General features: G+C 45.5%; 1 protein-coding gene and 1 long non-coding RNA gene across 3 annotated transcripts; both read right to left on the bottom strand.

Annotated features, from left to right (window-relative positions):
* Positions 1-24077: 24077 nt before the first annotated feature.
* Positions 24078-30613, bottom strand: LOC125973515 (uncharacterized). Of its 2 annotated transcripts, none has more exons than XR_007483195.2 (3): positions 29211-30613; positions 27694-28801; positions 24078-27635 (listed from the first exon to the last, which is right to left on the bottom strand). It is a non-coding gene; the product is annotated as an uncharacterized lncRNA (long non-coding RNA). The 2 variants fall into 2 exon arrangements; XR_007483196.2 differs by having other exon boundaries at positions 29949-30613.
* Positions 30614-50008: 19395 nt separating this feature from the next.
* Positions 50009-51874, bottom strand: LOC125973496 (janus kinase and microtubule-interacting protein 3-like). The gene is made up of 7 exons (XM_068652251.1): positions 51759-51874; positions 51624-51677; positions 51438-51503; positions 51308-51376; positions 51153-51230; positions 50863-51096; positions 50009-50783 (listed from the first exon to the last, which is right to left on the bottom strand). Exons 2-7 carry the CDS (start codon positions 51654-51656, stop codon positions 50667-50669), a joined length of 597 nt encoding a protein of 198 aa, XP_068508352.1. The 5' UTR covers positions 51657-51677; positions 51759-51874; the 3' UTR covers positions 50009-50666.
* Positions 51875-71801: the final 19927 nt, after the last annotated feature.

The following is a 71801-nucleotide window of genomic DNA, read 5'->3' as shown; positions in this document are numbered from 1 at the left end:
CAGTGGATGAAACAGGATTCGTAGAACTGTTTAAAAAGTACCTTTGGTCATTACAAAACCAAAGCATTATAAATTAAGTAAAACATAGATTAAGAGACACTATCACCATGCTTTGCTTCTTTTTCTACCCTTCATTGCCCCTACCCCCACGCCTTTGTTCACCTCCTTTGTCTTCGTCGCCATCTAGTGGTGATGGCAGCAACCATAACAAACCATAAAAAATAAAGTAAAAATAATATATCGGCAAAAACATGCCTATCATGCATTGCCTCTTTTAACCTGAGAACCCTAAAACTGTATGAATTTGTATTTATTGAAAACGTCCAACATTACCACTGAATAATATATTTTTTTTCTGAACAAGTTTTGAAAATGACAAATATATCAAATAACTATAACATAAATAGTTCACCGCCACACGGCCCCAAGCACCGGCATCGACTTCCAGGCATGTTCAGTGAGGACCTCTCCTGGTCCGCAAACACCTCGTCATTGGAAAAGAAAGCTCAGCGCCGCCTGCCGCTGATCATCGACGGTGCTGTGGTGGAGAGGGTGAGCTGCACCAAGTTCCTGGGGGTGCACATCAGTGAGGACCTCTCCTGGTCCGCAAACACCTCGTCACTGGAAAAGAAAGCTCAGCGCCGCCTGTACTTGCTCAGGCGTGCATGTGCTCCTCAGGCAGTCGTGTCTACATTCTACCGTGGCACCATTGAGAGCGTCCTCACCAGTTGCATCGCTATCTGGGGTGGTAACTGCACTGAACAGAACTTGAAGGCCCTGCAGCGCATAGTGAATACGGCTGGTAAGATTATTGGTGCTTCGCTCCCCTCCCTGAAGGACATTTACACCTCCCATCTCACCCGCAAGGCAACCTCGATTGCGAGAGATGTGAGTCACCCGGCTCACTCTTTGTTTGACGTTCTGCCTGCGCTCCCGCACCACCAGACTCGCCAACAGCTTCTTACTCCAGGCTGTTAGGGCCCTGAACTCGCTACCCCCTTCTGCGTAGCGTGCGGCACTGTTGCGCTATTTTCTGGAATGTCTGCTGTACGCGCACTTGCTCCTTTTTTTTTTTTTTTTGCTCCTCTTTTTTATTTATTTATTTGTTGTTATTTATTCATTATTTATTCAGCACGCTTTTGTTATACTTGTTCACTTGTTTGTCTGTTGTGGGCCATGTCTTGTCACCGTGGGATAGGGGGGAACGAAATTTCGGTTTCTTTGTGTGTCTTTGGCATGTGGAGAAATTGACAATAAAGCTGACTTTGACTTTGACTTTGATATGAAACTGGTGGGGTTTGGTACCGCCAACAAGGTTAAGAACCACTGCTCGAGATACTTCCTAAAGCTTCCAATGAGAGTGTGGATTCTGGTTGAAGGTATATTGGACCATTCTTCTTGACAAATCTGTAACTCCCATGAACTTCATTTCACTTTTCAATTATCTTTGTCTCTGTCCGCTATATGATATGTTTAACTGATATTGCTGATCTGAACAGCCAATGATTTATAAAGGAAAATCTTGAAATTTATTTTACATATGAATGAAACTTTTGCATATGACCTGTCAAACGCACCTCTTGCATTAAGGTGCCCCCGGCTTCCCGGTAACGGGTTTGTTTTAGCCGGGTTCGGAGATTCGTCCGTAATCTAACCACCCGAGTTAAATTAACTCTGTTAGGGTTTTCCAGGTTATCTTTATCGTAGGATTATGTTGGAATGTAAACTATAATGATTAAATCAATCTTGTCTTGCCCTCACAATGCAGAGTAAGATGAAGTGGTTGCTTCCTCTGCTTGATTGACCAGCTGCAGGGGAAGCAATCAAAGTTGTTCTGTTTCCCACAACAGTGTAAAACACCCCCTGCTCTGATCTTATCAGAGGCCGGGGGTACACCAAACCTGTCCACTCTCACCCCCACTCTGTTCCTCCTAATAAATATGCCCTTGCAGGAAGGAGACTTTTAGATTTCATTCCTGTAGCGAGTGATCTCTCCACCTGCAGGTGTCTAAAAGAACTTGCTTGTCTCCCGTGTGGTTCTTGCAAAATAAGTTGGAGTGAGCAAATCTCTAACGTTTTGGTGCCGAAACCCGGGATCCCTCATACCCATCATCTGGCTGAGGGAGGACGACGCGCTGTACACCGTCGACGGGCCAGCGTCCATTAGCCGAACCTGGTAAAGAAAGACCTGGGAAGGAAATTCTTCGCTGGGCCAGCATCTTAGGTCTGCCTTCGTCTGACAGAGGTGGATTGACGGGACCCGGCAGTGCAACGAACCAGGGGACAAGTAAGTTAAAGGCCTGAAGTTGTGTGATTGTGTTGTTGTGAAACGCGTATAAAAAAAAAAAAAAACACAGGTGCACGTGAGATTCGGCTTTGGTTTGTCCGAGCTATGAGATACGGCTTTGGTTTGTCCGAGCTATGAGATACGGCTTTGGTTTGTCCGAGCTATAAGATTCGGCTTTGGTTTGTCCGAGCTATGAGATTCGGCTTTGGTTTGTCCGAGCTATGAGATTCGGCTTTGGTTTGTCCGAGCTATGAGATACGGCTTTGGTTTGTCCGAGCCATGAGAAAAATACAAAGCGCTGGAGTTTGTGTAATTGAGAGTGTGGCTGGTAGGATAAATTGACTAAATAGCAGTTCTAGCATTGATCCACGGCAATAATACAGGCTAGTAATTTGTTGAAAGGTCAATTTAAACCTGCATTGAGGATCCTCAAAGAAATAAATAAGTAATAATAGTAATAATAATAATAATAATATTTTTTGAGACAAAGAGATTGTAAAACCTAAAAGTACTAGAATTAAGATGGGAAATAAAAACGGTAAATCTCTACCTCTTGACGGAGATGAGAAGTACATGGCGAGTAGATTTCTTAATTGTATGCAATATATGCCGAAGTGGAAGAAAAAGTATGGAGTAGAAAGGAAGTTGGGAAATCAAGTGGTAAAGAAATGCAACTTGCTTCTAGAAGATAAATAAATAAAATAAGAATGTGCTGTCCTCGTGTGCATGGGAGGGACCAGCTCATGATCGACCACAGGAAATGGCCAGCCTGTGACGAATCATTGGTGCTGGGAACTACCTTTTGCGTGCGAGAGCTCTGCATGTGTGTGTGTATATGTTAAAATGATGAACATTGGCTAAAGTTTTAGTATAAAAAAAAATTTGCTAGACTGTGGTCTATCCAATTTGCACCGCAGAACAGAAATTATTTTGAAAGATAAAAATGAGAGGAAAAAGAGAGAAATCTGTTTGCAAGCAGAAACTAATCCACACTAGTGCATGTTAAGTGTCGAGCCCACATGAGAAATTCGAAGAAAATAAAAATGACAGAACATGCTTTCAGGAATTGGAAGAAGCTAAATTGTGAATTTAAGATTTTGCAATGCTACATTTAATAGGAATAATTGATTGGTTGTGTTATAAGATTATACAAAATTCTAAATGCAAGCTAAATCTGAGAGATTGAGTTCTTCAAATTTAAAAACAAAGAAAAAATTCAGATTAATTTGCCAATTGTTTGTTTTAGTTATTTTTTTTTGAATTGGTGGATTGTTCTACCAGGAAACCTGAGTTGAAAATGATATATGAATGTTGTGTGGTGAGCTTGGATGAATTGGGACCAATGTGATAGAAAGACTCCTTTTTGGAGACTGTGTGTGAGATGCAAATGAACATTGATGAATGATAGACTGAATGAAAAGAAATTACAGGTTGAATGGTTGAAGTCGTTGGCGACTACTATGGAAAATTAGTAGAGCGACTTTGATGAAAGAGTGATTTTGAGCAGGTTGAATGTTAGAAAGAAACACGTAGCTTTTGGATTGATAATTAACTACAGAAAAAAAAACTGGAGAACCAGTAACACATGTAGAAGATGTGTGAACTGGGAAATTGAGAAGCGTTTTGGACAGAAAGTCAAATTAAATGATGATGGAATCGTATGTAGTAAAGAACGCATTCTCCCAAAAAGATTGTCAAGGTGTGAGGTATGGGCGTTGCCAAGCCTCAAAAGGAGGGAGTGAGTAGGACAGATAGTGGAAGATAGTAATAATACAACACTTTATGACAATGAATTTTCGAATACATTTGGTGTTATACTGTGGTAATTTTTTTTATTCTGGTGTAGATAGGTTAGCAACACGAGAGATTTAGAGGTTCAAAAGAAAGACAGTCAAAAGAAAACATTTTTGATTTGGACAATTGCAGGCTAACAGGAACATACGAACGATAAGAACTACGAGAGTTGCAAACAACAGATGAAGAGCAGTCCTTGGCAGATTATATGATCAGGACGCTCAAACTGTGTCAAAGACAAATTTACTGCCGCCTGATCTTTCCTCCTCACAGGTCGACAACCCCATCAATCCAGGAGACTGGGTCTACATCAAGGTCATCAAAAGAAAGAACTGGGCCAGCCCGCGGTGGGAGGGACCGTTCCAAGTTTTGCTTGCTACTCCCACGGCGGTAAAAATTTCTCAACGGCCCAGCTGGATTCACCACAGCCACTGCAAGTTGCAGAGAGTGCTGGACCCCTAATTCGGAGTGGTGGGGAAGGCTGACTACAAAGGGGCCCCATCGTTTAGGGTGAGGCGTCTCAATGTTGGTGAAGAATTCATCGATCCCCACTCCGCTAGGCGAGGGGATGTCCCGGTGTCTCTGCCATCCTAGTAGCAACGGGGCTCCATATGCCAGATGGATCCTCTGCTGCGTTGTGGTTGGAGCGTGCTATGGTCTATTGACTCATCTGAACAGACCAAATGACAATGTTGCCCGTGGTAAACGATGGTCACATGATGAGAACTTTGAAGACTGGTCATGGGACCCCAGAAACCCATACGAAACCAACACTTGGTACCGGTATGTCAGGTTCACTGTGAGAGCTCACACACGGGAGGCGTGCTATGTGTGTTCGAAACTCCCCCCTTCCTCCACGCAAGTTCGCTTGGAGGCCAGAGCAATGAATGTCACTGAAGCAAAATGTATGGCATCCATGGGAGGAGTTGGATATCAGCACCGTGCCGTCACAGTCAAAGATGCCGACCCTTACCGCCCTGGACTTGCTGACGGTGCCTGTGATCAGCTGTTCTGGACAAATCTCAATGTGACTGTTAAAGGACGGACAATACCACAAGTGGCCTACACAGAGAGACCAGCTGGAGTGAATTACACATGTTACATCCAAGGTAACAAGACCCACGTCTGCATTAACGACGACTGCCCTCCAGGAGGAAACTGGATGGGAGCTTTGGACATCACCGATGAGTGTCAAGATAAGAGAGCCATTTCAGGTGGTGAGGGCTCTCCAACCAACATGGCTACACCATCGAACGGAACATACTTCATACAGAATGGCTGGTGGCTTTGTGGTCACAAGGTTTATCCGATGCTGCCCGCCAACTGGACAGGAGTGTGTGCACCAGTGTGGGTGACAGACCACACCTACAGGATACGACATCATCTGCTGACAGGAGCACACAACTCATCTGGACGTCGACGCAGAGCAGTTGCAATCTTTGACCCTCATGACCCTGTCTGGGGTGCGAACGTTCCAGAGGACCATAAAGTGTGGTCTGCCAGAGACAAAGTTGTCCTTGCGCTCTTCCCTCAGATTGGGGTTGGGAAACTATCGCTCTTCATCGAGACACTGAACTATCGTTTTCAATCCTTTGTGAATCTCTCGCTGCAAGTCAACGATGGACAAAATAGAGAGATTCAGGCTATTAGACTGAAGGTCTTGCAAAACAGGATGGTTCTGGACTTGTTGACGGCAGCACAAGGTGGTGTGTGCCACATCATTGGGACTTCCTGTTGCACATACATACCAGGAGAAAATGACACCCACATAAACGACGCCATGAATTCGCTGAAGAACTTACAGCAGGCCATGTCTAAAGACAAGGTCCCACATCAGTTTGATTTCTTTTCATGGCTATTCTCTGGCAACTGGTGGCAACTGCTGTTGAAATTGCTGTCTTCTGTGCTTGTTGTGCTGGTGGTGTTGTGCTCGTTTACGACCTGCGTTATCCCATGTTTGAAGTCTGCTGTGTCGAAGTTTGTGTCCTCTACTGTAGCCCAAGTTCATATACAACTTCTTAGAGATGACGGATGTGATGACGATAATGACACGTGGATTGCGTAGATGCTGCTCTGTTGGGCATGTTTTACAGAAACTTGATGATTTAACCATCGAAAATGCTTCGCAAGTGATGGATACAACGATGTACTGTTTCTGTGTTTTTATTTTTATTTTTTTATTGATAGCATTCTGGTCGCCTGTGGCACAGGGGCCGTGTAAGAATTTTCCTGCTAATAACATCTGGCCAGCAGGTTTTTCGCTTACACAATAAGTTTGATCTGGGGTATTGAGGTAATGCCTCATCTTCACTGGAAAGTGTTGCTATCATTGTTTGTTGTTTTTATTTTTACTATTCTTCTTTCTTCATTATACATATATATATATGTTTTTTCTTACTTGTCTTTGTTGTTTGGGGTGACATAATCATATGATAAAACAGGAGGGAGATGTTAGGGTTTTCCAGGTTATCTTTATCGTAGGATTATGTTGGAATGTAAACTATAATGATTAAATCAATCTTGTCTTGCCCTCACAATGCAGAGTAAGATGAAGTGGTTGCTTCCTCTGCTTGATTGACCAGCTGCAGGGGAAGCAATCAAAGTTGTTCTGTTTCCCACAACAGTGTAAAACACCCCCTGCTCTGATCTTATCAGAGGCCGGGGGTACACCAAACCTGTCCACTCTCACCCCCACTCTGTTCCTCCTAATAAATATGCCCTTGCAGGAAGGAGACTTTTAGATTTCATTCCTGTAGCGAGTGATCTCTCCACCTGCAGGTGTCTAAAAGAACTTGCTTGTCTCCCGTGTGGTTCTTGCAAAATAAGTTGGAGTGAGCAAATCTCTAACAAACTCCACCGGAATCAATCTAATTTCTGTACGACGCCAATCCCTCTCAAGTCACCCGAAGCTCGAGCCGAGTAACTCAATTCGAGGCAAGACTTCGAAGTGACCGTATCGTATTGATGGCTCCCCGCTAGTGTTTGAAGTTCTTATTTTGTTACGGATATTTTTTAGATGTCTTTGTTAAGACCTCAGGGATTTGTTTGTATAGCGCACCCAAGCACTAGTTTTGCCGAAGTAAATGTTGATATGGGTCCGTACCACTTGGTCGCTCATGCAGCGAACCGACCAACTTTTTCATTCGAAAGAGAATCGAATTAATAAAAGTGTGACAATAATAGCATTTAAGAAGAAAATTAATGCACTTTATATCATTAATTCTAACTTCCTATACGTAGATCTAGCACTTAACCGTCGGAGTTCTTCACCCCACTTGATTGCTTTAAAAAAAAATAGCGACTTTCTTAAACCGAATAAAAATGTCGTGCTCTATTTAGATTTACCCAATAATTAATTTGGAAGGCAAGTCTATTTTCTGATCGTGTCCCATTTAACTTTTGACGCGGCCCGACAAATTTAGGAACTGGGCCGCGCCCGACGGACAGTTAAAATACTTTTATCCTCCACCAACTCCAATGATTTATTTTAACCGTCGTCGTTATGTTATTTAAAAAAAAAATGAATTTTCAACCGAATTTACTTTTAACGAAATCCACTCTTCCGTTAAATATTTACGAAAGTTATTTAATCCTCTAACTTGCTCGGAGTTACTTTTTACGCGGCCCGTCAAAAAAGGGGAAGCGGGCCTGAGCCTTTCAAATAGTTAAATAACTTTCCGTTCTACACAAAACCAATAATCTGATTTAAACATCCATCCATCCATCCATTTTCTGAACCGCTTAGTCCCCACGGGGGTCGCGGGCGTGCTGGAGCCTATCCCAGCCGTCATCGGGCAGTAGGCGGGGGACACCCTGAACTGGTTGCCAGCCAATCGCAGGGCACACAGAGACAGACAACCAATCGCACTCACACTCACACCTAGGGACAATTTGGAGTCTTCAATCGGCCTACCAAGCATGTTTTTGGAATGTGGGAGGAAACTGGAGTGCCCGGAGAAAACCCACGCGGGCCCGGGGAGAACATGCAAACTCCACACAGGGAGGGCCGGAGGTGGAATCGAACCCGCACCCTCCTAACTGTGAGGCGGACGTGCTACCCAGTGCGCCACCGAGCCGCCCCTGATTTAAACACTTCCTTTAATTTATTCAGACGAAACAACTTTCGAACGGATCGAAATTCACTCGTGGCTCAGATAACTACGGAAGTTATTTAAGTCTCTAACTTGTTCGGAGTTCCTTTTTACGCGGCCCGTCTAAAAGGGGAAGCGGGCCTGAGCCTTCGGTTGCATATTCAGTACAAATCCGCGCACAACGAAGTAAGTAATATACAAAACACATTTATTGTAGAAACATGGAATAGAATTACAAATCTCAATTACTCCAGAAACTGAACAATTTCACTCACTGTATCAGTGAACGTGTTAATAAAATCATTCAATCCCAGAACAATTCGATTGCAAAACACAGTTCATAAAAAAGGGAAGAGGTAAATACCAGCTGCGTGCTATTTTTGGTGGAAGCAAAGTCGAGTGATCAGTTCGATCTTGCTTCTAAAATCCAAATTAGAGAAACAGGCTGGCCACGAGGAAGCCGGCGGCCCGATGACTATTCCCCCCTCTCGCTAAAATACATAAAAACGGTCATCTTCACCTATTTCTCCTATAAAGTTGTCCAGTCCAATTTTTGGGAGTAAATCCAAGTTAATTTCAGTCCAGCGATCCTGCGTCTCACACAAAGATCTTTGGGACTTTTGGAAAAAAAATCTTGAAACTCCTCCGGGCCTCTTCACGTATGAGCGCTCTTTTGGGGGGAAAAAGCCCTGAAGCTGCTCCTGCAGGACCTTTTATAGACCTCTCCGTCCCCCCCCTCCCCTTTCTTTTCTCCTGTACTTTCCCTATAGGGTAAGACTGCCCAGTTTTCCCACGCCTATAGAAGGGACTGGCCAGCTTTCTCACGCCTATAGAGGGAACTGGGCAGTTTTCCCGCGCCCATAGAGGGAACTGGCCAGTTTCCCCACGCTTGGTTATCTGTGGCCTTCAGCAGCTGTTTCCGCCCTGACCACGCAGTACTTTCCACCAAATGCACAGCTAGTGGTAAAACCTTTCACTTCCCCTTTTCTTCTCTTTCTGTTACATGAAAATAACTTTTTAAAGTTACGCTTCAATTAACTCTGAAATAAAAATCCAAACCCTTGACCTACTTTTCTAAACAATTTATGTCACGCCACTATTCTCATAGTGGCGGGTCTCTTGATCGAATTGACAAATAATATTGCTTAAAGCGGTTACAGAATACATTTTTAGCCAAGCAAAGAAATCAAAAATAAAAATCACATTTGTGCTTCTCCAAACAATTTATGTCACGCCACTATTCTCATAGTGACGGGTCTCTTGATCGAATTGACAAATAATATTGCTTTAAGCGGTTACAGAATACTTTTTTAGCCAAGCAAAGAAATCAAATATAAAAATCACATTTGTGCTTCCATGCGTGACTCACACTCTGACACCGTGCTACTCTTTTATTTCTATTTTACCATGTTTAGCTTATTGGCTCCTCTTTTGGTCTCACGTTTTGGTCTGGCGCCATCTTTTGGACAAATTTGGAATTTCAGCTCTGCCAATTTATTCCTGTGAACAATCCATATTCTACCATTTGCACCATCTCTACTCCCATGTTACATGACAGACCGTATGTGACCAAAGGTTTGAGGTCCAACCGAGACTTGAGCTGGGATCACTGGTTTCAGAGTCCAGAGTGTTCAAAGCAGGCTCAATTAACACAATTAGGACAAATTTATTAAAATCAATTCGGACTCACTTACCTTAGATACCTACCTTAGATACCTACCTTGGATACTTACCTCAAATTGGTACCACGCCTCTGGTCCCCGGACCACGCCCACCTAAAAAATTAGAAAAGACAAAAATCAAAAAAATATATACGTAAAAACTTACCTGAATAATCCACATACCTGTAGTAAGAAAAATGAGAAACAAAAAATAAAAAACAAAAATAAAAAACAAAACAAAAAACAAAACAATAAAATATTCAAAATCATAATTCACAATATCAAATCGTAATTGGAACACATTCATTGAGGCTAAAACCAATTTTATTTCCAAAAAAGAAAAAGTCAGAAACAAAAACTAAAATTTGAAATTAGAAACTCTAACCAAACAGAGACTATAAAAGGACGCGCAGCGCAAAAGACACTCAGTGCGTGGAGAGAGAACAAAGAGAAAACAACTCAGCAGCAATTACAAACAGTAGATTTCAGCATCAATTTTATTTTTTGTTTGTTTGTGTGCCAAACCTGAGGAAGGCCCTAGCGGCCGAAACGTTGTCAAGGCACACATACATTATATATTGGCCAAACAAAATCTAACAAAAGAAATTTTATTAAAAACTACTTCATTAAAAACAACCATATTAAAAACAATTTTGTTTGATAAAAACAAGTGTATTACATATATAACAAAGGCGAATTCCAGCCATGTAGCAAGGTTGGACCACGGTCCACTATGGCCGACGCCGCCGCTTTGCTCGTCAGAACCCTGGGCTGGACGCTGGGAGGTGTGCCGGACGGATGGACCGTGCTTTTGCCCCTGCTTCCAACAGGAAGGGGGGCTCCTACTGCAATCAGAACCCTGGGCTGGACGCTGGGAGGTGTGCCGGACGGATGGACCGTGCTTTTGCCCCTGCTTCCAACAGGAAGGGGGGCTCCTACTGCAATCCTGACCCTACCCCCAACCCTAAACCTAACCCTAACCCCAACCCCAACCCTAACCCCAACCCTTACCCCAATCCCAGTCCCTTTTTACGTCCCACCAGGAACAGAACTTCCAACAAGTAGGACAATTAACATAATTAGGACAAATTGGTTTTACTTTATTCAGACCCACTTACATCTAATACCTACCTGGATACTTACCTCCAATTGGAACCACGCGTCTGGTCCCCGGACCACGCCCACCTGAAAAAAGCAGAAAAAAATTGACAAAACGGAATAAAACAAAAATATAAACAAAAGTCACCAAATGTTCTCAATAATATAATTACAAATTTGCAAAAACCCAATATATAATCCACCTACCTATGTACTACTTACCTGTAGTTTGGACCGCAATCCGAGATCCTAGACCACGTCTACTTGAAAAACAAAATACATCAAAAAACATGAAAAAAAACAATTAAAAAACATTAAAAAACAAAATTAGTATGTTTACATTTCTATAATACCAATTCCAAGTTGACCAAATTATAATTATTTTGTTCAAACCTAATATGAAGGCTAGTTTAATTATGAAAATTAATTGAAAAATGAAAATATAAGCTAAAACACGTTACATTTCTAAAACGAAATTTCGAAAAACAAAAAAGATTTAAAACTTCAACCGAGCTGAGGGTATAAAAGGAATCCGCAAGGCAAAGGGCCTTTAGTGCGAATTTGGACTGCAAGCAAGACACATTGTTGCACCTTACAAAACAAAAATAGTTTTTCATATAATACCTGATGTCAGGTGTGCCAGACCTGATGAAGGCTTTAGATAGCCGAAACGTTGTCAGGGCACACACTGCATATTGGCCAGAATAAATCAAAAAAGAAACTTTATTTAAAAAAAAATAACTTTATTAAATATATGACAAAGGCAAATTCTGGATCCACAGCCATGGATCAGGGTTGGACGACGGTCCCACTATGGCCGACGCCACCGCGTTGCCCGCCGGAACCGTGAGCTGGGGGCTGATTGGAATCCCGGATGGATGGACCGTGCTTTTGCCTTTCCCTCCTCTAGGAGGGGGGGCTCCCACCGTAACCCTAACCCTAACCCTACCCCTAACCCTAACCCTAACCTGACCCCATTTCCCGATAAGACAAAAACGTCAACCTGCAAGTTAAAATTTGAAAATAAACGAGTCAAAATTTGAACGTAAACACAAATTTGAACAATAATTGCAAATAAGCACTATTTGAGACCAAAAGCAGTTAAAAGTAAATACTTACCTCAAATAAAACCACAATACTCACCCAAAACAAAAAAATGTGCATACCTATCAAATTTGAATGTAAACAATTGCAAATAAGCATTATTTGGGACAAAAAAGCAAAAAAAGCAGTTAAAAGTAAATACTTACCTTAATTAAAACCATAATACTTACCCAAAACAAAAATATACTTACCTATTACGGAGATCACAAATCCACGCCCAATCGGTGCCTGCAAGAAAACAAGTTACTATGCTAAAGAAACAAGCGCAAATCGCTGGCTCCGCCCACTTGGAGGAGTGTATATAAGCACCGTTCGGAGCAGGAGCTCTCAGTCTCGATGCGGCCGTGGAGGAGGAAGCAGCTCCCCATGTGATGAAACTAAACTAAATTTAGATGCAATTCCTGTGTGCCAGACCTGAAGAAGGCACAAAAGATGCCGAAACGTTGTCGATGGCCACACAGATGAACAAAATCTAGCGCAAAATGACGCTGGTACAAAACCAATTGGAAACAAATAGTAATTTACCCACGCTCTACCCAGATAGGAGAGCGCATGGATGCCGCACAGAGCAAGATGCTCTCGCTCCACCCAGATAGGGGAGTCGATGAATTAGGTGCGAGGTACGAATATTTAGTTGAACGCAAGCGCAGCTGTCAATCTTACATGCCAAATCGAGACTCACTTATTAATTATATAACAAAGGCGACCGGATAGGTAAAGTGCAATCAAAAACAAACATACAATAAGCACAAACACATGTTCAAGGTCAAAAACGATCTTTATTAAGCCCTAATTAGTCCTGGCGAGCATGGCGGGTGCGGCCGCAACAGGCAGGATGCTCTGGAGCTGGTTGTGGGGTGCGGGCCAGGATGGTAGGACCGTGCCTTTGTTCCTCTCCTTCGGGGGAGGAAGTCTTTACCTAATCCTAACTCGCCTGTGCCACCTCCAGTGCGCCCCCCCACGTTTCCGGTTTCCATCGAGCTCCTGTTACGTCTGTGTGCTGTCCCCTAAACTGGTCCTATCCCAGCCCTAATCCTAACCTATCCCCCATCCTAACCTAACCCCTAACCCTAACCCTAACCCTAACCCTAACCTGACCCCATTTCCCGATAAGACAAAAACGTCAACCTGCAAGTTAAAATTTGAAAATAAACAAGTCAAAATTTGAACGTAAACACAAATTTGAACAATAATTGCAAATAAGCACTATTTGAGACCAAAAGGCAGTTAAAAGTAAATACTTACTTCAAATAAAATCACAATACTCACCCAAAACAAAAAAATGTGCATACCTATCAAATTTGAATGTAAACAATTGCAAATAAGCATTATTTGGGACAAAAAAAAGCAAAACAAGCAGTTAAAAGTAAATACTTACCCAAAACAAAAATATACTTACCTAATCCGGAGATCACAAATCCACGCCCAATCGGTGCCTGCAAGAAAACAAGTTACTATGCTAAAGAAACAAGCGCAAATCGCTGGCTCCGCCCACTTGGAGGAGTGTATATAAGCACCGTTCGGAGCAGGAGCTCTCAGTCTCGATGCGGCCGTGGAGGAGGAAGCAGCTCCCCATGTGATGAAACTAAACTAAATTTAGATGCAATTCCTGTGTGCCAGACCTGAAGAAGGCACAAAAGATGCCGAAACGTTGTCGATGGCCACACAGATGAACAAAATTTAGCGCAAAATGACGCCGGTACAAAACCAATTGGAAACAAATAGTAATTTACCCACGCTCTACCCAGATAGGAGAGCGCATGGATGCCGCACAGAGCAAGATGCTCTCACTCCACCCAGATAGGGGAGTCGATGAATTAGGTGCGAGGTACGAATATTTAGTTGAACGCAAGCGCAGCTGTCAATCTTACATGCCAAATCGAGACTCACTTGTTAATTATATAACAAAGGCGACCGGATAGGTAAAGTGCAATCAAAAACAAGCATACAATAAGCACAAACACGTGTTCAAGGTCAAAAACGATCTTTATTAAGCCCTAAATAGTCCTGGCCAGCATGGCGGGTGCGGCCGCAACGGGCAGGATTCTCTGGAGCTGGTTGTGGGGTGCGGGCCAGGATGGTAGGACCGTGCCTTTGTTCCTCTCCTTCGGGGGAGGAACTCTTTACCTAATACTCACTTATTAATTATATAACAAAGGCGACCGGATAGGTAAAGTGCAATCAAAAACAAGCATACAATAAGCACAAACACGTGTTCAAGGTCAAAAACGATCTTTATTAAGCCCTAATTAGTCCTGACCAGCATGGCGGGTGCGGCCGCAACGGGCAGGATGCTCTGGAGCTGGTTGTGGGGTGCGGGCCAGGATGGTAGGACCGTGCCTTTGTTCCTCTCCTTCGGGGGAGGAACTCTTTACCTAACCCTAACCCCTAACCCTAACCCTAACCCCTAACCCTAAACCCTAACCCTAACCCAAACCCAAACCCTAACCCTAACCGTTGTCCTCTTCTGCTAGGGAGGGACATCAGTTCCCCGTCCCTGGTAGGGGTTGGACTTCACAATCCAATCCTAACCCTAACCCTAACCGTTGTCCTCTTCTGCTAGGGAGGGACATCAGTTCCCCGTCCCTGGTAGGGGTTGGACTTCACAATCCAATCCTAACCCTAGCCCTAACCCCTAACCCTAACCCCTAACCCTAACCCCTAAACCCTAACCCTAACCCGGCTCCCGCGGCACCTCCGCCTCCGCGGACGGTGGGGGGTGGGCCTGCCTACACAGTTAAGAAGTTGCTGGACGTGCGCCGGAAGGGCCGAGGCTGGCAATTCCTGGTGGACTGGGAGGGTTACGGGCCAGAGGAGCGGCAATGGGTGCCGCGTAGCTATATCCTGGATCCCGGGCTATTGGATGACTTTTATGCGGCTCACCCCGATGCTCCGGGTCCGTCTGGGATCCGGCCCTAGGGGGGGGGGTTATGTTATGCTGTCATGTGTCGTCCGGATCACTTCCTGTTTTATTGTGTGATTTTCCTCTCGTTCCAGTCAGTGTGTCCTTCCCCTGTGCGTCCGGTCACGTGAAGCCCTGATTCCAAGTGTGTGCACCTGCGTCAATGACCAACTGTCTTCACCTGTGTTCCCCTCCTGTGTCCATATAACCCGCGTCTTTCCCCGTATCCAGTGCCAGTGCATCTTGCCTTGTCAGAACACTAGCGATCACGAAACCCTCGAGTTCCACGTAGAAGCCTTGTTTGAGCAAACTTGATCACCGATGTTAACTTGGTTACATCGCTACCTTGTTTTTGTATTTCCCTCGGTTCGAGGCGCTTTGATTTCCCCTTTTTCTCCCTCGGTTCGAGGCGCCTTGGTTTTCCTTTTTTTCCCTCCTAGTGAGGTGTTTTTTGTTCGACTGTCAGTGGAGACAATAAAAGCCTTTTTGGACATTGAACTCTCTGCATTCGAGTCCTCTCCCTGCTCTGCGCCTGACATGGTGCCCCCCAAAATAAAAAGATGTCGGCATAACGGGTTTTTTCAACCTTGTATTCAAACACAAACACATTTGGTATATTAACACCATCAACTACAAGCCAACAAACACAAAATTAAAACATCAATGTTAGCATAACGTGTGTCGGCTGGCAATGGCATAGCAGCAATGCTGTCTGTCACTCACTCACTCACTCACTCACTCACTCACTCACTCACTCACTCACTCACTCACTCACTCACTCACTCGTGAAGACCAATCAGCAGCGCCAGCGAGCGTTAGATGGAGGAGGGACTTTACGAGTCAGTGACGTAACTTCCCGTTCACGAACGAGCCGGGGATTGCATTTCCCATTCACCAAAGAACGAATCTGCGAGTGAACGAATCAGTGAGTGATTTGCATTTCCAGTTCATCGCGAGAGCGGATCAGTGAGGGAACGAATCCTGACTTTCCCGTTCGCGAACGGGTCAATGAGTGAACTGCCTTCCTGTGCATCAACGGATCAGTCGGTGAACGTGTAATTAGTAATTAATTAGTCAGTCAAAAATACATGTTTGTTTTGCGTTTCAATTCATCATCATCGGCGGTCACTCGGGACGAGTATGACTGTCTTCTTCTCTGGGTCATCTACTTGTGGGTCCGCAGGTGGGCGTAGAGGCCGATCCGGGATCCACATATTTTTCTGCACTGTGGCCAGGGGAAAGTCGTGGTGGGTTGTGGTCGTGCTGGAGCCTGTTTTTGTCTTTCCTTACGGCGTTGTGGTTTGGTTTCTGCGACACGGCGGAGTTCCTTTTCGTGATGTGCTGCACCTTCTTGCACCGCTGCCCTCCAGCAGTTCCTGTTCAAGGTGATGCGCTCCCAGTCCTGAGATGTTATTTGGAATTTCTTGAGATTGGACTTGAGGTTGTCCTTGAAACGTTTCTTTTGCCCGCCCGGGGCTCGCGGACCTCTCTTCAGCTGGGAGTATAACATTTGTTTGGGGAGGCGGGTGTCAGCCATGCGGATGAGATGTCCTGTCCATCGGAGTTGGTGCTGCATTATTAAGGTGGTGATGCTCGGTATCCTGGCTTCCTCCAGAACGCTGATGTTTGTGTGTCTGTCCTCCCATTTGATCCTGAGTATTTTCCTCAAGGTTCTCTGGTGTTGTTGTTCAAGAGCTCTTAGTAGGTGCCTGCTGTAGGTTGTCCATGATTCTGCCCCATAAAGTAAGGTGGGGAGAACCACAGCTTTGTAAACCAGGAGCTTGGTGTCAACCCGGAGGTCTCTGTCTTTAAAGACTCTTTTCCGGAGTCTGGCATGCGCTCCACTGGCACAGCTCAGGCAATGCTTGACCTCAGAGTCAATGTCCGCTTTGGAGGAGAGAAGGCTGCCGAGGTAGGGGAAGTGGTGAACATATTCAAGTGCAATGTTATCCACATTTGTGATGGGCGGAGTAGATGGCTGGTTGGGTGGGGGTTGATGTAGCACCTAGGTCTTCTTGATGTTCACGGTCAGACCCAGGGCTCTGTATGCCTTAGCAAAGGAGTTCAGGATGCCCTGGAGGTCTTCTGCAGAGTGTGCTGCAATGGCATTATCGTCTGCATACTGGAGCTCCATGACCGTGGTGGTTCTGATCTTGGTTTTGGCTTTGAACCTGTTAGGGTTGAAGAGCCTGCCATCAGTTCTGTACCAAATCGGGATTCCGTGTGGTAGTTCTTCATCGATGAGGTGGAGTATGGCGGCAATGAAGACAGAGAACAGGGTGGGTGCAACGATGCATCCCTGTTTGACCCCTGTCTCTCCAGTGAAAGGCTCAGACAAGGAGCTGTTGTTGAGCACTGTGGCTGCCATTCCGTCATGTAATAATTGCAGTATTCTGACGTATTTATCCGGGCAACCATACCTCAGAAGGATGCTCCATAGGGCCTGGCGATCCACCGTGTCAAAGGCCTTTGTCAGGTCTATGAAAGTCATGAACAAAGGCTGTTTATGGTCACGGCATTTCTCCTGGAGTTGGCGTGCTGTAAAAATCATGTCTGCAGTGCCTCTAGATGGGCGAAAACCGCACTGTGCTTCTGGGAGAACTTCCTCAGACAGTGGCAGTAGGCGATTGGCAAGAGCACGAGCAAGTACTTTGCCAACTGCTGAAAGGAGCGAGATGCCCATATAGTTTCCGCAATCCGCTTTGTCCCCTTTCTTGAAAATGGTCACTATCAGAGCATCCCTGTGCTCCGAGGGGAGTTTCCCAGACCTTCAGAAAGAGGGAATGGAGGTAGAGCTGGAGCTCTGGTCCACCTTCCTTTAGGACCTCAGCTGGGATCCCATCTGGCTCAGAGGCCTTGTTGTTCTTCAGGCTCCTGATGGCATCTTGGACCTCTGCTGAAGTGGGAGGTTCACCCATGTCTTCCCTGATGGGACTCTAAGGGATGTGACTGAGGAAATCTGACTGAGTTGTGCTGTCACGGTTGAGGAGTTCCTGAAAGTGCTCTCTCCACCGGTTGTTTATGGACTCATTGTCCTTCAACAGCTCCTGCCCGTCTTTAGAGCGCAGGGGGTTTTGGCCGCGATGGCTTGGACCGTAGACAGCCTTGGTAGCATTGAAAAAGCCCCTGGTGTCACCAGAGTCTGCCAAACTCTGGATTTCCAGTGCCCTTTCTGTCTACCAGGAGTTTTTAATCTGTCTCACCCGGCTCTGGACGTCAGCCTTGGCTCTGGAGTGAGCCTGTCTCTTTGCTGTGCAGGTGATGTCATTTTGCCAGACACGAAATGTTTCCCTTTTCTTGGAGATGAGCTGTTCTATCTCTGTGTCGTTCTCATCAAACCAGTCCTGATGCTTTCTGGCCTTGTACCCGAGAGTGGCACTGCAGGTGTCGAGGATGGAAGACTTGAGCAGGCTCCAGTGTTCTTCAATGTCCTCAGGGTATTCCTGATTGGGGCTTTCTCCAAGAGAGGCCTGAGACAGCTGCAGGGCGGCAGTTTTATTCAGGGTCTCAAGGTTTAGTGTTTGCCGGCTCAGCTTCTTTTGCAGTCTCCTCTTCCTCTTGAGTCTGATGGACATTGTGGATCGTATCAGGCGGTGATCTGTCCAGCAGGCCTCTGAATCCATCATGGCTTTTGTGATGCTCACGTCGCGCTGATCCCTGGCTCTGACAATGACATCTCTCAATATAATAATCTTGTCCTCCTTGGGGATTTTTGACAATACCTCATCCAGACAGGCATTTTTTTTCCTCATCAGAAACGAGGGTAGGTGCATAAGCACTAAGAACTGTTGCCGTCTGGTTGTTTGCCAGCACCAGACGGAGGGTCATCAAGCGCTCACAGGGAGTTCAGAGAGGTGACTGATCAGTTGGTTCTTGATGGCAAAACCAACCCCATGGATCCTAGGCTCATCTGTGGCCTTTCCTTTCCAGAAGAAAGTGTATCCACCCTTTTCCTCCTTCAGATGACCTTCCTCTGCCCGTTGGGTTTCTGAAAGAGCAGCTATGTCAATCCGGCATCTTCTCAGTTCCCTGGCAATGATGGTGGTTCTCCTCTCCAGCCTATCACTGGTTACACTGTCCATTCGAGTGCTCACATTCCATGCTCCAAAATTCATGTTTGTGTTTTCGACCGCATATTGGTGATCCCTCTGAACGCGGTAATCCAGTCGGGAGGTTTGAGGCAGGCTATGTTTAGGGCACCTTTTCTAGCCCCTTCCCCATCAGGGGTGAGCAGAGTGGATCCTAAAAAGGGCTGCTCAGTCGTGGATGCAGCTACCAAAGAGCTCTTTCTGCCTCGGTCCAAGAGCCCAACAATCATCTAACATCCACCGCCTGATGTGCCAGCTTCGGACTAGGGGCTTCCAGGCTTCACAATCCTGCCCCCGTTGCTACTTACTGGTCGCCACAGGACTTTAATCCGGGATGTAAGGTGGATTCCCTGAAAAAGATGCCTGTGCGTGACTTTGTTTAAAGTGGGGAGACTGACAGACAGTCACCACACTATCCTTGACAGATCGGGGTCAGAATCCAGTGGCAAGGAGACCAAGACGACTGGTGACCCTTTTCTGCTGCAGCCTTCATCCGCCTTCCCAGCCGTTGTGACGCCACCAAGGTGCCAGTTACCGTGTGTGGCTACGAGGAGGCGTGTGCAAGTCTTGGCAATGGAGAGGCTGTGTACCGGCTGAGGAGGCTTATACACTCGGCTCCTCTTGTCACCCCCGGAAACAGAGGGCTAGCCGGTGGCGGTAGCTGAAAGTAGAAAAGTAGCAAGCCGAGGCAGCATGCACAAACTACAGGCACTACTACTCCAATACTACTGCACTGACGCATCACATGCCCTGTGTGTTGATGGAACACACACACAGACACACAGCTTTTGGGTATGACTATTTGCACCTATCGTCTACCGTGTGCATCTGCCGCAATCTAACAAAATGGATGCGCCACACCCATGATGCATGCACTTTGCGTTACGGAGTAAGGACATTTCTGGAAAGAAACACGATGCGTAATTCATTTATTTCAGACGACACATAAACGGATAAAAACAACTTTTAAAGTGTTCTTTTATCAAAATCTTTGATTTCGGTTGGCCCCCCAAAAAAATGCACAGGCGCCATTATGAAATGTGCTTCCAAAATTATTTACCAGATGACATTATAACTGTAAGCACTGATATGTACTGACCAAGTAAAATCAGTAATATTGAATCATTGCCCAGTGTTAATTTGTAGCAGTCATGATATGCTACACACTCACAGAGGGCAACAGTTAGTACATTTTTTTTAAACTTTGGTGTGGATGAACGGGGCCTTTTGCTCCACACCAAACCCGGCTCCAGAATTTTCATCGGGGCGGAAGTGCACACCAGCCCACAGTTGTAGGAAGAGGCCAGGGCCCTGGTCTACCCCAACTCAGTGGTATCATCTCCTCAGGAGGTAGTCACAAAACTACCTGAGATGGGTGTCACTGGATGGCATAGTAACCAATTTAAGTTACCTGCACCCACAAATGCACATGTACACACATGTATTTGTGTACACTTGTGAAGACATGATGCATGTGCAATAATGTACATGCATACGCATGCAAAGCTCCCCCCCCCCCCCCCCACACACACACACACACACAAAATCATTGGCGCTAGTTTGCGCTCCCTTTTATTTCCTCCTTGTGGCCATCGACAACGTTTCGGCATCTTTTGTGCCTTCCTCAGGTCTGGCACACGGGAATTGCAGCTAAATTTAGTTTTGTTGCATGTGGGTTAGGGTTAGGGTTAGGGGGTTAGGGTTTAGGGTTAGGTATTTTGAGTTTATCTCGCTAAACCTTCCCCAAAGGGTCCGCCGACCCTGTCGGTTAGATAGAAGGCAACGAAAGGCACGAGCCTACGCATGTCTCACCAGTAAACCTCGCCGTACCAGGTCACATAAAATCTGGATTGGGTACGAAGGACAGCGAAGTGAGAATGCACCTCTGCCAGAACCTCCCCCGAGTAGCTGAGGCGCTACCCAGGTCTTCGGCCAGCAAGATGGAAAAAATAAGAGAAGAAAAAAAAACAACCTAAAGTCCTACCCTTGGATTACATTATGTCTATTCACTTTGAACCATTGTTTACCTCATGTCTTGTTTTTATATTCAACCAACCGTTTTCCTTAGAAGTTAGGGGTTAGGGTCAGCTAAAAAGTTCCTCCCCCGAAGGAGAGGAGCAAAGGCACGGTCCTTCTATCCTTACCTGCCCCCCATAACCGGCTCCAAAGTATCCTACCCATTGCGGACGCGCCAGCCATGTTGGCCCGGACTACTTAGGGCTTAATAAAGTTATTTTTTTTACCTTGAACTCGTGTTTGTGCTTCTTGTATGTTTGATTTTGACTGTACTTACCCGATCTGGTCACCTGAGGGAAAAAAAACCACTAATTTAAAGTCCTACCCTTGGATTACCTTTGTCTATTCCCTTTTAACTATTTTTGAACTAATATCTCGTTTTTATATTCAACCAACCATTTTCTTTAGAGGTTAAGGTTAGGGATTAGGGTTAGGGGTTAGGTTTAGGGATTAGGGGTTAGGTTTAGGGATTAGGGGTTAGGGATTAGGGGTTAGGTTTAGGGATTAGGGGTTAGGACTAGGTCTATAAGGTTATCTCGCTACACCTTCCCCAAAGGGTCCGCCGACCCAGCCGGCCAGACAGAAGGCAGCGGAGGGCACAGGCCGACGCATGTCCCCCTCAGCAAACCCCGCCGCACCGGAGTCGCACAAACTCCGGAACGAAGGACGGCGAAGCGAGACCGCACCTCAACCAGAAACCCCCCCCCGGAGCAGCCGAGGCGCCCCCCAGGACCCCAGCCAGCAAGACGGAAAAACAGCGAGACGCGAGAGAAGAAAGCCACCCCATCCCTGGACCACATCACGTCTACCACCCTTGCAGCATTCTTGACCCAATATCTTGTTTCTATACTCAACCAACCACTTTCTTCAAAAGGGATCCCATTAAGTCGACATTGTTGTTCTGGGTAATTTGAACGTCATAATTTTGTAGACACCTCATCAGTAGTGGACCTTGGGGTCACAGAGTGTTTCGGCCATTATCACCAGACACCCTCGCCCAAGGGAGGCCCCACCGGGGTCGATCAAGCCCCGGAGTGTGTCTACCTCCTCAATCGAAATCTCAGTATCTGTCTAGTCAACTGTCCAGCTTTAACGCAGACAGCATAAATCAATTGGTCAGTCTTTTAGTCCTTTTGTTGTGCTGATTTGTTCAACCATTAAACCTACGTACAAAACCTTTGTATTCCTTTGTATGGCATGCCACAAGTCTGGTAAAACAAAGTTTAGGGCTAACCTGGTATAGTTTTGCTTCGCATGCTCCCGCATATCCCATCTCAATAAAGTCTAGCATAGCGTAATACAGCATAACCTAGCCTTGACGATTAAAAAAGTTTCACCTGATATTCTCAAAGAATCGGAAGAATCTTCCATATTAACTGGAAACAAGGTCTTCCCCAGTGCCCTTCCCCCGAGTCACCATCCTACCGCCGAGCACCTCCTCCCCAGAGCCTCAGCGAAGCAACTGACGGCTCTCGTCATACAATCACGCACCCACATCTAACTGATAAGCACCAAAAAATATATATATCGGCAAACCCTATCGGTACTGTTTAATTGGTTTAGTCGTGCAACATTTAAATGTAAATTGAATTCATAATTTAAATCCAATCATATATTTAGGAATACATTCATCTACGTAAATTGCGATCCCCCTAAGTCCCGCCCCCTGGAAACACTCGTAAACTCCTGTCAATCACCCTGGCGGCTCTTTTCTCCGTAATCCCCCTATCTTTCAAAACCTCACATCGCCCAAATAAACGATCAATATAAAATAACATTCTCCTAAATCCCCTGGTATTATTAAAGTGTGTACCCCGATCCCCTTCATTCGTAGAATTAATTTATAACATTAATACGATCGTACATTCAAGATTCAAGATTCAAGAGTTTTTTACTCGCCATGTTTGAGCGTGCCAAACAAGGAATTTGACTTCGGTAAATCACAGCCTCTGTTCAACATTTAGGTGACTAACAACAACACTCAGGACATGTGAAGAACGAAAGATATTCTCAAACACCCCCTGATCTTAAACTCCCAAGAGGGCAAGGAAAAACTCAAAACTCCAGCTAGGGGAAATGAGAAACCTTGAGAAGAGACCACAGATGGGAGGGTCCCTCTTCTAGGATGACCAGGCTGCAATGGATGCAGAGAGGACACATAGTACAAACAGTGTAGACAAAAAAGGTGTGGCAAGCGGGATGTTATTGCACAGTAATGACTCTGAGACTCTAAGAGTGGTGTGAGTTCATCAGAGCGACAGCCTGGGGGAAGAAGCTGTCTCTGTGTCTGCTGGTTTTAGTGTACAGAGCTCTATAACGGCGTCCGGAGGGGAGTAGTTCAAACAGGCTGCAACCTGGGTGCGAAGGGTCTGTTGAGATGTTACTTGCAAGTTTCCTGGTCCTGGACAGGTACAAGTCTTGGATAGATGGGAGGTTGATTCCAATTATCTTTTCTGCAGTCCTTATTGTCCGTTGCAGTCTGTGCTTGTCTTGTTTGGAGGCCGATCCAAACCAGACAGTGATGGAGGTGCAGAGGACAGACTGGATGATGGCAGTGTAGAAGGTCTTCAGCAGCTCCCGTGGCAGGTTGAACTTCTTGAGCTGTCTCAGGAAGTACAGCCTCTGCTGGGCCTTCTTCCGGACAGAGTCTATGTGGCCGGTCCATTTCAGGTCCCGAGAGATTGTGGTTCCCAGGAACTTGAAGGTGTCTGATGAGACAATAGTATTACTGCGGATAGTGAGGGGTGAAAGTGGTGAAGGGCCTCGCCTGAAGTCCACTGTCATCTCCACGGTCTTGAGCGGGTTCAAGTCCAGGTGGTTTTGACTGCACCAGTGACCAGCCGCTCCACCTCCTGTCTGTACGCAGTCTCATCACCGTTCTGGATCAGTCCGATGAGAGTGGTGTCGTCTGCATACTTCAGGAGCTTCACGGAAGAGTCACTTGCGGAGAAATCGTTGGTGTAGAAGAGAAGAGCAGTGGGGAGAGGACTGTTGGGTTGACAACATTTATCTGAAATCAATCTCGGAGACGGTAGGTCTTTCTTGGCTTAGCGTTTTCTCCTGCGCAGAAGGGCGCATCCCAGACACAGCAAGTGTGGCTGAGATTCGCGCTCTGCTCTGAGTTTTGCCGAGCTTTTTATTGAGAAAGAAACAATTGGGCAAGTGTACATGATCGGGTAGGTTCACAGGCAGGAAATACATTCCATAGTTATATCTCATTACCACAGAACAAACTCTCATGGACGGAGCAGTATGGACGTCTCATGACTATTAGCTTAACAAAAACGTAGTCTTTAGTGGCCCTGGGAATACATCCCGGTGTCGTACTCATGACTTCAACTTAAATGAGACCTCTGTCTGCTTCAGCCATCCCATGACAATCTCATGATCTGAACATGTCTAGCTAACTATGGGGCTTATTGTATAGCGCGGCTAATGACTCCAGTCATTAGCCGGCCATATGCCCCCAAATCATTTTCACAAGGCTAGATGGTCACATACTGCGGAGAGTCTTGCACACAAAAGTAGATACATAGAATCCAATGATAAAAAGTATATCATTTCCAACATTCCCTCCTGTTTTTAACATTGGAATTCATGGGAAAACAAAACATCAACTAATAACTACATATGTGTATAAATGAGTATATGCTTACACAATATAGTATAGTACCATCAAAAAGCATGAAAGTTTACATTCCAGAGTTTATCAGAACTACAGCCCTTCATCCGGCTTTGGCTATGTTCGTTATAATGGAATGTATTTTGTTCTGGATCGTCAAGAAAAATAGACAGGTAGGCGATTTACGCAAGGCGGTCCCACTCATCTTGTTCACACTGGGCCAACATGATATTCTGGACAGCAGATGCTGATGTCAACCTTTTAGTCATGTGACTAATTAAAATAATGCCGCATGTGGTCGTTTGATAAAGTAATGAAGGACATAATATTGACACAATATCACAGCATACTGCAAAGTTGAAATGCTCTTAGTTTTGCCCCCCTTGCATATGTATGTGTCTGTCGATGAATTGCTCTGGGATCACTGCCCAGGGCCTGCTGTCCATCCAAGATCTTTATGTCCACTTCACCGTCCTCAGAGTCTCTTCCCAGGCCCCGGTCAGCGTTCAGGAGTTCCCTAGTAATCGACATCTCCATAACCAGTCGTCAGCAAACAATTCTTCTCCTTTGTGGTTGTTTGGGGCACGGGGATGATTGGTGGTCGTTGTTCAATAGAACCTCCAAGCGTCCCTGCATCTACTCCTACGATCCAGAGGCCCGCGTGAACCTAAAACAAACAAACAAACAAACAACAACACTCCCCCCAGGAGTTATGAATTATCTTCCTTATTTCTCATCGTGCTGTCAGTCTCGCACGATTTCTCCTGTGACTGCTGCCTGTTGAATTCTGGCACGTCCTGTTAAAGCCTCCAAAACAAGTGAATCCAAAAAAGCATTGAATGTCACAATTAAATTTTATATGTATCTACTTACGCACTCAAACGTAACTCCACCCCCCTTTAACACATTCGCCCAATGTGTCATTAGGCATTTAAAAAGGAACCGGCAAACGTCCTACCACATCATCACGTCTTGCAGCCAGTCCTGTCGAACCTTGCAGTCATCCAGGATCGTCATCCCCAAGTTCCTGAAAATTGACTGTGCACCTCACACTCGGCAATACCAACAACGGACACTTGTGCTCACAAAACTACACAGGCATCGAGTATCTACTAAATGAAAATAGACACACAATGAATCATGGCGCACGGGGATTCCGTCCTGAAAATCATCAATCATCATAAAAATCAAAAGGGTTAGGGTTAACATTTTCACGTGAATTCAACATAAACTTTCCAAGACTGCAATCGACAACCTGCAAAAGTAATACAAGTTATAAAACTGATGGAAATGATATACTTTTTATCATTGGATTCTATGTAACTACTTTTGTGTGCAAGATTCTCCGCAGAATCTGGCCTCGTGAAAATGACTTGGGGGCATATGGCAGTCATTAGCCGCACTATACAATAAGCCCCACAGTTAGCTAGACATGTGTAGATCATGAGATTGTCATGGGACGGCTGAAGCGGACAAAGGTCATGAGTACGGCACAGCAATGTATTCCCAGAGGCACTAAAGACTACATCTTTGTTGAGCTAATGGTCATGAGACGTCCATACTGCCCACTCCATAAAGAGTACTCCCTGTGTTCTGTGGTAATGGGATATAACTGTGGAATGTTGTTCTTTCTGTCTGGAAACCTATTCGACCATGTACACTTGCCCCTTTGTTTCTCTCTCAATAAAAGCACGGCAAATCTCAGAGCAGAGCGCGAATCTCAGCCACACTTGCTGTGTCCGGGATCCGCCCTTCTGCGCAGGAGAAAACGCTAAGCCAAGAAAGACCTACCGTCTCCGAGATTGATTTCTGGTAAATGTTGTCAACCCAACATTTTTGGGGGCTCGTCCGGGATTTCCTGAAAATCTGCTCGCTGATCCGAAGAGTGTTGAAGACGCCGAATCCGTGCACGGCAGAGGTCACAGGACGCCTGAAGGAAAGCCCTGGGGAACAATGTTCATCCACCAGGCCGGCGTCCGGTTCAGCACCTCTCGGCAGCGAGGATTGACGGAAACTTCAAAGGAAATCTCTCGGAGACTCGGTGAGACCTTTTTGTTGGCTGCGTGGTTGGGGTATTTTAGTCCCCAGAAAAAGGGTACCTGGGTAAGGACAGCGGAGTCCTTGTTGTGAATTCCAAGTGATAGGAATTCGGTCTACAGATGGAACTTGTAGACGGAAATACTGTGATGGACCTCATTTGAACCATTTTAAATTGACAGATTACCCTAAACTTAAATTGCAAGTCTTAACTGTTATTTCTCTCAATTATACTGTAATTTCCAGAAACTCCTCCTATTTTCAGGCCACTATCTATCTTTTGTTTTCCTAACTTTGATTTTATGCCATTCTCTCTATTACCTTTCCACCTTTCCTGATTTGAGCCTTCAATTTCTGATCTAGTTTCCAAATTTTGCCTAGTATCATCTCTATTTTGACCTCAGTATTAATGGTGTTATGCTCACTTTACAGATATTACTGAACTGTCCTGAATTTATAATTCACTGCCAGTACATCGAAGGCCATTTCTCAGCTGTTCACTTTTTCCATGTTCCTGTTAGGCTCCACTATTCGAATCTTCGAATTTTCATATAGAGTTTCTTTTAGGTTCCTGTGTGGATCATGTTTCACACAAACAGGACATGCTTAAAAAAACATTTTTTTTTCAAGAATCTAAACCAAAGGTAACTAATAGGTAACTAATAACTCATCTCCCCCCTGTTGTCACATAAGTGACACAACAGGCGTTGCCTTAAAAGTCATTTTGGCAAAACAGTTTTGTTATTGACATCGTCAATAGCACCTTATCCATTATCACACCCTTTGTTGTTTGAACTAATATCATTTTCAATCTTGTCAATCCTTCTTCTACTTTTGGTGTCCACGCGAATGTATCTTTGACTGCTAACGGGTGTCCATGAGCCACTCCTGTTAGTGGCTTAGCAATTTCAGCATAGCATGGAGCCCAAGCTCAGCTGTAATGACAAAAAAAAACATCAGTTGTTCTTCGTGGCACCTCCTGGCTTTCCTGACCTCTCGGTTCAGTGTGTTTCTGGTCTGCTTGAACAGGTCCCGGTCGCCGCTCCTGTAGGCCTCCTCCTTGACTTTGCGCAGCCTCCTAAGGTTCGGTGTAAACCAAGGTTTGTCGTTGTTGTACGTGCAGAAGGTCTTAGTCTGCACACACAGATCCTCACAAAAACTGATGTATGATGTGACAGTGTCAGTGAGTTCATGCAAGTCTGAATTTGCAGCTTCAAAAACACTCCAATCGGTGCAGTCAAAGCAGGCTCGGAGGTCCTGCCTTGACTCCAATGTCCACTTCCTGACAGTCCTCACCACAGGCTTTTAGTTTTTAGTTTCTGTCTGTAGGCAGGGATCAGATGAACTAGACAGTGGTCCGAGAGTCCTAAAGCTGCACAAGCCACAGAGTGGTATGCATCCTTAATTACGGTGTAGCAGTGGTCCAGTGTCTGTGCCCCTCTGGTGGGACACGTTATGTGCTGTCTGTATCTGGGGAGTTTGTGTGCGAGGTTCGCCCTGTTAAGATCACCCAGAACAATGATTAGTGAATTTGGTAGAAGTTTCTCCATGTCTGTCACCTGGTCAGCCAGCATCTGCGTGGCTTCACTCGCACGTGCGTGTGGTGGGATGTAAACAGCCGCCATGACGATCGAGGAGAACTCCCGTGGTGAATAGAACGGCCGGCAGTTTATGAAAAGTGTTTCTAGGAGAGGGCTGCAAAACTCTTTCAACACCATGACATCGGTACACCAACGTTCATTAATGTAGAAACAGAGACCACCTCCCTTTGATTTTCCGGAGAGCTCCGCGCTGCGATCTGCACGCGTTAGCCGAAACCCAGCTAACTCCATGGCGTGGTGGGGGGTTCGTTCGCTAAGCCACGTCTCAACAAAACACAGCGCGGCGGATCTGCTGAAGTCCGTGTTCCTTGAAGTGAGGAGCAGCAGTTCGTCCATCTTGTTCGCCAGGGAGCGGACATTCGCCAGATGAATTGACGGTGGGGCAGAACGGAACCCTCTCTGCCTCAGCTTTACGAGGGCTCCCGCTCGTTTTCCGCGTCGCCGCCGTCGCGCTAGCTTGTATAGCACCGCCGCTCCGGCTAAAATCTCCGACAAACAGTCTGAATCAGAGAGAACAGGAGAGAAAATACCAGAAGAAGACTGACCGATGTTTAACAGTGCTTCTCTAGTAAAAGTGATCCGGGATGGACAGCAGAAGACACAGAAAACACACAAAATAAGACAAAGAAACAGAGAGCGACTCACCGTGGCAGCCATCCGCGGCGCCATCAGTCGTAACCAAATCCCCGTAAGCGTATCGTAGCTAATGTTATGAGCGTTAGCTGTGTTTCCTTTATTGATATCCGGCAATTTAATATTTTCTCTTTTCGTTCTCTTTTACCTTAGCATACTCCCGCACATCCTATACCAATAAATTCCAGCATAGCGTAATACCGCATAACGTAACTTTAGCAATTAAAAAGGGTTCACCTGTTTCTCTCAAAGAATCGGAAGAATCTTCCACCTTACCTGGAAAGAAGGTCTTCCCCAGTGCCACTCTCCTGAGTCACAGCGCCACCGCCGAACGCCACCCCCCCCCACGAGCCTCAGCGAATTAACTGACGGCTCTCGTCATCCCATGACGTTCCCACATCTAACCGATAAGCCCTAAAACATTCGGTAACCCCTATGGTACCGTTTAATCGGGTTAGACGTGAAACATTTAAATGTAAATTGAATTCATCCTCTAAATCAAGACATATATTTAGAAATACATTCATCTACATAAATTGCGATCCCCCTAAGTCCCGCCCCCTGGAAACACTCGTAAACTCCTGTCAATCACTCTGGCGGCTCTTTTTTCCGTAATCCCCCTATCTTACAAAATCTCACATCGCCCAAATAAACGAACAATATGGAATACCATTCTCCTAAATCCCCTGGTATTATTAAAGTGTGTACCCCGATCCCCTTCATTCGTAGAATTAATTCATAACATTAATACGATCGTACATTCGTAACCAAATCCCCGTAAGCGTATCGTAGCTAATGTTATGAGCGTTAGCTGTGTTTCCTTTATTGATATCCGGTCTCATTCATCCGGCAATTTAATATTTTCTCTTTTCGTTGTCTTTTAGCTTAGCATACTCTCACATATCCTATACCAATAAAGGCTAGCATAGCGTAGTACCGTATAACTTAGCTTTAGCGATTAAAAAGGGTTCACCTGTTTTTCTCAAAAAGAATCGGAAGAATCTTCCACATTACCTGGAAAGAAGGGCTTCCCCAGTGCCACTCTCCTGCCTCACAGCGCCACAGCCGAAAGCCAACCCTTCTTTTCTCTTTTCTTTTCTCTCCCACGAGCCTCAGCGAAGCAACTGACGGCTCTCGTCATTCAATCACGTTCCCACATCTAACTGATAAGCACTAAGACATTCTGTAAACCCTATTGGTACCGTTTAATTAGGTTAGTCGTGAAACATTTAAATGTAAATTGAATTCATCATCTAAATCAAATTATATATTTAGAAATACATTCATCTACGTAAATCGCGATCCCCCTAGGTCCCGCCCCCCGGAAATACTCGTAAACTCCTGTCAATTACTCTGCCGGCTCTTTTTTTTTCTGTAATCCCCCTATTTTCCCAAACCCTCCCCTCGTCCAAATAAAAAATTCATATGGAATAAAATTCTCCTCAACCCCCTGGTATTATTAAAGTGTGTTACCCGATTCCATTAATTCGTAGAATTAATTTATAACATTAATACGATCGTATATTTGTAACGAAATCACTATAAGCGTATCGTGGCTAATGTTATGAGCGTTAGCAACGCGGAAGTACTTTTTCATTTCTGAATTTAAAGGGTATCATTAATCCCCTAATATTCGCGTCTAGCCGAGCTCTATTCGTACCACAGCGATTTAGTGTGCCAAGGGCGCCCTCAAGCGTCCCATCACGTACTATGTTTTCCTTTTATGTGTTAGAAGAAAAATCCTTCTTTTTTTTTATATTTTTTCTTTTAGAGTTTGCTTAAAATCAAAAATATAATTCGATTATAGTCCCCCCTTTTTTTTGTTTTGTAATTTAATTCAATTTAAACGTAAATTTTTAGATTTGGTTGGATTAAAATTCATTCTGGAATCTCATTGCATTTAGGATCAACATAAGGTTCAGTTTAGATTAATTTTGTTGAAATTTGGTGTAATTCCTAATTAATTTAGCGTTAATGGTTAGGGTCAGAGGTCAAGGTTAGAATTAGGGTTTGGGTTAGGTTTTGTCAAACGCACCTCTTGCAATCAGGTGCCCCCGGCTTCCCAGTAACGGGTTCGTTTTAGCCGGGTTCGGAGATTCGTCCGTAATCTAACCACCCGAGTTAAATTAACTCCTCCGGAATCAATCTAATTTCTGTACGACGCCAATCCCTCTCAAGTCACCCGAAGCGCGTGCCGAGTAACTCAATTCGAGGCAGGACTTCGAAGTGACCGCATCGTATTGATGGCTCCCCGCTAATGTTTGAAGTTCTTATTCGTTACGGATATTTTTTAGATGTCTTTGTTAAGACCTCAGGGATTCGTTTGTATAGCGCACCCAAGCACTAGTTTTGCCGAAGTAAATGTTCATACGGGTCCGTTCCACTTGGTCGCTCATGCAGCGAGCCGACCAACTTTTTTATTCGAAAGAGAATCGAATTAATAAAAGTGTGACAATAATAGCATTTAAGAAGAAAATTAATGCCCTTTATATTATTAATTCTAACTTCGTATACGTAGATCTAGCACTTGACCGTCGGAGTTCTTCACCCCACTTAATTGCTTCGAAGAGAATAGCGACTTTCTTACCGAATAAAAATGTCGTGCTGTCTTTAGATTTGCCCAATAATTAATTTGGAAGGCAAGTCTATTTTTTGATCGTGTCCTATTTAACTTTTGACGCGGCCCGACAAAAGGGGAACTGGGCCGCGCCCGACGGACAATCGAAATATTTTTATCCTCCACCAACTTCACTGATTTATTTTAATCATCGTCGGTATGTTATTTAAAGGAAGTAAATTCTCAACCGAATTCACTTTCAACGAACTCAACTCTTCCGTTAAATATTTACGAAAGTTATTTAATTCTCTAACTTGCTCAGAGTTACTTTTTACACGGCCCGTCAAAAAAGGGGAACTGAGCCGCGCCCGACGGACAATTGAAATATTTTTATTCTCCTCCAACTCCACTGATTTATTTCAGCCGTCGTCGTTAATTTATTTAGAAGAAGTAAATTTCCAACAATTCACTTCTAACGAAATCCACTCCTCCTTTAAATATTTACGAAAGTTATTTAATTCTCTAACTGGCTCAGAGTTACTTTTTACACGGCCCGTCAAAAAAGGGGAACTGAGCCGCGCCCGACGGACAATTGAAATATTTTTATTCTCCTCCAACTCCACTGATTTATTTCAGCCGTCGTCGTTAATTTATTTAGAAGAAGTAAATTTCCAACAATTCACTTCTAACGAAATCCACTCCTCCTTTAAATATTTACGAAAGTTATTTAATTCTCTAACTGGCTCAGAGTTACTTTTTACACGGCCCGTCAAAAAAGGGGAACTGAGCCGCGCCCGACGGACAATTGAAATATTTTTATTCTCCTCCAACTCCACTGATTTATTTCAGCCGTCGTCGTTAATTTATTTAGAAGAAGTAAATTTCCAACAATTCACTTCTAACGAAATCCACTCCTCCTTTAAATATTTACGAAAGTTATTTAATTCTCTAACTGGCTCAGAGTTACTTTTTACACGGCCCGTCAAAAAAGGGGAACTGAGCCGCGCCCGACGGACAATTGAAATATTTTTATTCTCCTCCAACTCCACTGATTTATTTCAGCCGTCGTCGTTAATTTATTTAGAAGAAGTAAATTTCCAACAATTCACTTCTAACGAAATCCACTCCTCCTTTAAATATTTACGAAAGTTATTTAATTCTCTAACTGGCTCAGAGTTACTTTTTACACGGCCCGTCAAAAAAGGGGAACTGAGCCGCGCCCGACGGACAATTGAAATATTTTTATTCTCCTCCAACTCCACTGATTTATTTCAGCCGTCGTCGTTAATTTATTTAGAAGAAGTAAATTTCCAACAATTCACTTCTAACGAAATCCACTCCTCCTTTAAATATTTACGAAAGTTATTTAATTATCTAACTGGCTCAGAGTTACTTTTTACACGGCCCGTCGAAAAGGGGAAGCGGGCCTGAGCCTTTCAAATAGTCAAACAACTTTTCGTTCTACACAAAATAATAATCCGATCTAAACACTTCCGTTGATTTATTTTATTTAAATCGGCCCCAAACCATCGGTTGCATATTCAGTACAAATCCGCGTACAACGAAGTAAGTAATATACAAAACACATTTATTGAAGAAACATGGAATAGAATTACAAATCTCAATTACCCCAGAAACTGAACAATTTCACTCACTGATACCCGTGTTAATAAAATCATTCAATCCCAGAACAATTCGATTGCAAAACACAGTTCATAAAAAAGGGAAGCGGTGATTACCAGCTGCGTGCTATTTTTGGTGAAAGCAAAGTCGAGTGATCAGTTCGATCTTGCTTCTAAATCCAAATTAAAGAAACAGGCTGGCCACGAGGAATCCGGCGGCCCGATGACTATTCCCCCCTCACGCTAAAATACATAAAAAATATAAATCCCTCTCACCTATTTCTCCTATAAAGTTGTCCAGTCCAATTTTTGGGAGTAAATCCAAGTTAATTTCAGTCCAGCGATCCTGCGTCTCACACAAAGATCTTCGGGACTTTGGAAAAAATCTTGAAACTCCTCCGGGCCTCTTCACGTATAAGCGCTCTTTTGGGGAAAAAAGCCCTGAAGCTACTCCAGCAGGACCTTTTATAGACCTCTCCGTCTCCCCCCCTCCCCTTTCTTTTCTCCTGTACTTTCCCTATAGGGTAAGACTGCCCAGTTCTCTCACGCGTATAGAAGGGACTGTCCAGCATTCCCACGCCTATGGAGGGACTGGCCTTTAGCAGCTGTTTCCGCCCTGACCACGCAGTACTTTCCACCAAATGCACAGCTAGTGGCAAAACCTTTCACTTCCCCTTTTCACCTTTGACCTACTTTCTGTTACATGAATTGATCGAATTGACAAATAATATTGCTTTAAAGCGGTTACAGAGTACATTTTTAGCCAAGCAAAAAAATCAAAAAATTAAAATCACATAATAAACATTTCATTTGTGCTTCTCCAAACAATTTATGTCACGCCACTATTTTCAGTGACGGGTCCCTTGATCGAATTGACAAATAATATTGCTTAAAGCGGTTACAGAGTACATTTTTAGCCAAGCAAAAAAATCAAAAAATAAAAAACACATAATAAACATTTCATTTGTGCTTCTCCAAACAATTTATGTCACGCCACTATTTTCAGTGACGGGTCCCTTGATCGAATTGACAAATAATATTGCTTTAAGCGGTTACAGAGTACATTTTCAGCCAAGCAAAAAAATCAAAAAATAAAAAACACATAATAAAAATTTCATTTGTGCCTCCATGCGTGACTTACACTCTGACACCGTGTTCCTCTTTTCTATTTTAACTGGTCTAGCTTATCCTGGCCTCTCTTTTGGTCTCATGTTTTGGTCTGGCGCCATCTTTTGGACAAATTTGGAAATATCAGCTCTGTCAATTTATCCCTGTGAACAATCCATATTCTACCATTTGGACCATCTCTATCCCCATGTTACATGACAGTTTTCATTCTGAATCTGAACTTATGTAAATTTTATGAATTGATTAAGTGTTAGGATTTAATGTTAGAGTAGAGTCCAAATAAGGATGAAGATTAGAATTTGGTGTCCGAGTTGGGCACTTTATCTATGTTGTCAGGAAAACCAGCCAACCAGAGTTAAACTCTTTGATTAAATGGAAAGTGTCAGGTTTTTCTCCAACCTCCTTTCAGCCGTCTCCCAATCACATAAACATCCCCCACAAGAACTTAAACCAAGGAACAATTATGATATTTTCCCTAATTTCCATATATCGTTTCGGGAGGGCATTCCCTCCAAATTTTCCCCAACCGTGTAAACTCCACCACTAGAACTTCTATTTTAACCCCGATATTCCAGTGTTCTCCGTTTCCGTTGTTGCCAAATTGAGTCCTAGTGGATATTGAGTTTTCAACCTCCTGACCCATCTCATTTCCGCGTTTTCCCTATCCCTTTGTGTCCAGCCCGCACAGCTCTCCAAAATCCGTATTCTCAAGTTACGTAACCCGTGCAGGCGGAAATGGCGTACTACATGCGTGTTACGCTTCTGGTTATGTGTGATGCTGTAGCGGTGCGCATGCAGTCTGCTTCTGACATCATTTCGAGTCCGTCCCACATACATAACTCCACACAATCGACAGCTCATACAGTAGACCGCATTCCGCGTAGACAAGGCCTTACCCGTCTGTGTGAAGAAATGTTCTTTCTTCTGAGAGTCTGTTATCACTCCTATTGATCTCCTGGCTGCACGAGAGGACCCACTTTTCATTTTAGTGCTAACCAACAAATCTTTTAAATTTGGATTCCTTTTGAAGGCTGAAACCACCTTATGTTTCGCCTTCAGGTCAGTCAGCGCCGACGCTTCCAAATTCTGTTTAATTTTTCTGTGAACATTGACTGTGTAAGAGTTGTAAATCGAAATTAGAGGAAGTATCATTTTTTTAACCCGCTGAGTGTCCCCTCTTCTTCCTTTTTTCCATGTTTGTAGCTTAATCGTGCGAAGAAATGACCGAGAATAACCTCGTTGCTGTAATGACCTGAACAAGACTTTGGTCGCTTCTTCCCTATCTTCTGTGCGAGTGCAAATTCTCCCGAATCTCAAGAGTTGTGAATAAACCAAACCCCCAAACGTGTGTCTAGGGTGAAAACTCTTTTTGTGTAGTAGCGCATGAGTATCTGTGGATTTAAAAAATACTCTGACATCAAGTCCCCCTGTTGTATGAAATTCCGGTCCCTTATATGTAGTTGTGTCAAGAAAATTAATTTCCCTCTCGCTAATCTGTGCCGTCAGTTTAATTGAAGGGTGGTGGCCATTTAAGGTTTTAAGAAACACGTCAAATTCTTCCCTAGAATCTCCCCAAATTCCCCAAATATCATCTAAGAACCTCAGGTAAGCTATAGGTTTCTTAGAGCACTGTGTCAAGGCGTTCTCCTCCCATTCAGCCATATAGATATTGGCATAGGCTGGAGAGAAACGTTTCCCCATTGCTGTCCCCTTGACCTGTAAAAAATACCCATTGTCAAATTGAAAATCATTCTTAGTCAGATTGAGTTCCAGCAATGCCAAAATGTGTTCATCCGGGCGGCCCAAAATCGGATTACGTGCCAAAACATTGCGTACCGCCTCTAAACCCCTAGCAGTTTCAATATTAGTATACAAGTTTTCAACATCCATGGAAAACAACCAACAGGTCTGTGGCACGGTCAAGGTCCGTACTTTTGAAACAAAATCATTAGTATCTTTGATGTAACTCGGATGTAGAATTGACAAGGGATTCAAGTAATAATCTACTAGCTCAGCCGAGCCGTAGGATTCGCTACTACAATCTGACTCGATGGAACGTCCTGGCGGCATTTCGTAGGGCCAGGGCCACGATGCCGGGTCTTTATGAATCTTAGGGAGTAGATAAAAGTATCTCGGACGTGACGGGGATGCTCCTGTTAAATACAAGAATTGTTTTTTTAGTAATGTGGTGCTCTTTTCTCATTTGATCTAATATTGTGTGGACTAACTTTTCTGTATCCGGATAAATCGTTTTTTGGATCGAATGGTAATACTCCGTATTGCGAAGTTGTCGATGAGCCTCTCTCACGTAATTTTTTCGGTCCATAATGACCACCGCTGACCCTTTATCTGCTGGCTTAATAATCAATTCCTCTGCCGAACTTAAGTCGTCCAGGGCTCTTCTTTCGCCCTCTGTCAAATTTGGCATCTCTCTTGGGACTTCCACTTGTTTTAGGACTGCTCTGTCTTTGTGTATTAATACTTTTATCTCCCTGGGTACTTCATCATCCTTGGGCTCCCACATTGAAGCCGACTGGAATTTGGGTGGTGCTGCCGTCGTCGAAGTTCCAAAATAAGAGTCTAGTTTTAACCTTCTATGGTACTGTCGCACATGGGCCTTGGTGATCCTTCTCTGATCCTTCATCATGGTTGCGGTGGGGACGAATGTAAGCCCCTTCTCCAGAAGCTCCCTATGATCTTTCGTCAAACTAAAGGAGGTCGACAGGTTGACCACTGGATCAGCCAGGGTTATCTCCTTGAGTTAGGGGAGGCTCCTTGGCATAAAAAAGGTTTTTCACAAGTTATCTATCTATCTCTTCAGCCGTGTCCGTTGTCCAATGGATGTTGTCCGGTCCTGTGGTAAACAGTCTTGATGATAAGCGTTGAATCGAATGACCCGTTTCCTCTATTATTTCATTCAGTTCCCTAAGGTTGGCTTGGATCTCCAAAGGAAGTGATTGGGAATAATTAATTTTAGGAATGAATATTTTAGCATAAGGAAAAGTGGCCTTAGCTGCTCCCAGCAATCTGGCTATCTCCTTGGATATGAATATTGGGATGACCCTACCTCTATTGTTAAGGCCCAAGGATAAAATGACCCCTAGCACGTTGGGAGAGGTTGCAGTTCTGTTTCTGAGTAGGTGAATCCCATGGCGGATTTTAGCTCCCGGGTAACAGTCCACTTGTACTTCGCGGTCTTCGATTTTCTGCAATTTGGCCAAGTTTGAATCACCTACAATCAACCATCTTCTCTGGGGAAACAAAAACCAATTTGCCCTCTTATTCCCTTCATGTTCGTGTGTGGTGTACATCGATTGTGGTTCGGTTTGTGTGTCACGTGACTGGAAGAATATTGTTTCCAGTAATTTCGGTCGTGGTGTCTCTCTTCTCCTAATTGGTGTTTCTGACGAGTTAGGGCCAGGAGGTTCCTGGTATTTCCTCCTTATTCCTTCAATGCGCTTCATTAGAGTCTCTGTCGTCGGTTCTTCGGAAGCTGTCGAGTCTTCCTCTTGAGTCGGTGAAGGTAAGTCTTCCATCTGCTGGTCAAGGTAAGTCGTTTGAGGCGCTCCCCAATCCTCTATGTGTTGGGCATCCCTCTGTTCCCCTGAGTGGTGGGTGAGCTTCTTACTCCTCTTTCTCTTTTTCTTAGTCTCCTTAATCTTCTTAACTTCACCTTGTTGAGTGTCTTTTTTTAGGTTGGGGTTAGGGTCAGGGTCAGGGTTAGGTTTTGAGTACAGAGACCCACTCCAAAAGGAGCGAGGAGGTGCACGGACCTCCCGGTCCCAGGATCCCCTATCCTCCCTGTCCAAAAAATTGGGCGGTTGACGTGGTCCCCTCCGACCACGACTAACCACCGTCCACTCTGTCATTGTTGTTTTTTTTTAACTTATTTAATTTTGAAAATTTAATGTATTTTTAACTTTATTTATTTACCAAAGCATTTAATGTACTAATTTGCCAATGAAATCCAATTCAATCCCTTTATTTATTCACGTATTTATTGAGACCCCCAAATCAATAAAGTCCCCAATAACCCAAACCCAGTGTATTGTGCCAAAAACAACAAAAAAACTTCTTTTTAAATGAACTGAAACAAATACGACGTTTCGACCTTAATCGGTCTTCATCGGGTACTATAAAAAAAAAAAAAATGAAAAAAATGAAGAAAACCCCCAAAAAATATATTAGTGAAAGAGTTGGCTAGTTTTTAAGAGAGCAGAGAGTTGTCGACTGTTCGAGAGACAAAAGCACAATGAACCTGTTTTTTTCTCGCCTCCTTTTATACTCTTTCATTTTTTCTTTTTTCCGGGTCCCTTTTCCTTTTTCCTTTTTTCCTTTTGATTCAGATTTTATTTTGTTGACTTGTATATCACTTTTCGCACCATAAACCACTAAATCCACTGGTCTAATTATTTTCATTCGTTCTGTTGCTTATTTTACATCAAATGTATAATTTGTGTTAATATTGTTTTATTTATTTATCTCTTTCGACTCAATCATCAATTAATATTTAATGTTACCTCTGTGTTTTTAATACTTCTGAAATTTCGTAAATGATTTTAAATTAATTAGTATTTATACATTTTAAATTTTGACGTTCTAAACTTTTATGTATTTTTAAGCTTTCTTAGTGTTTTTGAAAATTTGTAATTGTCATTTTTTTTATTTTTACATGTTATAGCGGCAGAATTATAATTTAGGCGATTGTTGATGTTAGGATTGTGTGATGTGGGTGGGGTTAGGGGTTAGGGTTAGGGGTTAGGTTTAGGGTTAGGGTTAGGATTAGGTTTGGGGTTAGGGTTAGGGTTAGGGTAGGGTTAGGGTTAGGATTAAGTTTGGGGTTAGGTTAGGATTATGGGTAAGGAGTAGCGATTGGGGTTAGGTTAGGATTATGGGTAAGGAGTAGGGATTGGGGTTAGGGATGGGATTGTAGTAAGGATCCAAATCAAGTGGTGTATGGTGAATCTTCAATGCTTAATGTTTAGTCCAATTGGCTCCCTAGTTCCCAATGTAAATATCCAATATCGTTCCCTCCCTTTTCTTTCTATGTCTGTCCAATTAATGTTCCTTTGTAATCCCGCCATTCTCATTGAGGCCATACCATGATCAACAACATGTTTAACTAAGGGTGTGTCCATTTCTTTCTTGTTCTTCACATTATACCGATGCTGATACATGCGTGTGGACAAATTGTTTCGTGATTCGCCAACATATTGGATCCCACATTTGTTACAAAAAATAACATAAACACAATTTCTAGATTTTGGGTTGATTCCCTGGTCAATTCCAAATACTGTTCCCATTTCTATATTTTTAATGAAATTTAGTCTCTTGAATTGAGTGTCCAACAATAAGGGTTTGTCCCACTTCAATGTTGGCAATTTTGCCCGGATCAAAATATCTGCCAGACTCTTGTTCCGCTTGTAGGCAGAAATGACCTTAGTGCCAGAAAATAGCCCCAGAGCACCCTGTCCGTCGTGGCTGCGCCAGCCATGCTGATCAGGCCAAGTTGGGCTTAAGAAACATGTATTTGCTTTGTATTTGTTGTTTGTTTTTGTGTTTGCACTTTGCCTATCCAGTCGCCTTTGTTATATATGTAATAAATGAGTCTCGACTTGGCATGATAGATTGACAGCGGCATTTGCGGTCAAATTAGTCGTACCTCGCACTTAATTCATCGACTCCCCTATCTGGGTGGAGCGAGAGCATCTTGCTCTGTGCGGCATCCATGCGCTCTCCTATCTGGGTAGAGCGTGAGTAAATTATAATTTTGCACCTAATTGTTTTCCTATCGGCGCTAGTTTGCGCTCCCTTTTATTTCCTCCGTGTGGCCATCGACAACGTTTCGGCATCTTTTGTGCCTTCCTCAGGTCTGGCACACGGGAATTGCAGCTAAATTTAGTTTCGTTGCATGTGGAGCTGTTTCCTCCTTCATGGCCGCATCGAGACTGAATTTCCTGCTCCGAGCAGTCCTTATATGTGTTTCATGTCAGCAATTTGCGTTTCGTTCCGGATAATTTTCCATCTACTCATTTTAGCTTATTAACTTGTTGTTTTTGCTCTTTTCTTGCAGGTACCGATTGGGTGTGAATATGTGAACTCGGCATAGTTAAGTATAACTGTGTGTTTTTCTGTTTCAGGTTATCCAGGTAAGTATTGTTTTTTTTGATAGTGTAAATTTTTACTTTCAACCACTTTTTAGTTTATATTCAATTTCGTGTTTGTGTTCAAATTTTTGACTTCTTAATTTCCATTTTTTGACTTGCAGGTTGAAATTTTTTTCATAATGGGAGTCAGGGAGGGATTTGGATTAGGGTTAGGGTTGGGGTTAGGGTTTGGGGTTAGGTTAGGGTTAGGGTAGGATCGGTTTAGGGGACAGCGCACAGACGCAGCAGGAGCTCAATGGAAACTGGAAACGTGGGGGGGCAGTGGAGGTGGCACAGGCGAGTTAGGATTAAGAAGGGAGTTCCTCCCCCGAAGGAGAGGAGCAAAGGCACGGTCCTACCATCCACGCCCACGTCCCACATCCAGCCCCAGAGCAACCTGTCCGTCGTGGCTGCGCCAGCCATGCTGGTCAGGCCATGTTGGGCTTAATAAACATGTATTTGCTTTGTATTTGTTGTTTGTTTTTGTGTTTGCACTTTGCCTATCCGGTCGCCTTTGTTATATATGTAATAAATGAGTCTCGACTTGGCATGATAGATTGACAGCTGCATTTGCGGTCAAATTAGTCGTACCTCGCACTTAATTCATCGACTCCCCTATCTGGGTGGAGCGAGAGCATCTTGCTCTATGCGGCATCCATCCGCTCTCCTATCTGGGTAGAGCGTGGGTAAATTATAATTTTGCGTCTAATTGTTTTCCTATCGGCGCTAGTTTGCGCTCCCTTTTATTTCCTCCGTGTGGCCATCGACAACGTTTCGGCATCTTTTGTGCCTTCCTCAGGTCTGGCACACGGGAATGGAAGCTAAATTTAGTTTTGTTGCATGTGGAGCTGTTTCCTCCTTCATGGCCGCATCGAGACTGAATTTCCTGCTCCGAGCGGTCCTTATATGTGTTTCATGTCAGCAATTTGCGTTTCGTTCCGGATAATTTTCCATCTACTCATTTTAGCTTATTAACTTGTTGTTTTTGCTCTTTTCTTGCAGGTACCGATTGGGTGTGAATATGTGAACTCGGCATAGGTAAGTATAACTGTGTGTTTTTCTGTTTCAGGTTATCCAGGTAAGTATTGTTTTTTTGATAGTGTAAACTTTTACTTTCAACCACTTTTTAGTTTATGTCAGGTGCAGAGCAGGGAGAGGATTCGAATGCAGAGACTTCAATGTCCAAAAAGGCTTTTATTGTCTCCACTGATAGTCGAACAAAAAACGCCTCAATAGGAGGGAAAAAAGGGAAAACTAAGGCGCCTCGAACCGAGGGAGAAAAAGGGGAAATCAAAGCACCTCGAACCGAGGGAAATACAAAAACAAGATAGCGATGTAACCAAGTTAACATCGGGGATCAAAGTCGCTCAAACAAGGCTTGTACGTGGAACTCGAGGGTTTCGTGATCGCTAGTGTTCTTACAAGGCAAGACGCACTGGCACTGGATACTGGGAAAGACGCGGGTTATATGGACACAGGAGGGGAACACAGGTGAAGACAGTTGGTCATTGACGCAGGTGCACACACTTGGAATCAGGGGTTCACGTGACCGGACGCACAGGGGAAGGACACACCGACTGGAACGAGAGGAAAATCACACAATAAAACAGGAAGTGATCCGGACGACACATGACAGCATGACATAACCCCCCCCTCTAGGGCCGGATCCCAGACGGACCCGGAGCATCGGGGTGAGCCGCGTAAAAGTCATCTAGTAGCCCGGGATCCAGGATATAGCTACGCGGCACCCATTGCCGCTCCTCTGGCCCGTAACCCTCCCAGTCCACCAGGAACTGCCAGCCCCGGCCCTTCCGGCGCACGTCCAGCAACTTCTTAACTGTGTAGGTAGGCCCACCCCCCACCGTCCGCGTAGGCGGGGGTGCCGCGGGAGCCGGCACCATCCCACTCTCCCTAACCGGCTTGACCTTCCCGACGTGGAAGGTGGGATGCACCGCAAGGGACCGAGGCAGACGGAGTCGCACAGCCGCTGGACCGACGACCTTGGAGATCGGAAACGGCCCTACAAAACGGGGGGCCAGCTTCCTGGAGCCCACCTGGAGGGGAAGGTCCCGGGCGGACAGCCAGACCCGCTGGCCGGGCCGGTAGACAGGTGCCGGACGACGTCTCCGGTCAGCCATCCTCTTCACCCTGTCGCCCTGGCGGACCAGTATGGCCCTTGCCGCTGCCCAGATGCGCCGACAGCGTCTCACCACGGCGCACGCCGAGGTAACTGACACCTCCGGCTCGCTGTCGGGGAAGAGCAGGGGCTGGTATCCAAAGACGCACATGAAGGGGGACATCCCGGTCGCCGTGATGGGAAGGGAGTTATGGGCGTACTCTACCCAGGTCAAGTTTTGACTCCACGACGAGGGGTTCTGGGTTACCAAACAGCGGAGGCCCATTTCCAGCTGTTGGTTAATGCGTTCTGCTTGGCCGTTCGCTTCCGGGTGGTAGCCCGAAGTGAGGCTCACGGTGGCCCCTATAAGCTTGCAGAAAGCCCTCCAAAAGCGGAACACGAACTGGGGGCCCCTATCTGACACGACGTCCGAGGAAATCCATGAATCCTGCAGACGTGGTCCATGAGAACTACTGCCGTACGTTTGGCCGAAGGTAATTTGGGCAGGGCAATGAAGTGGGCCATCTTGGAGAACCTATCCACGACGGTGAGTATCGTCGTCTTACCGCTAGACACCGGCAGTCCCGTGACAAAATCCACAGAGATGTCGGCCCATGGTCGAGAGGGAATGGAGAGAGGCTGCAGCAACCCCACCCGGAGTGTTCTTACTCCGCGCACAGATGGAACAGGCTGCAACATACTCCCGGACGTCCGCCCCCATGGAGGGCCACCAGAATCTTTGTTGGATGACGTGCAGGGTTCTTCGCACGCCCGGGTGACACGTGAGCCGGGAGGTGTGCGCCCAGTGGATCACTTGGGATCGTAGTTGGGGCGGAACAAACAGTCTATTCTCGGGACTTCCCCTAGGGGGTGGATCATCGTGGTTTGCCCGCTTCACCAAGTCCTCTATGGGCCAGGTTACGGCTCCCACCACGCAGTGAGGGGGGAGAATGGGCTCTGGCTCTGTGGACACCGGGTCTGGGCTGTAGATGCGTGACAGCGCATCAGGTTTGGTGTTCTTGGCCCCCGGTCTGTAAGACAACGTGAAATGGAAACGGTTAAAGAAGAGGGACCAACAAGCCTGGCGGGAGTTCAATCGCTTGGCCTCCTTGATATATTGCAGGTTCTTGTGATCGGTCCAAACCAGAAAGGGGTGTTGGGCTCCCTCCAGCCAGTGTCTCCATTCTTCAAGAGCCTTTTTGAATTTGCTAACAATTCCCGATCTCCGACGTCATAGTTCTGCTCCGCGGGGGTCAGCCGTCGGGACAAAAAGGCGCATGGATGGAGCTTGTTGTCGACCTGGGATCTCTGAGACAGGATGGCGCCGATTCCCTGACTGGAGGCATCAACCTCCACCACGAACTGACGAGATGGGTCGGGCAAGGTAAGGATTGGAGCGGTGGTGAACCGCCTCTTCAGCTCCTGGAAGGCGGCTTCAGCCTCCGCCGTCCAGCGAAACGGAACTGTCGGGGAGGTGAGAGCGTGCAGGGGAGCCTCGGTGGCGCTGAAGCCTCGTATGAATCGTCTATAAAAGTTAGCAAATCCCAGAAATTGCTGCACTCTTTTGCGGCTATCCGGTACCGGCCATTGGGTCACCGCGCTTACTTTGGCTGGGTCCATCTGGACCTTCCCTGGGGCTATGATGAAGCCAAGGAACGATATCGTTTCTGCATGGAACTCGCTCTTTTCGGCCTTTACATAAAGTCGATGGTCCAGGAGCCGTTGCAGGACCGACTTAACATGACTCTCATGGGTCCTCAAATCTGGTGAATAAATTAAGATGTCATCCAAGTAAACGAAAACAAAGTGGTCTAAGAAATCACTCAGAACGTCATTGATCATGGCCTGGAAGACCGCGGGGGCATTGGTGAGGCCGAACGGCATTACCCGGTATTCAAAGTGTCCCCGGGGGGTGTTGAAGCCCGTCTTCCACTCATCACCTTCCCGAATGCGCACGAGGTGATACGCGTTACGCAAATCTAACTTGGTGAATACCCGAGCCTGCTGCAACTGATCAAACACGGCCGACATGAGTGGGAGGGGGTACCGATTCTTTATAGTGATCTGGTTGAGGGGACTGTAATCTATGCAGGGGCGCAGGGTTCCGTCTTTCTTCCCCACAAAGAAAAACCCGGCCCCTGCAGGCGATGATGACGGCATGATCAGACCCGCTTTAAGTGACGCGTCAATATAGTCATTTAAGGCCTTCTTTTCGGGGCCCGAAAGGGAATAAAGTCTCCCCTTGGGGATCGAAGCACCGAGCAATAGGTCTATGGCGCAGTCGTAGGGACGGTGGGGTGGTAAGGAGCTCGCCTTGGCTTTGCTAAATACCTCCGCAAGTTGATGGTAGCATTTGGGTACTTGGTTTAGATCCGGAGCTCTGAACTCTGGTTCAGGAGACGCAAAGTCCGAGGGAGAAGTGCATGGGGACTCGATCGAAGGGTTCGGTTTGACACACGATACTTGGCACTGGGATGCCCACCCCTTTATCTCCCCTGACTCCCAGTTTATTGCAGGGTTGTGGTGTTTTAGCCACGGATAACCGAGGATAAGTTTTTAATCAACGCAATAATTTACAACCGTTGACCAGTCGAAATAATCGTCGAAATTTGGCATCTGTGGCTGGAAGCAGACGCCGAGTTCGACGTTCCTCCCAAACGCCACACTCCCTCGCTTTTCAGGGCTACACAAAAAAACATATTTTTCAAAACAACGAGTTGTAATTACCTTGTACGCTCTAGACGGTCAAGTTGCAAGCTGAAAACAAAAATATTTGTCTTGTTAGTTGTCGTGTTACTAACCGCTGTGTCTTGTTTGCAAGCATTGCCGCTTTCCTACTTCCTGTTGCAAGTCACGCCCACGGATTATAATTTTGCCGTGAGTTCCGCCTATTGACATCATGTCCGCGTCACATGACTGCGACATAATATTATCTAAAACTGTTTGTGCGGTATTGTGTTGTTTTGTGCGGTATTGTGTTATTCTGTGCGGCGTCGTGTTGTTCTGTGCGGCGTCGTGTTGTTCAGTGCGGCGTCATGTTGTTCAGTATGGCATGGTGTAGTTCAGTGCAGCATGGTGTTGTTCAGTGCGGCATGGTGTTGTTCAGTGCGGCATGGTGTTGTTAAGTGCGGCATGGTGTTGTTCAGTGCGGCATGGTGTAGTTCAGTGCGGCATGGTGTTGTTCAGTGCGGCATGGTGCTCTTCAGTGCGGCATGGTGTTGTTCAGTGCGGCATGGTGTTGTTAAGTGCGGCATGGTGTAGTTCAGTGCGGCATGGTGTTGTTCAGTGCGGCATGGTGTTGTTCAGTGCGGCATGGTGTTGTTCAGTGCGGGATGGTGTTGTTCAGTGCGGCATGGTGTTGTTCAGTGCGGCATGGTGTTGTTCAGTGCGGCATGGTGTTGTTTAGTGCGGCATGGTGGTGTTCAGTGCGGCATGGTGTTGTTCAGTGCGGCATGGTGTTGTTCAGTGCGGCATGGTGTTGTTCAGTGCGGCATGGTGTTGTTCAGTGCGGGATGGTGTTGTTCAGTGCGGCATGGTGTTGTTCAGTGCAGGATGGTGTTGTTCAGTGCGGGATAGTGTTGTTCAGTGCAGGATGGTGTTGTTCAGTGCGGCATGGTGTTGTTCGGTGCGGCATGGTGTTGTTCGGTGCGGGATGGTGTTGTTCGGTGCGGGATGGTGTTGTTCGGTGCGGGATGGTGTTCAGTGCGGCATGGTGTTGTTCAGTGCGGCATGGTGTTGTTCAGTGCGGCATGGCGTTGTTCAGTGCGGCATGGTGTTGTTCAGTGCGGCATGGTGTTGTTCAGTGCGGCATGGTGTTGTTCAGTGCGGCATGGTGTTGTTCAGTGCGGCATGGTGTTGTTCAGTGCGGCATGGTGTTGTTCAGTGCGGCATGGTGTTGTTCGGTGCGGCATGGTGTTGTTCGGTGCGGCATGGTGTTGTTCAGTGCGGCATGGTGTTGTTCAGTGCGGTATCGTGTTGTTCAGTGCGGTATCGTGTTGTTCAGTGCGGTATCGTGTTGTTCAGTGCGGTATCGTTGTGTTGTTCGTATTGTGTTGTGTTGTTCGTAATGTGTTGTGTTGTTCGTATTGTGTTGTGTTGTTCGTATTGTGTTGTTGGTATTGTGTTGTGTTGTTCGTATTTTTTTGTGTTGTTCATATTGTGTTGAGTTGTTCATATTGTGTTGAGTCGTTCGTATTGTGTTGTGTTGTTCGTATTGTGTTGCCTCTAACACTTAGCTTCTAACACTTAGCCTCTAGCACCTAGAAGGTAAATAAATAGGAAGGAAGGACTCACCGGTGATGTCGTCGCCCACGTCCAAGCGTTGTACTTTGTATTTTCATCCTTCTGACAGTGGAAAACATATAGCCAACAAACACCGTGGAACCTAAACGAATGAAAGAAAACTATCATTTGGCCACAACCAACATTCACAGATACAACACAATGTGACGTGCGGGGTTGAGGTTAAAGGTTGAGTGAAGGGCCCTCGTTTTAAACTACTTTTTTGAAAAGGAGTGGGAACAAAACGTATTTAATTTATTTATTGGGAAGTAGTAAGACTTATTAAATTTATTTAATCTACTTTTCTTCCCAGGCAAAATTTGACGTGCCGCAATTCCAAATTTCCAAAGTGAATGAAGGAATGAAATCCTTTAAATTATGATTTTGTATAAATACTAGGCATAAACACAAAATCTACGGCACAAAATGGGCAGACTTTACTTGTTTGAAAAGGACTGGTTACAAGACAGACTTTTTTAATTTATTTAATGGGAAGAAGACTTATTTAGTTTAATTGATCTATTTTTGTTCCCTGGCAAAATTCGATTTGCTGCAATTCCAAATTTCCAAAGTGAATGAAGGAACGAAGTCGTTTAAATTATGATTTTGTATAAATACTAGGCATAGACACAAAATCTACGGCACAAAACGGGCAGACTTTACTTGTTTGAAGAGGACTGGTTACAAGACAGACTTTTCTGATTTATTTAATGGGAAGAAGACTTATTTAGTTTATTTAATCTTTTTGTTGCCTGGCAAAATTGGATTTGCTGAAATTGTATTTTGCCAAATCTTGACTTGAGACCTGATAGGAAGTATTAAACGCTCAGTTAAATCGATACAAGTTGGTAATAAGAGCGAGTAATGTTGGTTGAAGCGACGAATGAAGGTTAAAAGCAATTTAAATTATGACTTTGTATAAATACTAGATATTAACAGAACATCTACTGCGCAAAATGGGCAGAGTTTACTTGTTTGAGAAGGAGTGGCTTATTTAAGACTAAGATTTATTTAATCTGTTTGTTCCCTGGCAAAATTGGATGTGATGCAATTCCAAATTTCACCACATGATGGTGCCAAATTTTGACTTCATAGGACATATTCAACACTTAGTTCAAGGTAATCAGATTTGTTTATAATTCTAATGGCCTTTTCAAAACTATTCTGGATTACTACTTTGGATCTATTCTACATTACTTGTACATTACTCTGTAACAGATTAGGCAGTATAATCACATATGTTAACTTGAGAGTGCCCACACTCAATCTACTTATCGTGATGTGTTAAATCAATTACTGTTAGACATTATTTGTCTGATAATCTACCAAATCTTTGAATTGAAGAATTTGTGATTTAATTAATAGCTTGTTGTTATGTTCAGGGTAATCAGACTTGTATATAATTCTAATGGCCTTCTTTTGAAAACTATTCTGAATTACAACTTTGGATCTTATATTACTTTGCAACAATATACTCGGTGACAGATTAGGCAGTATAATCACATATGTTAACTTCAGTGCCCACACTGTATTTATTTATGGTTATTTGTTAAATCAAGTACTGTTAGACATGAAATAGGAAGTGTTTAACATAAATGTTATGGCTACTCACCATTGTAGCTCGCTCCTGGTCAATGATACGAGCCTCTTCTTGCAGTGGAAAACTTGCAGCCAACAAACACCGTGGAACTTAAAGGAATGAAATTAAACATTAACATTTCGCCTGGACCAATATTCACACGTACAACGCAACGCGGCTACACTTCTGCTAGCGCCTCAGCTACACGTTGCTATTACAAACGTAAATCTCTTTAAACACAATGAGTGTTACTTACCGTGTGCGCTGTAGACGGTCCAGTTGCAAGCAGAAAATAAAGATATTTCTGTTGATATTCGTCGTTGCTCAGTGGCTCACGGCCATCGCGCCAACAGATTTGAATTTTGGTGGAAGTTCAGCCAATTACGTCATATCCGCGGCACATGACTGCGACGTAATACCCGCTTATCTGAAACGGCAGTTAAAAGTAGAGTTACATCAAGTTTTCTTTTTTAATCAACGCAATCATTTACAACCGTTGACCAGAAAGAATCGTCGAAATTCGACGTTCCCCCCAAACGCCACACTCACTCGCTTTTCAGGGCAACAAAAGTACTTCTTTTTAAAAACGATTAGTTGTACTTACCGTGTACGCTCTGGACGGTCCAGTTGCAAGCAGAAAATAAAAATATTTCTCTTGTTAGTCGTATGTTACCATCCGCTGTGTCTTTGTCAACATCGCCATTTTCCTACTTCCTGTTGCGAGCCACGCCCACGGATTTAAATTTTGGCGGAAGTTCCGCCCATTGGCGTAGTTTTCGCGTATAGCAAATCCGATTGGTTGGGAAGGGGGCGCGGTTATGCAGCCGAGGGGTCCTGTGATCGGTGGGATGTAAAGTAGGCGTCGACGTCACGTCCGCGTCACGTGACCACGACGTGGCAGACGTCATATAGCAACCGCTGTTTTGTTTAGTAGACTTACAGTTGTTATGCATTGACATAATGGCGCACACTCCAAATAGATTTAAATAAATTAAATAATTCTTCTGCCCACTCCCTTTTAAACAAGTTAACTCTCCCCGCGGATTTGAATTCCGGCGGAAGTTCTGCCCATCACGTGACGTCTGTCACGTGACCACACGCGGCAGATGTCATATAGCAACCGCTGTTTTGTTTAGTAGATTTACAGTTGTTATGCGTTGACATAATGGCGCACTGGTTAGCATGTCCACCTCTTAAGCATGATGTTGCGGGTTCGACGCCTGATCAATGTTAGCATGGAGTGAGCTGAAGTGCATGGCGCTGAAGATTTGAATCTTTGAAATGCGCTGAGGTCTGACGTATCAGGCAGAATGGTTTGCCATCACGTTCAACAAAAAATAGAAACTTTCCCACTCTGATAAAAACGTCCTGTGTTCATCTACATATTTTCGTTTTGCTGTGCATCTTTTCCCTGCCATTTCGAGAGCCCAATTGACACTAATAGTTTACTGGAATGTGTTTGCCCATCCTACTTTGTGGAATTTCACCACATGCGCTTTTGACGAAAATACTAAATTGAACTCAAGTGAAGCCAACACGCACAACCCCCCTCCCCCCACACACACACACACCTACACACACACACACAAATGTTGATATGAACATAAAAGAGCCGCATGCGGTTCGGGAGTTGCGGCTTGGCCAAACCTGTACTATACAACTTTATTTGTGTAAAATTTTCACAACAGCTGTCACACAAACAAAGCGGGAAAAACCGAAGACGTGCGTGTTCCGCCCACGCTGGATTTATTTGCACCTTTGAAAAGACACCGTATTGCCGCAGATGTGGCAAAGAGTACTTTTGGGCATCTGAGACGGAAGGATGTCCAAAGCATCACGTCACCTGCTCTGGTAGGAATGGTGGTGGGACGTTGAGGTCAACCGCTTTGGGGTTGGCTGAATCTTTGGTCGCAGGATGCCACACACTTGAAGACAGAAGCAGAAAAGCAGAGCTAAATGCAAAATGTACTCACCGGTGACTCCAATTTTTTCCCCCCCTGAAGAAATGGATGGACGGGTGGCCCCGGCTGGCCGGTGGGACTCTTGTTATTCTGACCCTTTTTAGTGCGCGTTTGGGGCAACAACCGTTTTTTGTGGCGCTCTCTTCTGGTTCAAGAGTGCCCTGCATGTGAATTTGCCTTTCCTGCCTTCTGATTGGATGAGCGCCGGTGTGACGCGGTGCCTCTGTCACCGTGGCGGGGGGTATACGTCGGCATCGGAGCGTCTGCCAACGTCTGAGACCGGCTGGCAGTGTATCGGAGGTGTCGAGTGCGGTGCCGCTGGAGCTCACTCACCAGCTGGTGTTAGGGCCACAGAATGAAGGCCAAGGAGAAGACTAGAAAGAGAAACAGAAACTTCTCCTCCAATTGTTTGATTTGTCTCTTCTGAGCTTCGATGAATTCTTTCAGCTCTTTGTTCCTCTAGGACGGACAAATGGAAAGTAGCCTTCAAAAGCCAGTAAGCGTGCAAGTAAGTGCCGGGCTGGCTTTGGGCCCTTACCTGTTGCGCGCTGTGCAGCAGATCCATTCTCTCTTGGAGGATGCAAGCGTCGCGCTCCCTCAACTCCCACATCAGGGCTCGCTTCCATTGGTCCACGGCGCTCCTAAGCTCTTGTCTCTGATCCGCCGTCAGCACGTCATACACGCCAGCGTGGCTGGCTTTTTCGCCGTCCGTGGCGGGGCAGTCCCGCTGCGGTAGCGCCTCGTACAACATGGCCTCCAGCTCCATGATCCTCTGGGCCGCAATCCTCGTCCATCAGTGGTCCGGCGGGAGATTTGAGGGCGGCTTACCTTATGAGCCTGGTCCATGGAACGCTTCCTGAAGTCCAACTCTTCATCCAGGTAGCCCTTCTGGTTGCAGAACATATCCTAGCACAGCTCAAGGTCAGAATTGTTGGGGCACATTGCCCCGAGTTCCCCTTGGCTGATGTCGCGTGTCTGTCTACCTTCTCACTTTCAATGTCCAACATCTTCTGTTGAAGTGCTGACTTGGTCACTTTGATGTATTCTAACCACTGAGGAAAGGCTGCTGTCACATAAGCAGAATGCGAGAGCGTGCGTGGACGTGCGCGTTACCTTCTCGGCTAGGGTGGGAAGGGTCCTGGCGTGAATCACGACCACCTGCTCCTCGTTGGTGAGATTCTGCAAGAGCCCAAAGGCACAGCGTCAACAAGGTTCTTTCAGCGCAAAGCCTTCCAAAAGTCACATTTGAGCCGCCGAGTCTCGTGGAGTGCGAACATAAGGAGTTCGACATACACTTACGGCGTTATCGCCCAGGATGTCCAGCTTCTTCATCAGATCACTGATGACGATGTCCTGGGGAAAGGCGCAAGGAGCAATGTAAGGTGTTCTGGGACCTCAGGTTAAGGTTAGGGTTGCGAGGGACGCCTTACGTACGCTCACGCCGTCGGCCTCGCAGTAGATCTGCAAAGGGCTGAGGCCGTCTGGGAAACGGACTTGCAGAAACTTCAAGACGGGGGAGCGCCACTCCCTCTCCTGAAAGGCAGAGGCATGCATCCATCCGTCCGTCCGTCCGTCCGTCCGTCCGTCCGTCCGTCCGTCACATCTCTGGCCTCAACACGCTTGTGCGAGTCTTCCCACCTCCAGCTCCAGGATGCGGAACTCAAGCAGTTCGTTTTGGTCTCGGATATCCTGGATGTGCTCTTTCAGACGCGCTTCTTCCGCCTCCATCCGCCTGACCTGAAAAGACAGTCAGACCTCATCTGCGGGGCTTCCGGACGGGTGTGACGCCAAGCGACTCCGCCCAGCGCCTTTCTTTCCGTCACCTTTTCGGCCAACTGCTGATTGCTCTGACGCAGCAGCTGCTTCTCCTCCACCCACTTGACATTCTAGAAGAGACAAACGCGTGGACAGCTTTGAAATGTTGTGTCATTTTCATCCACAAATTCTTTGGTTGACTGGAAAATGACATTTGCTTTTCTCCGCATTTTCCCAGCCACGTTCAGGGGGGGGGGGGGGGGGGTTGGTCCAGTAATGCCAGACGAATGAGTGACTGAAGAATGTAGCTATTTTGTCTGAGAAAAAGGTGTGCTCATTGATAAGCTTACCTGTCCTTGTTGCTTCAGCGCTGACTCCAGATCTGCTACTCTGCTTTGATAGTGACCCATTTCTACTGTCATGTAACATGGGGGGAAGAGATGGTGCAAATGGTAAAATATGGATTATTCACAGGAATAAATTGGCAGAGCTGAAATTCCAAATTTGTCCAAAAGATGGCGCCAGACCAAAACATGAGACCAAAAAAGGGGCCAAAATAAGCTAAGCAAGTTAAAATAGAAATAAAACAGGAACACGGTGTCGGATTGTGAGTCACGCATGGACGCACAAATGTGATTTTTACTTTTTGATTTCTTTGCTTGGCTAAAAATGTATTCTGTAACAGCTTAAAGCAATATTGTTAGTCAATTCGATCAAGGGACCCGTCACTATGAGAATAGTGTCGTGACATAAATTGTTTGGAGAAGCACAAATGTGATTTTTACTTCTTGATTTCTTTGCTTGGCTAAAAATTGATTCCCTCTTTCATGAACTGTGTTTTGCAATCGAATTGTTCTGGGATTGAATGATTTTATTAACACGGGTATCAGTGGGTGAAATTGTTCGGTTTCTGGAGTGATTAAGATTTGTAATTCTATTTCATGTTTCTTCAATAAATGTGTTGTGTATATTCATCTACTTTGTTGTGCGCTGATTTGTACTGAATGTACAATCGATGGTTCGGGGTTGATTTGACAATTTGATTAATGTGCGGGGGGTTATTATGGTATAACATAGGACCGTAATAAATAAAAGTAACATCAGACAATTTTAGAGAATTGAATAACTTTCGTAGTTATTTGAGACACGAGTGAATTTCAATCCGTTTGAAAGTTTGCTTCGTCTGAATAAATTAACGGAAGTGTTTGAATCGGATTATCGGTTTGGTGTAGAACTGAAAGTAATTTAATTATTTGAAGGGCGCAGGCCCGTTTCCCCTTTTGACGGGCCGCGTAAAAAGTAACTCCGAACATGTTAGAGAATTAAATAACTTTCGTAGATATTTAAGGGAAGAGTGAATTTCGTCAAAAGTGAATTCGTTTGAAAATTTACTTCCTCTAAATAAAATAACGACGATGGTTAAAATAGATCATTTGAGTTGGTGAAGGATAAAAGTATTTCGATTGTCCGTCGGGCGCGGCCCAGTTCTTAATTTTGTCGGGCCGCGTCAAAAGTTAAACAGGACACGATCGAAAAATAGACTTGCCTTCCAAATTAATTACAAATCTAAATAGAGTAAGACATTTTTATTCGTTTTAAGAAAGTTGTTATTCTTTTTAAAGCAATCAAGTGGGGTGAAGCACTCCGACAGTTAAGTGCTAGATCTACATATAAGAAGTTAGAATTAATAACGTAAAGTGCATTAATTTTCTCCTTAAATGCTATTATTGTCACACTTTTATTAATTCGATTCTCTTTCGAATTAACAAGTTGGTCGGCTCGCTGCTTGAGCGACCAAGTAGAACGGACCCATATAGACATTTACTTCGGCAAAACTAGTGCTAGGGTGCGCTATACAAACGAATCCCTGAGGTCTTAACAAAGACATCTAAAAATATCCGTAACATAATAAGAACTTCAAACATTAGCGGGGAGCCATCAATACGATGCGGTCACTTCGAAGTCTTGCCTCGAATTGAGTTACTCGGCTCGAGCTTAGGGTGACTTGAGAGGGATTGGCGTCGTACAGAAATTAGATTGATTCCGGTGGAGTTAATTTAACTCGGGTGGTTAGATTACGGACGAATCTCCGAACCCGGCTAAGACAAACCCGTTACCGGGAAGCCGGGGGCACCTTATTGAAAGAGGTGCGTTTGACACTACCATCAGCTTTTCTCTGGTCTGAAAGGAGGAGGAGGGAGGCTCCTCCTCCTCCTTTCAGACCAGAGAACACCCGAGGCTGGGTGAGAACGGGGAGGCTGCGACCCGGCCGGGGGTTGCGGGAAGGGGCGCCACCTTGATCTCCTTCTCGGCGTCGTAGTCCCCTCCGCTGGTCTGGGCTAGCAGAGCGTAGGCTCGTTGCAGCGCTTGATATTCTTGCGTCAGCTGGCGGTAGCGAAGCTCCGCCTCCTCATGCACACACCAATGCAACACAGCACTAGTACCAGAATCAGTCAGACCGGCGACAAAGCACCCGCGACGCAAAGACGAGTCCGATTCCAGGCTGAAGAGGAATGTTTGGCGCCAATACGCTGGCAGAAATGGCGGGCTACCTCTTCGGGTTCCGTGTCGGGGGTTCTGTCGGTGTGAAAAGACAAGGACGATCCGTCCGAGTCCACCAACACGTCTTCGTCGTAGCCGTAAAATGTTTCGATGACCTGCGGGCGCGGAAGCAAACATCTCTCTGAACAAACTGAAGCGACACCTCACGATGAATCGACGAGAGGAACGGTAGCGAGAAAAAGGCCATTTCATCTTGCGCAACACCAAGCAGCCGCAAACAAACAGACTCACCTTGCAGGACCTCACGCTTTGTTCCTCCTCAGAGATTCTCGACGTCGGTATCGTAGCAGCAAATCTCTCTCCTGTCGACACAAATAATCCGCCTTTGAGATTCTTTGGATGCAAAGGGAACGAACGGCTCCGGCGCAGAAACAAACGCGACTCACGATGACATTTCTGACATGAGGTCCTGTCTCCAGAGCCTGAAAAACCCGTCACCGGCGATGATTGGAGGGACGCTCGTCTTTTCCAAAAGTGACAACTACAGGGTGTGTCAGGGTTTTCCAGATTATCTTTATCGTATGATTATGTTGCTTTGACTTTGACTGCAACCTGTAATAAATAATATTATTTATCCCTTATTTATCCCTATCGCTTATCCCTTCCTACACAAAGTCGTAAAACATCCCTTGCTATGTTTTGACTAGAGGTCAAGGGCTTTCTCTATTCAATCCACTCTTACACCCACCCTGTTTCTCTTAATAAAAATGCTCGTGCAGGAGCCGAGAGTCAGACTTCATTCGTACAACGGATGGACTCTCCACCTGCAGGTGTCCAAAAGAACTTACTTGTCTCCCGTGTGGTTCTTGCAAAATAAGTTGGAGCGAGCGCAACTCTAACAGGGTGCATTTTGCCACTAGCTGCCTACGGACAATGACGTCGCGCTCGCGGCTCATGGTTGACGGGCTGAGCAGCCGGGCGAGTCCGTCGTTTTCAGCGCACAGCGAGTGGCAAAGGCGCTGACAAAACGGGAGCTTTGAGCTGCTGAAAACGGCAAAACAAGTCTAAAGCGTGTTCAAACGCGTGCGCACAATGCTCCTGCTTGAAAGGTCGGAATTTAAGGGGCCAATTTTTTGGATGGCGGCCGCCGGCCAAGCTTTGGACGGAAAAGGTTTCCTGGCGACAGCGAGCGAGCGCGGCGCTGCCGTACGTGCACCGAGTCGCCTGCCTGAAGACCTTGGACAGGTCGTCGATGATGTGCCGCTGCTCCACAACTTGAAGGAACTCCATTTCACCGTCCTGCTGGCCGCAACCGCGCTCCAGGTCATTGAGCGAACTAGGCCTTCTCTGTGGAACACAAATTCAGTGGACTCTGTTGGCACGCCGCCGTTGTCCGCGTCGACTTACCAAGCTTGCCATCTCCTCGTTCTCCTGGGTGACAAAGTGCACTTTGTTTTCAAGGCGACACAGCACCAGCGAGAGTTCTTCATTCTTCCTGCTCAGGCGTTTGTTTTTGTACAGGAGTGGCAGAAACTGGCTTTCTGTTTCTCTCAGTCGCTTAAGCTGCAAGCATGAAGTGCGGGATGCGAAAGACGCACAACACGCGGGCCAGAACGTATCCATTCCTTTTGCATCGGTTTGAACGGAATCGTGGCTTTGGCTCCCAATAAAAGACATCTACCAGGCAACCGACTCGCCGCGCCGCTCAACTAATAAGCAAGCGCAATGGGTGCCTCGCTGGATGGCGCGCAACAAACGTAGCGCAAACCTTCAAGCGTGCCGTCAATAAATTACCAGTTCATTGCGCTCTTCAGAAAGCAGGGCGTTTCGATCCTCCAGTTTCCTGATGACTGCGCTGAGCTGAGCGATTTTCAGATGAAACCTTCGCGTGTCCCGATCCTCCTGAGACTGAAAACGCCCCGCAACACACACACACAACCACTCGTTCAAAGTTCAAAACTGTTTTTGTGCTACCTTCCTCCAGCAACGAACTAAGTCATGCGTACTGCAAGTGTGTGATGAGGTGGCTTACGCTATGAAGAGGATTGCTAGTAGCGCCGTTGACCCCACTTCCAGGGTAGTTTAGGCCCGCCCTTTGGGAATCCCTCAGGGCAGCGATCTGCTGCTCGGCAGCCTGAGTCTGCAGCTGAAGGCGGTGGACGTGGCCGGCCCCAGGGATTTATCCAAAACACTAACCTGTCTGTCTTTCAGCTTGATCTCATCCATCTGGATGTACAAACGGGGAGCGCTCAGGCAGGCGGGCAAACTCATTTGCCAGAATTGTGACAAAAACAAAGAGAGCAACCGGCCAATTTTTATCTTGAATCGACTAGAACACCATTGCTGTGACAAAAGCGAAGCGAGCAACCGGACGTTTTCTTCTTGTGAAATAGAATAGAATAGAATGCCTTAGGTGTCATTGCACTGCAGGTATACAACGAAATTGGGAACATAGCCACGCACCGCGCATCTGATCAGTCCTACCAGTCGGCGGATCTCCCTCTCGCAGTCTCTCTTGGTTCGGCTCAGCTCCTCCCGATGCTGGTGATGAGCCGATCGGAGCTCGGCCGCTCGGGACTGCCAGGCCTGCTGGGCCGCTGCCAGGGCTTCTTCCGCGCTCCTGGTGGAGGCGACACCGCTCGGTCTCCCGACACCGCCGCGTCTCCTCCACTTCCGCCAGCAAAGCGCCCCCGCTCCTCACCTGAGCAGACATTGCGCCACATCGGGCCGTTGAGACCGCAACGGAGCGCCGCGACGCTTACTGGGGACAAGCTACACAATACGGTAGCGGCCGCATTGGAGCCCGACGTGGCGTGCGGTTAGTCAGACACGGATTGAGCGGATCACCTTGTCCATGGAGCCGTCCCTCAGGCTGAGGACCAAGGCATTCAGTCGCTGGATCTCTCCATCTTTGATTTTGATCACTCTCATCAGCTCCATTTCATGCTGCCGCAGTAATGTCTCCCTGGTAACGGCTAACTTTTTCTGCTTCTCCTCATGGAGTTTGCTTTTGAGTTCCGTCATGGCGGCGGTGGCACGGTGGTGGTCCGCCCGCAGGTCCTGACTTCTCTCTCTCTCCAGACAGCTGACCTGACATGACTTAGACTTAGACAAACTTTATTGTCATCTTGTCTGCACATGGTGCATACAAAACGAAATTTCGTTGCACACGGCTTACAACAAAGTAGTGATATTGCAGTTGAATAGAAGTAACATATCCTATGAAAATATATATATACATATACTGTATATATATATATTACAAATAAGTATAAAGTGCAGCAGTGCTAATTATGCAATAGTGCAAGTAGGCAAAACAGTATTCAAGAGTGTGCAGAGGAATGCTAAACCATGTATTAAACTTCTATTTAAAGGGTTTACACAAGTTCAGTAAAGTTGGTAGTGCGAGATAGTGCAAGATAGAGTTCCGTAGTGTCATAAAGTACAGTTCTGTGAATGTGTGATGCAGAGTTCAGTTTAGAGCTCAACAGTTCTAATGTTCAACAGTCTGATGACAGCAGGGAAAAAGCTGTTGCAGAACCTGGTGGACCTGCAGCGGATTGTGCGAAACCTCTTCCAAGAGGGCAGCAGGGAGAACAGTCCATGGTGGGGGTGTGATGGGTCATTGATGATGTTACGGGCACGGGACATGCAGCGCTGAGATGAAATGTCCTGAATGGAGGGAAGAGGAGCCCCTATGATCCTCTCTGCTGTCCTCACCACTCTCCTCACGTTCTTCCAATCGGAGGCGGTGCAGCCTCCACACCACACAGAGAGTCAGCTTGTCAGAATGCTCTCTATGGTGCTCCTGTAGAACGTCCTCATGATGGGTGGGGGCAGGTGGGCTCTCCTCATCCTCCGCAGGAAGTACAAGCGCTTCTGTGCCCTCTTGACCAGTGCCGTAGTGTTCATAGTCCAGGTGAGGTCTTCTGTGATGTGGACCCCCAGGAATTTGGTGCTGCTGACCACCTCCACAGCTGAGCTGTTGATGATCAGTGGAGCGTGGTGAGGCTGGTTTTTCCTGAAGTCAGAAATCAATCAGAAATCAGAAATCAGAAAACCTTTATTGTCATTCTACATAGTACAATGAAATTGGAGACCTCCATCCAGTGCATGAGGTAGACACAAGTAACAGTCAAGTAATCGACTAGTAGAAAAGTAGATGAAATAATCAGAAACAGTAGTGCGGACAAAGTGCAGTAATAGTGCAGGAGGAAAGTGTCATCAGTGTCGGCTGGAGTTGAGGGCGGCTATGGCTTGGGGAAAGAAACTGTTTCTGAGTCTGTTTGTCCTGGTCTTCATTTGCCTGTAGCGTCTTCCAGAGGGCAACAGGTCAAACAGGGCGGAGCCAGGGTGGGAGCTGTCCGCTGAGATGGCCTTAGCCCTGCTGAGGCAGCGGGTAGTGTAGATGTCCGTAAGGGAGGGGAGAGGGCGGCCGATGATCCTCTGGGCTGCCTTCACCACTCTCTGCAGCTTCTCCCTGTCAGCGGCGGTGGAGCTGCCGAACCATACTACGATGCAGTAGGTCAGTAGACTCTCGATGGAAGATCGGTAGAAGGTCAGCAACAGGTCGGTGTTGAGGTTGTACCTCCTGAGGACTCTCAGGAAGTGTAACCGCTGCTGAGCCTTCTTGACGATGGTGGTGATGTTCTCTGACCAGGAGATCCGGTCAGAGATGTGGACGCCCAGGTACTTGGTGCTGTGGACCCTCTCCACCTGCTCGCCGTTGATGAAGAGGGGAGTTGGCTCAGGGCTGTGTCTTCTGAAGTCTATGATGAGCTCGTTGGTCTTCTTGGTGTTCAGAGCGAGATTGTTCTCAGAGCACCAGTCGACCAGCTCCAGGACCTCCTCTCTGTAGGCTACCTCATCGCCATTGGAGATGAGACCGACCACAGTGCTATCGTCGGCGAACTTGACAATCCGGTTGTGTTTGTGAGCCGGTCTGCAATCATGAGTGTAGAGGCAGAAGAGGAGGGGGCTCAACACACAGCCCTGTGGGGAGCCGATGCTCAGCGTACGGGTGGAGGAGAGGCGGGAGCCAACTCTCACAGCCTGGAGTCGGTTGGTCAGAAAGTCATTAATCCAGGCACATGTGAGAGAGGGGAGTCCGAGAGTGTCCAGCTTTGTGGTGAGTCTGTCCGGGAGGATGGTGTTGAATGCCGAACTGTAATCCACAAAGAGCATCCGGACATAGCTCTGCTGCTGCTCCAGGTGGTTCACCGCACAATGGAGGGCTACGGCGATGGCGTCTTCTGTGGATCTGTTGGTCCGGTATGCAAACTGGTGGGGGTCGAGGTGTGGGGGAAGATAATCCTTGATGTGCTGAAGAACCAGCCTCTCAAAGCACTTCATGATCACCGGAGTGAGGGCCACTGGCCGGTAATCATTCAGGCTAGAGATGGCCGACTTCTTCGGCACTGGGATGATGGTTGAGGTTTTCAGGCAGGGCGGGACGGTTGCTAGGGCCAGGGAGCGGTTGAAGATCGTGGTGAAGGTGGGGGCGAGCTCCTCAGCGCATGCCCTCAGCACCTTGCCGGGGACCCCATCCGGGCCTGTGGCCTTTCTGGGATTCACTGTAAGGAGCACCTTTCTGACCTTGTGCTCCTGAACAGTGAGTGGAGTGATGTCAGAGCTGGGTGGGGGAGGGGGCAGGGCAGGGACAGGGGAGTGCTGCTGGGATGTTCCAAACCGAGCAAAGAAGCTGTTTAGCTCCTCTGCCAGCTGTGCGCCTTGGTCTTCGACTTGAGCGGCACTGCCCCTGAAGTTGGTGATCTCCTGGATGCCCTGCCACACCTTGCGGCCATTGTTGCTGGACAGGTGGGACTCGATGCGTTTTCTGTGGTCCGCTTTCGCCCGTTTGACTCCTCTCCTCAGCTCAGCTCTGGCAGCGCTGTACAGAGCTCTGTCTCCTGACCTGAAGGCGGTGTCGCGGGCTCTGAGGAGAGAGCGGACCTGGCTGCACATCCAGGGTTTCTGGTTAGGGAAGACCCGGATGGTTTTGGTCACAGTCACATTGCTGGCGCAGAACTGGATGTAGCCCAGAACTGTGTCTGTGTGTGTCCCCAGCTCCTGGTGGTCGAACAGGTCCCAGTCTGTCCGTTGAAAACAGTCTTTGAGTTTGTGGAGTGCATCCTCAGGCCAGGAGGTGATGGTCCTTAAGGTGGGTCTGAGTTTGCGTCTGAGGGGGGTGTAGGCAGGGAAGAGCAGGAGGGACAGATGGTCTGATTGCCCGAGGTGGGGGAGGGGGATAGCTCTGTATGCATGTTTGATGTTGGTGTAGACATGGTCCAGGGTGTTCTCACCTCGTGAAGCACACTTTACGTGCTGGTGGAAATTCGGCAGAACAGTCTTTAAGTTGGCCTTGTTAAAATCCCCCGCTACAATGTGGAAGCCATCAGGGTGAGCCCGTTGTTGTTCACTCACAGCTCTCAGCAGGAGAGAGAGTGCCGTGCTTACGTCAGCGTCGGGTGGAATGTAAACAGCAATGACGATAACAACAGCTAGCTCCCTCGGGAGGAAAAAAGGCCGGCACCTGACTGCCATGTACTCGAGGTCCGGACAGCAGTGGCTGCCTACGATGGTCGCATTGTTGCACCAGTTTTCGTGCACATACATACAAAGCCCCCCACCTCTGCGTTTACCGGAGTCCAATGTTCTGTCCGCGCGACGATGATCTCCTTCATCTTCTCCACATTCAGGATCAGGCTGTTGTCTCTGCACCAGCCCACCAGCTGCTCCACCTCCTCTCTGTAGTCCAGGTCGTTGTTGTCTCTGATGAGCCCCACCACCGTTGTGTCGTCTGCGAACTTCACGATGTGATTGGTGGTGAACCTGGGGACGCAGTCGTGTGTCATCAGGGTGAACAGCAGGGGGCTCAGGACGCAGCCCTGAGGGGAGCCTGTGCTGAGGGTGATGACATCAGAGGTGTTCTGTCCGACCCGGACTGACTGAGGTCTGTTGGTGAGGAAGTCTAGCAGCCAGTTGCGAAGGGGGGTGTTGAAGCCCAGGTGTTCCAATTTTCCTACTAGATGCTGTGGGATGATGGTGTTAAACGCTGAGCTGAAGTCCAGGAACAGCATCCGAACATGGGTGTTCTTCTCCTCCAGGTGAGCCAGGCTCAGGTGAAGAACGGAGGAGATGGCGTCCTGAGTGGAGCGGTTTTGCCGGTCGGCAAACTGGAACGGGTCAAATAATGGGGGGAGTCTGGAAACGATGTGATCTTTAAGCAGCCTTTCGAAGCACTTCATCATGACCGGAGTCAGTGCAACAGGCCGGTAATCATTAAATGAGGTGATTTGAGGTTTCTTCGGCACCGGAATGATGGAGGCAGTCTTAAAGCACGCTGGCACTGTGGCTTGGCCCAGCGAAGTGTTAAAAATGTCTGTGATGACCCCAGCCAGCTGACTTGCACATTCCCTGAACACACGCCCAGGAATGTTGTCGGGGCCAGGGGCCTTACGGGGGTTGACTCTCCTCAGGGTCTTCAACACATCGGCGCAGTCAAGGCAGAGTACCTCCTCTTCCTGATGGGGGACAGTTTTAACTGCTGGAGTGCCGTTTAGTGCCTCGAACCTCCCAAAGAAGTTATTTAGACCATTTAGAAAGTCAGCATCAACTTCACCCACCGGGGGGGGAGGGTGAGTTGTAGTCTGTAATCGCCCGTATGCCTTGCCACATACTCCTGGTGTTGTTGGCGTCGTGGAAACGATCCTGAATTTTTCGACTGTGGTCTCGCTTCGCTACCCTGATGGCACGGTTCAAGTTGGCTCTCGCTGTCCTCAGTGTCTCCTTGTCGCCAGACTTGAAGGCAGAGTTCCGCGCTCGTAGCGTTTGACGTACCTCCTCAGTCATCCAGGGTCGTTGGTTGCCCCGGGTGATGATATTCTTAGTGGTGCTGACGTCCTCGGTGCATTTGTTGACGTAGGCTGACACAGTCATGGCACACGCATGTCAAATCTACATCGGGGAAACTGGGAGGGAGGGAGGGAGGGAGGGAGGGCGGGAGGGAGGGCGGGAGGCAAGCAGGGAGGCAGGCAGGCAGGGAGGCAGGCAGGCAGGGAGGCAGGCAGGGAGGCAGGCAGGGAAGCAGGCAGGGAGGAAGGCAGTGTCTGTCTGTTGAGGTTTTCACCTTGTTCTTCTCCTGCTGAAGTTCTAACTGGACGTCCATCAGTTTGGCTCTCAGCTCGTCATTGGCGGCCTGAAAGGCGTCCGTTCGCTCCGCCTTGACCCGCCCTGCCGGAGCTCGTTTGGACATCTCTTACTCGAGTCTCGCCCGGTCGTCAGTCAGAGATCACAACATTTGTACCTGGAGAGCACAAACGCAGCGCTGTTTTCCACTGGCTTCGGACTCAACTTCAATCGGTACCGTAACGTACAACATCATAAACATAGATCTAGCTTGACTTATTCATTGAATAAATGCATTTGGTTCTTCAAAACTGCATCACGCAACATAGCGTGACCGAGACGGCCGTTATCCACCTGCGTGAAGTTATTTGGTGAAATGAATGAGATGTTTAAGACACCATCGTTCTGTCTCTATGTAGATGAAGGGAAATAATCGATTGCTGAAGGTCCAAAGGTGTTGTGATAAACAAATAAACATATTAGTGACATATTTGTGATAAACATATTAGGCAGGATAATCACATATGTTAACTTGACTGCCCACACTGTATTTATTTATGGTTATTTGTTAAATCGAGTACTGTTAGACATGAAATAGGAAGTGTTTAACATAAATGGACGACGAAAGGGGTACTCACCATTGTAGCTCCTGCTGGTCAATGATACGAGCCTCTTCTTGCAGTGGAAAACATACAGCCAACAAACACCGTGGAACCTAAAGGAAGGAAATTAAACATTAACATTTAGCCTCAACCAACATTCACAGATACAACGCAACGCAAACTACACAAACGTAAATCTTTTAAACACAATGAGTTGTACTTACCGTGTACGCTCTAGACGGTCCACTTGCAAGCAGAAAATAAAGATATTTCTGTTGATAATCGTCGTGTTTGTATCCGTTGTCTCGCTCAAGGCCATTGCGCCCACAGATTTGAATTTTGGCGAGAGTTCAGCCTATTGACGTCATTTCCGCGGTGTAATACCCGCATATCTGAAACGGCAAAGTTAAGAGTAGAGTTAAATAAAGTTTTTAATCAACGCAATAATTTACAAACGTTGACCAGTCGAAATAATCGTCGAAATTTGGCGTCTGTGGCTGGAAGCAGACGCCGAGTTCGACGTTCCTCCCAAATGCCACACTGCCTCGCTTTTCAGGCCAACAAAAAAAACATATTTTTCAAAACAATGAGTTGTAATTACCTTGTACGCTCTAGACGGTCAAGTTGCAAGCTGAAAACAAAAATATTTGTCTTGTTAGTCGTCGTGTTACTAACCGCTGTGTCTTGTTTGCCAGCATTGCCGCTTTCCTACTTCCTGTTGCAAGCCACGCCCACGGATTATAATTTTGCCATGAGTTCCGCCTATTGACGTCATGTCCGCGTCACATGACTGCGACGTAATATTATCTAAAACTGTTTGTGCGGCATGGTGTTGTTCTGTGCGGTATTGTGTTATTCTGTGCGGCGTCGTGTTGTTCTGTGCGGCGTAGTGTTGTTCAGTGCGGCGTCGTGTTGTTCAGTGAATCGAAAGAGAATCGAATTAATAAAAGTGTGACAATAATAGCATTTAAGAAGAAAATTAATGCCCTTTATATTATTAATTCTAACTTCGTATACGTAGATCTAGCACTTGACCGTCGGAGTTCTTCACCCCACTTAATTGCTTCGAAGAGAATAGCGACTTTCTTACCGAATAAAAATGTCGTGCTGTCTTTAGATTTGCCCAATAATTAATTTGGAAGGCAAGTCTATTTTTTGATCGTGTCCTATTTAACTTTTGACGCGGCCCGACAAAAGGGGAACTGGGCCGCGCCCGACGGACAATCGAAATATTTTTATCCTCCACCAACTTCACTGATTTATTTTAATCATCGTCGGTATGTTATTTAAAGGAAGTAAATTCTCAACCGAATTCACTTTCAACGAACTCAACTCTTCCGTTAAATATTTACGAAAGTTATTTAATTCTCTAACTTGCTCAGAGTTACTTTTTACACGGCCCGTCAAAAAAGGGGAACTGAGCCGCGCCCGACGGACAATTGAAATATTTTTATTCTCCTCCAACTCCACTGATTTATTTCAGCCGTCGTCGTTAATTTATTTAGAAGAAGTAAATTTCCAACAATTCACTTCTAACGAAATCCACTCCTCCTTTAAATATTTACGAAAGTTATTTAATTCTCTAACTGGCTCAGAGTTACTTTTTACACGGCCCGTCAAAAAAGGGGAACTGAGCCGCGCCCGACGGACAATTGAAATATTTTTATTCTCCTCCAACTCCACTGATTTATTTCAGCCGTCGTCGTTAATTTATTTAGAAGAAGTAAATTTCCAACAATTCACTTCTAACGAAATCCACTCCTCCTTTAAATATTTACGAAAGTTATTTAATTCTCTAACTGGCTCAGAGTTACTTTTTACACGGCCCGTCAAAAAAGGGGAACTGAGCCGCGCCCGACGGACAATTGAAATATTTTTATTCTCCTCCAACTCCACTGATTTATTTCAGCCGTCGTCGTTAATTTATTTAGAAGAAGTAAATTTCCAACAATTCACTTCTAACGAAATCCACTCCTCCTTTAAATATTTACGAAAGTTATTTAATTCTCTAACTGGCTCAGAGTTACTTTTTACACGGCCCGTCAAAAAAGGGGAACTGAGCCGCGCCCGACGGACAATTGAAATATTTTTATTCTCCTCCAACTCCACTGATTTATTTCAGCCGTCGTCGTTAATTTATTTAGAAGAAGTAAATTTCCAACAATTCACTTCTAACGAAATCCACTCCTCCTTTAAATATTTACGAAAGTTATTTAATTCTCTAACTGGCTCAGAGTTACTTTTTACACGGCCCGTCAAAAAAGGGGAACTGAGCCGCGCCCGACGGACAATTGAAATATTTTTATTCTCCTCCAACTCCACTGATTTATTTCAGCCGTCGTCGTTAATTTATTTAGAAGAAGTAAATTTCCAACAATTCACTTCTAACGAAATCCACTCCTCCTTTAAATATTTACGAAAGTTATTTAATTCTCTAACTGGCTCAGAGTTACTTTTTACACGGCCCGTCGAAAAGGGGAAGCGGGCCTGAGCCTTTCAAATAGTCAAACAACTTTTCGTTCTACACAAAATAATAATCCGATCTAAACACTTCCGTTGATTTATTTTATTTAAATCGGCCCCAAACCATCGGTTGCATATTCAGTACAAATCCGCGTACAACGAAGTAAGTAATATACAAAACACATTTATTGAAGAAACATGGAATAGAATTACAAATCTCAATTACCCCAGAAACTGAACAATTTCACTCACTGATACCCGTGTTAATAAAATCATTCAATCCCAGAACAATTCGATTGCAAAACACAGTTCATAAAAAAGGGAAGCGGTGATTACCAGCTGCGTGCTATTTTTGGTGAAAGCAAAGTCGAGTGATCAGTTCGATCTTGCTTCTAAATCCAAATTAAAGAAACAGGCTGGCCACGAGGAATCCGGCGGCCCGATGACTATTCCCCCCTCACGCTAAAATACATAAAAAATATAAATCCCTCTCACCTATTTCTCCTATAAAGTTGTCCAGTCCAATTTTTGGGAGTAAATCCAAGTTAATTTCAGTCCAGCGATCCTGCGTCTCACACAAAGATCTTCGGGACTTTGGAAAAAATCTTGAAACTCCTCCGGGCCTCTTCACGTATAAGCGCTCTTTTGGGGAAAAAAGCCCTGAAGCTACTCCAGCAGGACCTTTTATAGACCTCTCCGTCTCCCCCCCTCCCCTTTCTTTTCTCCTGTACTTTCCCTATAGGGTAAGACTGCCCAGTTCTCTCACGCGTATAGAAGGGACTGTCCAGCATTCCCACGCCTATGGAGGGACTGGCCTTTAGCAGCTGTTTCCGCCCTGACCACGCAGTACTTTCCACCAAATGCACAGCTAGTGGCAAAACCTTTCACTTCCCCTTTTCACCTTTGACCTACTTTCTGTTACATGAATTGATCGAATTGACAAATAATATTGCTTTAAAGCGGTTACAGAGTACATTTTTAGCCAAGCAAAAAAATCAAAAAATTAAAATCACATAATAAACATTTCATTTGTGCTTCTCCAAACAATTTATGTCACGCCACTATTTTCAGTGACGGGTCCCTTGATCGAATTGACAAATAATATTGCTTAAAGCGGTTACAGAGTACATTTTTAGCCAAGCAAAAAAATCAAAAAATAAAAAACACATAATAAACATTTCATTTGTGCTTCTCCAAACAATTTATGTCACGCCACTATTTTCAGTGACGGGTCCCTTGATCGAATTGACAAATAATATTGCTTTAAGCGGTTACAGAGTACATTTTCAGCCAAGCAAAAAAATCAAAAAATAAAAAACACATAATAAAAATTTCATTTGTGCCTCCATGCGTGACTTACACTCTGACACCGTGTTCCTCTTTTCTATTTTAACTGGTCTAGCTTATCCTGGCCTCTCTTTTGGTCTCATGTTTTGGTCTGGCGCCATCTTTTGGACAAATTTGGAAATATCAGCTCTGTCAATTTATCCCTGTGAACAATCCATATTCTACCATTTGGACCATCTCTATCCCCATGTTACATGACAGTTTTCATTCTGAATCTGAACTTATGTAAATTTTATGAATTGATTAAGTGTTAGGATTTAATGTTAGAGTAGAGTCCAAATAAGGATGAAGATTAGAATTTGGTGTCCGAGTTGGGCACTTTATCTATGTTGTCAGGAAAACCAGCCAACCAGAGTTAGACTCTTTGATTAAATGGAAAGTGTCAGGTTTTTCTCCAACCTCCTTTCAGCCGTCTCCCAATCACATAAACATCCCCCACAAGAACTTAAACCAAGGAACAATTATGATATTTTCCCTAATTTCCATATATCGTTTCGGGAGGGCATTCCCTCCAAATTTTCCCCAACCGTGTAAACTCCACCACTAGAACTTCTATTTTAACCCCGATATTCCAGTGTTCTCCGTTTCCGTTGTTGCCAAATTGAGTCCTAGTGGATATTGAGTTTTCAACCTCCTGACCCATCTCATTTCCGCGTTTTCCCTATCCCTTTGTGTCCAGCCCGCACAGCTCTCCAAAATCCGTATTCTCAAGTTACGTAACCCGTGCAGGCGGAAATGGCGTACTACATGCGTGTTACGCTTCTGGTTATGTGTGATGCTGTAGCGGTGCGCATGCAGTCTGCTTCTGACATCATTTCGAGTCCGTCCCACATACATAACTCCACACAATCGACAGCTCATACAGTAGACCGCATTCCGCGTAGACAAGGCCTTACCCGTCTGTGTGAAGAAATGTTCTTTCTTCTGAGAGTCTGTTATCACTCCTATTGATCTCCTGGCTGCACGAGAGGACCCACTTTTCATTTTAGTGCTAACCAACAAATCTTTTAAATTTGGATTCCTTTTGAAGGCTGAAACCACCTTATGTTTCGCCTTCAGGTCAGTCAGCGCCGACGCTTCCAAATTCTGTTTAATTTTTCTGTGAACATTGACTGTGTAAGAGTTGTAAATCGAAATTAGAGGAAGTATCATTTTTTTAACCCGCTGAGTGTCCCCTCTTCTTCCTTTTTTCCATGTTTGTAGCTTAATCGTGCGAAGAAATGACCGAGAATAACCTCGTTGCTGTAATGACCTGAACAAGACTTTGGTCGCTTCTTCCCTATCTTCTGTGCGAGTGCAAATTCTCCCGAATCTCAATAGTTGTGAATAAACCAAACCCCCAAACGTGTGTCTAGGGTGAAAACTCTTTTTGTGTAGTAGCGCATGAGTATCTGTGGATTTAAAAAATACTCTGACATCAAGTCCCCCTGTTGTATGAAATTCCGGTCCCTTATATGTAGTTGTGTCAAGAAAATTAATTTCCCTCTCGCTAATCTGTGCCGTCAGTTTAATTGAAGGGTGGTGGCCATTTAAGGTTTTAAGAAACACGTCAAATTCTTCCCTAGAATCTCCCCAAATTCCCCAAATATCATCTAAGAACCTCAGGTAAGCTATAGGTTTCTTAGAGCACTGTGTCAAGGCGTTCTCCTCCCATTCAGCCATATAGATATTGGCATAGGCTGGAGAGAAACGTTTCCCCATTGCTGTCCCCTTGACCTGTAAAAAATACCCATTGTCAAATTGAAAATCATTCTTAGTCAGATTGAGTTCCAGCAATGCCAAAATGTGTTCATCCGGGCGGCCCAAAATCGGATTACGTGCCAAAACATTGCGTACCGCCTCTAAACCCCTAGCAGTTTCAATATTAGTATACAAGTTTTCAACATCCATGGAAAACAACCAACAGGTCTGTGGCACGGTCAAGGTCCGTACTTTTGAAACAAAATCATTAGTATCTTTGATGTAACTCGGATGTAGAATTGACAAGGGATTCAAGTAATAATCTACTAGCTCAGCCGAGCCGTAGGATTCGCTACTACAATCTGACTCGATGGAACGTCCTGGCGGCATTTCGTAGGGCCAGGGCCACGATGCCGGGTCTTTATGAATCTTAGGGAGTAGATAAAAGTATCTCGGACGTGACGGGGATGCTCCTGTTAAATACAAGAATTGTTTTTTTAGTAATGTGGTGCTCTTTTCTCATTTGATCTAATATTGTGTGGACTAACTTTTCTGTATCCGGATAAATCGTTTTTTGGATCGAATGGTAATACTCCGTATTGCGAAGTTGTCGATGAGCCTCTCTCACGTAATTTTTTCGGTCCATAATGACCACCGCTGACCCTTTATCTGCTGGCTTAATAATCAATTCCTCTGCCGAACTTAAGTCGTCCAGGGCTCTTCTTTCGCCCTCTGTCAAATTTGGCATCTCTCTTGGGACTTCCACTTGTTTTAGGACTGCTCTGTCTTTGTGTATTAATACTTTTATCTCCCTGGGTACTTCATCATCCTTGGGCTCCCACATTGAAGCCGACTGGAATTTGGGTGGTGCTGCCGTCGTCGAAGTTCCAAAATAAGAGTCTAGTTTTAACCTTCTATGGTACTGTCGCACATGGGCCTTGGTGATCCTTCTCTGATCCTTCATCATGGTTGCGGTGGGGACGAATGTAAGCCCCTTCTCCAGAAGCTCCCTATGATCTTTCGTCAAACTAAAGGAGGTCGACAGGTTGACCACTGGATCAGCCAGGGTTATCTCCTTGAGTTAGGGGAGGCTCCTTGGCATAAAAAAGGTTTTTCACAAGTTATCTATCTATCTCTTCAGCCGTGTCCGTTGTCCAATGGATGTTGTCCGGTCCTGTGGTAAACAGTCTTGATGATAAGCGTTGAATCGAATGACCCGTTTCCTCTATTATTTCATTCAGTTCCCTAAGGTTGGCTTGGATCTCCAAAGGAAGTGATTGGGAATAATTAATTTTAGGAATGAATATTTTAGCATAAGGAAAAGTGGCCTTAGCTGCTCCCAGCAATCTGGCTATCTCCTTGGATATGAATATTGGGATGACCCTACCTCTATTGTTAAGGCCCAAGGATAAAATGACCCCTAGCACGTTGGGAGAGGTTGCAGTTCTGTTTCTGAGTAGGTGAATCCCATGGCGGATTTTAGCTCCCGGGTAACAGTCCACTTGTACTTCGCGGTCTTCGATTTTCTGCAATTTGGCCAAGTTTGAATCACCTACAATCAACCATCTTCTCTGGGGAAACAAAAACCAATTTGCCCTCTTATTCCCTTCATGTTCGTGTGTGGTGTACATCGATTGTGGTTCGGTTTGTGTGTCACGTGACTGGAAGAATATTGTTTCCAGTAATTTCGGTCGTGGTGTCTCTCTTCTCCTAATTGGTGTTTCTGACGAGTTAGGGCCAGGAGGTTCCTGGTATTTCCTCCTTATTCCTTCAATGCGCTTCATTAGAGTCTCTGTCGTCGGTTCTTCGGAAGCTGTCGAGTCTTCCTCTTGAGTCGGTGAAGGTAAGTCTTCCATCTGCTGGTCAAGGTAAGTCGTTTGAGGCGCTCCCCAATCCTCTATGTGTTGGGCATCCCTCTGTTCCCCTGAGTGGTGGGTGAGCTTCTTACTCCTCTTTCTCTTTTTCTTAGTCTCCTTAATCTTCTTAACTTCACCTTGTTGAGTGTCTTTTTTTAGGTTGGGGTTAGGGTCAGGGTCAGGGTTAGGTTTTGAGTACAGAGACCCACTCCAAAAGGAGCGAGGAGGTGCACGGACCTCCCGGTCCCAGGATCCCCTATCCTCCCTGTCCAAAAAATTGGGCGGTTGACGTGGTCCCCTCCGACCACGACTAACCACCGTCCACTCTGTCATTGTTGTTTTTTTTTAACTTATTTAATTTTGAAAATTTAATGTATTTTTAACTTTATTTATTTACCAAAGCATTTAATGTACTAATTTGCCAATGAAATCCAATTCAATCCCTTTATTTATTCACGTATTTATTGAGACCCCCAAATCAATAAAGTCCCCAATAACCCAAACCCAGTGTATTGTGCCAAAAACAACAAAAAAACTTCTTTTTAAATGAACTGAAACAAATACGACGTTTCGACCTTAATCGGTCTTCATCGGGTACTATAAAAAAAAAAAAAATGAAAAAAATGAAGAAAACCCCCAAAAAATATATTAGTGAAAGAGTTGGCTAGTTTTTAAGAGAGCAGAGAGTTGTCGACTGTTCGAGAGACAAAAGCACAATGAACCTGTTTTTTTCTCGCCTCCTTTTATACTCTTTCATTTTTTCTTTTTTCCGGGTCCCTTTTCCTTTTTCCTTTTTTCCTTTTGATTCAGATTTTATTTTGTTGACTTGTATATCACTTTTCGCACCATAAACCACTAAATCCACTGGTCTAATTATTTTCATTCGTTCTGTTGCTTATTTTACATCAAATGTATAATTTGTGTTAATATTGTTTTATTTATTTATCTCTTTCGACTCAATCATCAATTAATATTTAATGTTACCTCTGTGTTTTTAATACTTCTGAAATTTCGTAAATGATTTTAAATTAATTAGTATTTATACATTTTAAATTTTGACGTTCTAAACTTTTATGTATTTTTAAGCTTTCTTAGTGTTTTTGAAAATTTGTAATTGTCATTTTTTTTATTTTTACATGTTATAG

Source organism: Syngnathus scovelli, chromosome 10 (genome assembly GCF_024217435.2).
Source record: "Syngnathus scovelli strain Florida chromosome 10, RoL_Ssco_1.2, whole genome shotgun sequence".
NCBI classification, from domain to species: Eukaryota; Metazoa; Chordata; class Actinopteri; order Syngnathiformes; family Syngnathidae; genus Syngnathus; species Syngnathus scovelli.
The sequence above is the reverse complement of the archived record's forward strand: the minus strand, read 5'-3'. Positions and strand labels throughout refer to the sequence as shown.

What these genes read in the sequence shown, in the direction of transcription:
- LOC125973496 (XM_068652251.1), bottom strand. Translation starts at nt 51,656, where the DNA reads ATGAAGAAGCTGGACATCCTGGGCGATAACGCC. An exon ending in ACATCCTGGGCGATAACGCC is followed by an intron (nt 51,504 to 51,623) that starts GTAAGTGTATGT and finishes GGGCTCTTGCAG; the next exon opens with AATCTCACCAACGAGGAGCA. An exon ending in TGGACATTGAAAGTGAGAAG is followed by an intron (nt 51,231 to 51,307) that starts GTAGACAGACAC and finishes GAGCTGTGCTAG; the next exon opens with GATATGTTCTGCAACCAGAA.